General features: G+C 33.0%; 6 protein-coding genes, 1 long non-coding RNA gene, 2 other non-coding genes and 1 pseudogene across 14 annotated transcripts; 6 read left to right on the forward strand and 4 right to left on the reverse strand.

The window, feature by feature from the left end:
• Positions 1-5,304: 5,304 nt before the first annotated feature.
• LOC107890479 (ARF guanine-nucleotide exchange factor GNL1) lies at positions 5,305-11,094 on the forward strand. Of its 2 annotated transcripts, none has more exons than XM_016814929.2 (3): positions 5,305-5,580; positions 6,217-7,040; positions 7,128-11,094. In XM_016814929.2, the coding sequence occupies exons 2-3, from the start codon at positions 6,318-6,320 to the stop codon at positions 10,779-10,781; spliced, it is 4,377 nt and encodes a 1,458-aa protein (XP_016670418.2). In that variant the 5' UTR covers positions 5,305-5,580; positions 6,217-6,317; the 3' UTR covers positions 10,782-11,094. The 2 variants fall into 2 exon arrangements, with proteins under 2 accessions (XP_016670418.2, XP_016670419.2); XM_016814930.2 differs by having other exon boundaries at positions 7,131-11,094.
• Positions 11,095-13,560: 2,466 nt separating this feature from the next.
• On the forward strand, positions 13,561-13,633 carry TRNAA-UGC (transfer RNA alanine (anticodon UGC)). Its single transcript has one exon. It is a non-coding gene; the product is annotated as a tRNA-Ala (tRNA).
• Positions 13,634-13,704: 71 nt separating this feature from the next.
• TRNAA-UGC (transfer RNA alanine (anticodon UGC)) lies at positions 13,705-13,777 on the forward strand. Its single transcript has one exon. It is a non-coding gene; the product is annotated as a tRNA-Ala (tRNA).
• A 1,052-nt stretch (positions 13,778-14,829) lies between these two features.
• Positions 14,830-17,809, reverse strand: LOC107890478 (pectinesterase 31). Its single transcript, XM_016814928.2, has 6 exons — positions 17,380-17,809; positions 17,193-17,297; positions 16,634-16,711; positions 16,051-16,238; positions 15,307-15,480; positions 14,830-15,213 (listed from the first exon to the last, which is right to left on the reverse strand). The coding sequence occupies exons 1-6, from the start codon at positions 17,620-17,622 to the stop codon at positions 15,051-15,053; spliced, it is 951 nt and encodes a 316-aa protein (XP_016670417.1). The 5' UTR covers positions 17,623-17,809; the 3' UTR covers positions 14,830-15,050.
• Positions 17,810-21,639: 3,830 nt separating this feature from the next.
• Positions 21,640-22,742, forward strand: LOC107892814 (uncharacterized protein At5g39570). The gene is made up of 2 exons (XM_016817859.2): positions 21,640-22,350; positions 22,433-22,742. Exons 1-2 carry the CDS (start codon positions 21,703-21,705, stop codon positions 22,517-22,519), a joined length of 735 nt encoding a protein of 244 aa, XP_016673348.2. The 5' UTR covers positions 21,640-21,702; the 3' UTR covers positions 22,520-22,742.
• Positions 22,743-23,349: 607 nt separating this feature from the next.
• LOC107892813 (transmembrane emp24 domain-containing protein p24delta9) lies at positions 23,350-25,341 on the reverse strand. Its single transcript, XM_016817858.2, has 4 exons — positions 24,914-25,341; positions 24,289-24,498; positions 23,781-23,857; positions 23,350-23,702 (listed from the first exon to the last, which is right to left on the reverse strand). The coding sequence occupies exons 1-4, from the start codon at positions 25,121-25,123 to the stop codon at positions 23,558-23,560; spliced, it is 642 nt and encodes a 213-aa protein (XP_016673347.1). The 5' UTR covers positions 25,124-25,341; the 3' UTR covers positions 23,350-23,557.
• Positions 25,342-34,087: 8,746 nt separating this feature from the next.
• LOC107890477 (phosphate transporter PHO1 homolog 9) lies at positions 34,088-39,372 on the forward strand. Of its 5 annotated transcripts, none has more exons than XM_041101582.1 (14): positions 34,102-34,842; positions 34,948-35,227; positions 35,312-35,360; positions 35,453-35,524; positions 35,607-35,736; positions 35,867-35,987; positions 36,236-36,494; positions 36,825-36,929; positions 37,023-37,067; positions 37,164-37,313; positions 37,410-37,694; positions 37,783-37,922; positions 38,088-38,244; positions 38,964-39,372. In XM_041101582.1, the coding sequence occupies exons 1-13, from the start codon at positions 34,245-34,247 to the stop codon at positions 38,209-38,211; spliced, it is 2,358 nt and encodes a 785-aa protein (XP_040957516.1). In that variant the 5' UTR covers positions 34,102-34,244; the 3' UTR covers positions 38,212-38,244; positions 38,964-39,372. The 5 variants fall into 5 exon arrangements, with proteins under 5 accessions (XP_016670416.1, XP_040957516.1, XP_040957515.1 ...); XM_016814926.2 differs by having other exon boundaries at positions 34,103-34,842; positions 38,112-38,244; XM_016814927.2 differs by lacking the exon at positions 38,964-39,372 and having other exon boundaries at positions 34,088-34,842; positions 38,037-38,469.
• Positions 39,373-45,837: 6,465 nt separating this feature from the next.
• On the reverse strand, positions 45,838-56,751 carry LOC121221103 (ribulose bisphosphate carboxylase large chain-like; annotated as a pseudogene).
• A 9,970-nt stretch (positions 56,752-66,721) lies between these two features.
• LOC107892432 (uncharacterized) lies at positions 66,722-67,321 on the forward strand. The gene has a single exon (XM_016817514.1). It carries the CDS (start codon positions 66,722-66,724, stop codon positions 67,319-67,321), a length of 600 nt encoding a protein of 199 aa, XP_016673003.1.
• A 104-nt stretch (positions 67,322-67,425) lies between these two features.
• On the reverse strand, positions 67,426-69,192 carry LOC107892431 (uncharacterized). The gene is made up of 3 exons (XR_005918375.1): positions 68,507-69,192; positions 68,328-68,409; positions 67,426-68,244 (listed from the first exon to the last, which is right to left on the reverse strand). It is a non-coding gene; the product is annotated as an uncharacterized lncRNA (long non-coding RNA).
• Positions 69,193-71,599: the final 2,407 nt, after the last annotated feature.

Genomic DNA, 71,599 nt, shown 5'->3' on the forward strand with positions numbered 1-71,599 from the left:
GCTTCAAAATCGCTTTTCTGTTTTGTGCTTCTGGTAGTGTCTGCTGAGCCATTTTTTGCCCTTTATGCGAATCTGTTGAAAATAAATCAAAATTTATTATAAAATTAATTAAAATTCAACATGTTAATAATTTAAGTAAAATTTAATTATTTTATAATTATTATATATTTTTCGACAAGAATTACTGCGAAATTGCATGAATTTGAGCTAAAAAGGGCATGAAAAAGTGTGTATATTTTCGTGTTTCCAGTACCTAAATTGGGTTCTTCAGTTGATAAACACGTGAGAATTAAAATTCTTTTCAAGATTTTCAAGATTTTTTTTGACAATATCGTAAAAGCTTCATAAACGGACTGAAAGATTAACAAAAAAATAATGAAATCCTAGAATTGACGAGTTCTACCAATCGGAAACGAGAAAACTTACCGATCTTGATGAGGGTTTGAAGATTATTGATGCAAGATTCAACAATTTGGTGGAAGAATGATTTAATCGAGACATGATTTCAATTTAGGATTCAAAAGATTAATTTTCCAGCAATAAAGGTAAAAAATTTTTATAAAAAGAAAAGAAGGAAAATAAAAAAAAGAAAGGATTTTAAAGAGAAAAGAAAAGAATTCAATTTAGGGTTGGAAAGGATTCAAAATCATAGTATAACTAGGGGAAGTTAATAAATTCCTAGGTTTTCAAAATTGGAGGGTTGATTGGGCAAATAACCCATCTACCGAAAATTAAGAAAATGGGAGGGGGAATGGCACGCTTTGAACATGGGGTTTGAAGATTATTGATGCAAAATTCAACAATTCGTGGGAAGAATGATTTAATCGGGACTTGATTTCAATTTAGGATTCAAAAGATTAATTTTCCAGCAATGAAGGCAAAATATTTTATGAAAAGAAAAGAGGGAAACTAAAAGAAAGAAAGGATTTTAAAGAGAAGAGAAAAGAATTCAATTTAGGGTTGGAAAGGATTCAAAATCATAGTATAACTAGGGGAAGCTAATAAATTCCTAGGTTTTCAAAATTGGAGGGTTGATTGGGCAAATAACCCATCTGCCAAAAATTAAGAAAATGGGAGGGGGAATGGCATGCTTTTAAACTGGAAGCAAAAGGAAAATCTAAAGCCTTATTGAGTTTGTTCTTTAGGTGCTGAAAAATAAATAGAAGAACATGGAAAGAATAGAGTTTGAACCTTAGTTCTTTAAAGGTTTTACTAAACTCTTAACTACTAATACTAGGGCTCAATTCATGATAATTTTATAAATTCTAGCCCTATAATTTTTGGGGTGTTACAAAAAGAGTTAAAAACTATTTTTTTAAAGTAACAAATACTAAAAGAAAGTTACTTTTTAATATGTAATATAAAAATATTTAAATAAATCACTTAAAAATTAAAATAAACTACTCTATGGAAAGAATTACTTTCTCTTAAAAATTATTCTCTTTGTTGATGATCAATGATAGGGTGGAAAGAGAGGAGGCGATTCACACGATGGTGAAGTGTTAAGAGTTTTTATATGAGAGGATAGAAGTAGAAAGCATACAAAAGACCAGTTGAAAAAGAAGTCTATTGTTAGCTCGATAGATCAAACCGAAATTGCTAAGAGGGGGTGAATTGTCTTTTTAAAAATTTTGGAAAGCTAGAAAGAAAGGATGGAGCGAAGAACACAACGATTTAGAGTGGTTCGGCCCCAATTGCCTACTCCACTACCTTAGCTTTCCACAACTAATGATTTTCTCAAATTCACTAATTTATTTCAACCTTTGAGGAAAATGTTTAACTTTACAACTCCCTTAAGATTTATACTCAAATCTTAAGACAAACCCTTTCAAGGAATTACAAAGAAGAAAACAAAGAAAATAATCCTTACAAGATCATAATATTTGTCAATTAAGCACAAATAGACAAGAATACTCTGGGGCTAAAGAATGACAATAAAAGCTCACAAGTGTGTACAAGAAAATTATGGAAGTATTGGGCACAAAGGTTTTTCGATTGATGATTTTTGCTTGAGTATGCTTTCTTGTTATTGTAGGATATTTGGAAACTGATATTAATACCCTTGAAATGGATTACAACCGTTGTGGTTGTTGGAGATATGAATACCATTGGGGTGTAAAAACCAGAGCATTTAATTCACATGCATCAATGATTATCAATACCAGCTACAAAGGTATTGATTTTTTTTGCAATAAATGCTAAATTCAGTAACCGTTGGAGTTGAAATATAGATGCCAGACAAAAAAATAACGATACCATATAGAAGGTATCAATACCGGATCAATACTTAGTTGATTTTGTGAGCAACATAATGCTAATTAGGTATCATGTTTCCAAGGGGTATCGATATTTTCAAAATATCGATACTTTTTAGTTTGGAGCAATTCTAACTTGTTTAAAAATTAGTTTGACAAGTTGAAAAGTCCTTAATTAAAATCATTTTAACTTGATTTTGAGATTGATTCAAAATTTTTCTAAGGATGGAAAATTTTAACTCTTAGACTTTATTTGAGAAATGATTTAGTCAATTTTGTGTTGAAAAATAGTTTTGAGTGATGAATTTTTAAAAAAAACTGTATCTCTTGGTTTTATATTGAAATTTTTTTCATTCATTATCTCTATTCACTCATGTCTATTAATTTTTCAACAATCCTCTTCATTTGTTTCTTCTCCTCTATATAAAGCCAAGTTAGGAGATTTCAAAATATAATCATCAAAACTATCAATATAAAAAATTCCTTTTAAATTCATTTATCTTGGTAATAGAGAAAGGTAAGATTGTGTTCGATTGATCACTGTTGTTGTGCTACTACTGTGATCGTTTGTTGTTGTATCCTGGGAGACAGACATCCAACGTTACTCAAAGCACAAAAGGAGATGACGAATCTGTCTTAAGGAAACTGTTTATACAGACCTCGACAAAATTGTTCTTCTAATTTTTATCTTTGTCCGATTACAAGTATTCTATTGTGTTACTGCTATTGCATTGTATTGCATTATCATTGTTACTGACATATTAATACTACATACGATATCAAATTTTCTTACATTTTGTTTAATTTTAACTTTTATTCAAAAACTCTTTTATTTGTTATATTAAAATATATATTCAAATAAGGCTTAGTTTAACATCCATCAAAGCCAAGGAGAAGTATTTTATAAATGAGGATGGCTACCCTTGGCATTAGACACTAACACGTGTCTTACTTGCCTTCTAGATAGGTGATGATAGGATTGATATGGATCGGGTGAAACCTCACATGGATTATTCATATGTCCCATGCAAATGTATGACTTAGTACATGTCCTTGAAGAGATAGATTAGAGGTACACTACCTATTTGGGCACACATGTGTTTGCAAAGACCATGGATGGCGTATTATTGCCCATAGATGAAGTCATAGCCAAAAAAATTGTGACGAGAGATCCACTTTGGCAATGTACTAATATCACTATTAAAAAAACTATCATTTCCTATAAAAAAATTTATATTTTTAATTTTTTTTATAAATGTTGCCTCAGTTTTAGTTCAGTTGGCATCAGTATTGTTACTAGTATAGGAGGACATAAATTTGAATGCACTGAAGTGCGTTTATCCTCCTATTTAAGGGTTATTGAGAGGTTATAAATAATTTTAGTCATTCTATCAAAAAATCTTTTTATAAATATATTGGCTTAAGGGTGTAAAAAGCCCTCTAACTTAAAAAAAAAAGTTGCACTCAATTGAACACTTGAACTTTCAAAATATATCAAAAAGGCCCTCAAACTTCTTCAAAAAAAGCAATTAAACCCCTTTTTTTCACTCAATTAGGTATTTGAACTTTCAAAGTACATCAAAAAGATCATCAAAAATTTTCAAAAATGCAATTAATCCCCTGCTCTTAATAAAATTTAGAAAAAAAATTGTAAAAAAATAAATTTTAGAAAAAGTATTAAATTTTAATAAAATATTAAAAAATTATTAAAAATTAGAAACTTTTTTATAAAAATCATAAAAAAATAAAAAAATTTCTAAAATTGTATAAAAATCATAAAAAAATTAATGATCCCTAGTTTTTTTTAATTAAATTCATCACGTGTGGCAACATATCGTGACATGTGGCGAAAAATGATAAAAAAATAAAAAATATTAAAAGTTATAGAAAAATTATAAAATGCTTCTTTTGGTATGATAATTTTTATAATTTTTTTACGAAATTTATCTTTCTTTACATTTTGTATAATTTTCTTACGAATTTGTAAAATTGTATACTTTTTTATATTTCTATTTATTTTATATTTTTTTACGATTTATATATATTCTAATTTTTAATATTTGATTGTTTTATTAAAATTTAATAATATTTATAGCTTTTATTGATTTTAATTTTTATAAATTTTTCTCTAATTTTTAATAAGAGCAAGGGCTTAATTGTTTTTTTTTTAAAGTTTGAGGGTTTTTTATGCATTTTAAAAGTTCAAGTACTCAATTAAGTGAAAAAAAAAGGTAAAGACTTAATTGCTTTTTTAAAAAAGTTTAAGAATTTTTTGATACATTTTAAAAGTTCAAATACCCAAATAAATACAAAAAATTAATTATTATTATTTTTAAAATTTGAAAGCTTTTTTCATCCTAAATATATTCTTGTAACTTTTTCCACCTGCATAAAATATCTAATTTATTTTAAACAGTTTATGCTGCTTTTACCACAATTTTTTTGATTTAAAAACTCTTTTTTTTTTCCCCAAAATTAAACCCACATTGTTTTAGTAACAAATTTAAAAACATTAGAAAATAACGCTTTAACTATTAACAATTTAAGAGTTTAAAATAACATATAATAAAAAAAATATGATTTAAAAAATATGTATGATATTAAAATAAAAAATAAGTTTAAATTTAGAGACATGAATACATCAGATTAAAAATACCAAAGGAATAAAATTATTATTATTCTGAAGAAATAAATACAACTATTTATCATAATGTTATCATGATGTTGTTAATTCTAAATTGATGTCGAGTTCATTTGTAACACCATCTTAATCAACAACATTATTAATATATACAATTGATAGAGTTAATAAAATATTAAAACAAAATTTTGTTTGAGTAGTAAACTTAAGGCCTTACTAATGTTATTGGTGTGGAATCAAATCCCTCTAGATGTATGTTTTTTAAAAAATAAAAAAAAAACTAAAATATTTTTAAATAGCATTAGGAAATGACATCTTTATAATTTTCCTAATTAAGTCGATATCCGGTTGACTTTTGACATCAATCCGGTAGTATTGTTAAATAATAGTATAGATATAATAAAATATGAATATCATTATTAAAAGAAAGGTTAGAAAGTAAAAATGTTTTCTTTTATTAGGAGAACCTCATCAGAGATTTTCTAAAAAGAAATTTCAATTTGTTTAGGAAAAAAAAATCAACAAATTGGCATCGACTTAAAAGAAGGAAAAAAATAAAAAATTCTTTTTTTTTTCCCAATTCCGACTCCTTACACTCTCCCATGTAACCCGAAAAGCTCCAAAATTTCTTCAGAGTTTACTTCACGTTATTCTCCAATTTCCATCATTGGAATCCTCGAAGAGGTACCATATTTCTTCACTCGATCCCCCTTTTTCCCTTCTTTTTTTTTTATGGCTCAAACGAAGATTATTTTGCAATCTAAATCGACCCAGATTTGATGGCTCGTGATATATCCTTTAAAATACTGATCTTGAAATCTTATTTTTGTTGAAGTGTTAGTATGATTCTGTTTGGGTTTTGATGAATTGGGATAGATCTGGCTTCTGGGATTTGAATTTGGGTTTTCTTTCAATTTTTATTTTGATCTTATTTTAATTTCTTTTGGGTCTATACATTGTTTCCATTATTGCGTATTTGTTACTTTTTTGGTTAATGTAAGCTTTAGTTGTTTTTAATCTTCAGTTTTGTAGTCTCGCTTCGAATTTTATTGCCTTTTGCAGCTTAATTTCAATGCTTGATATAGGAGAAGTGTAGTTAATTGCTCACTTTTAACTCTGCATAGTTTAATAGTTTGTATCAAACTTTAGATACTCGCTATGACTGTTGCAATCTAAGTGAAGTTTCTACTAATAAATTACTGGTAATTGATGATTATGAAAAAGGTTAAGTGCTATCTTCACCTTTAAGACAGCCTCTTTGGAGATTTATTAGTTTAAATACGAATTCATTTGTGTTAACATCCTTTTTGTTAATTGCAGCAATTAATATGATTTTTCCTGAGTTCAGTATTGTGTTTGAATAGTTGCTGGCTTCTTCATTGAAATATACTTTTCGCTTTTACTGAGAATCTTGATTGAATATGGGGGATCTTATTACACAATCTCAAAAAAATGGATTTAATGGAGAACTTGTTAAGCCCTGTAAAGGTGCTTTCGCTTGTATGATTAATTCTGAAATTGGGGCTGTACTGGCTGTTATGAGGAGAAATGTTCGGTGGGGAGTCCGCTATGTTTCAGATGATGATCAACTTGAGCACTCTCTTATCCGTTCCTTGAAAGAATTGCGGAAACAAATTTTTTCATGGCAACATCAGTGGCAAAATGTTGACCCGGTTGTTTATCTCCTGCCATTTTTGGATGTAATTAAATCTGATGAAACTGGTGCGCCAATAACTGGTGTTGCCTTGTCTTCCATTTATAAGATCTTGACCCTTGATGTACTTGATTTGGATACTGTAAACGTGGAAGAAGCTATGCATCTGATTGTTGATGCAGTGACAAGTTGCCGATTTGAAGTAACTGATCCAGCTTCTGAAGAAGTGGTACTAATGAAGATACTTCAGGTTCTTTTGGCTTGCATGAAAAGTAAAGCAGCACCTAGGTTGAGTAATAAGCATGTATGCATGATAGCAAATACATGCTTTCGTATTGTTCATCAAGCAAGCTCAAAAGGTGAACTGTTGCAGCGGATAGCTCGGCATACAATGCATGAACTAATTAGGTGTATTTTCTCTCATCTTCCTGAGATTGGCAGCACTGAACATGAGATGTCTAACGGAAGGTCGTTATATGCTTCAGGAGTGGTAATTTTTAAGTCATAGTTCTGGGTTCTTAGTTGCAAATAGTGACTCTTTTGTTACCTTCTAATTCTGAAATTCATTTTTATTCAGCAGGTGGGTACACAGAACGGGAACCATGTGGTTGGAAGTACAATGGTAGAAAATGGAAATGTGGGTATCAGTTGTGATGGTCCGTCCTCCCTTAGCGATGCTTCTAGTCCTCCAATCGTGAAGTCTGGTCCTGAAACTGACTCAAGCAACTTTGGGGAAAGTGATGGTACGGAGGATGCCCAACGTGCTGATGTATTGATGTCAGCACCTTTTGGGATACCATGCATGGTGGAGATATTTCAATTTTTGTGCTCTCTGTTAAATGTCATTGAAAATATAGGTATTGGCCCTAAATTGAATCCTGTAGCATATGATGAAGATGTTCCGCTCTTTGCCCTGGGTTTAATTAATTCAGCGATAGAATTGGGTGGGCCATCATTCGGCAAGCATCCCAAGTTATTGGCTATAATTCAGGACGACTTGTTTCGTAATCTGATGCAATTTGGCTTATCCATGAGCCCTCTTATTCTTTCTACCGTATGTAGCATCATTCTCAACCTGTATCATCATTTGCGCTGGGAACTAAAAGTGCAGCTTGAAGCTTTCTTTACATATGTGCTTTTGAAGCTTGTTCAAAGCAAGCATGGGTCTTCATACCAACAGCAGGAGGTTGCTATGGAAGCTTTGGTCGACCTTTGCAGGCAGCAGACCTTTGTGGCTGAGATGTATGCTAATTATGATTGTGACATATCCTGCAGTAATGTTTTTGAAGACATTGCCAACATGTTGTCAAAGAGCGCATTTCCCGTGAATGGACCTTTGTCTGCAATGCATATCCTTGCTCTGGATGGTTTGGTATCTACAGTAAAGGGTATGACTGAGAGAATCGGTTATGAATTGCCTATTCCGAATGAGTCATCGACAGATCATGAGGGATATGAAGCTTTCTGGACATCAAAATGTCAGAATTACAGTGACCCTAGTTCTTGGATTCCTTTTGTCCGTAAAATGAAGCACTTCAAGAGAAAGTTGGCAATTGGAGCTGACCATTTTAATCGAGATCCCAAGAAAGGTCTGGAATTTCTTCAAGGAATCCATCTATTACCAGAGAAGCTTGACCCAGAAAGTGTAGCATCATTCTTTAGGTACACAGTTGGGTTAGATAAGAATCTTATCGGAGATTTTCTGGGAAATCATGATGAATTTTGTGTTCAGGTGCTTCATGAATTTGTCAAGACCTTCAATTTTAAAGACATGAATCTAGATTCAGCATTACGGGTTTTCTTGGGAACTTTCAGATTGCCCGGAGAATCACAGAAGATACAGAGAGTGCTAGAGGCTTTTTCTGAAAGATATTATGAGCAATCGCCACATATATTGTGTAACAAAGATGCTGCCCTTGTGTTGTCATATTCACTTATTTTGCTCAATACAGATCAACACAATGTACAGGTTAAGAAAAAGATGACTGAAGAAGATTTTATCCGTAACAATCGACTCATCAATGGGGGGAAAGATCTTCCTCGAGAGTACTTGTCTGAGCTTTTCCTCTCTATCTGTGAGAACGAAATTCAAATGATCCCAGACCAAGATGCTGGTGTCCCAGTAATGACATCAAGCCGCTGGATTAATGTGGTGAATAAATCCAAAGGAAGCACCCCTTTTATTGCCTGCGATTCCAGAGCACTCCTTGACCATGATATGTTTACTATCCTTTCCGGTCCCACAATTGCAGCTTTGTCCGTGGTTTTCGATCAAGTGGAACAAGAAGATGTCTTACAAATGTGCATTGATGGATTCTTGGCCATTGCCAAACTTTCAGCGCACTATCACTTTGGTGATGTATTGGATGATTTGGTTGTGTCTCTTTGTAAATTTACGAACCTTTCAACTCCATTGTCTATTGAAGAGGCCATTGTTTCCTTCGTAGATGATTCACGAGCTAGGATGGCAACCAAAACAGTTTTCACAATAGCAAATAGTTATGGTGATTGCATCCACAGTGGCTGGACGAACATATTGGATTGTGTCTTAAGCTTGCACAAGCTCAACCTCCTGCCTGCCCGTCTAGCTAGTGACACAGCTGATGAAACCGAGTCCTCGTCTGACCACGAGCGGGGTAAGCCTGCTACTAGTTCCTTACGAAGATTGAAGACAGCACCTGCGGCCATTCCCCGGAAATCTTCAAGCCTGATTGGTCGGTTCAGTCAATTCCTATCCTTTGATATTGAGGAGCCGACATTGTATCCAACCGAGGAAGAGCTCGCTGCTCAACGGCGCCTTCGTGAGATAGTGCAGGAATGCCACGTCGATAATATATTCATGGAGAGCAAGTTTCTCCAAGCAGAGTCTTTATTGCAGCTTGTCGAGGTCATTATCTTGGCTGCAAGTCGTTTCAGCAAGGGAACTGGGGTCATGGAAGATGACACTGCTGTGTTCTGCCTGGAGTTGCTGATAGTTATCACACTAAATAACCGGGATAGAATTTTGATAATCTGGCAAAAGGTATACAAGCACATATCAGATATTGTCCAGCAGAAGGCAGTACCATGTGCGCTAGTTGAAAAAGCTGTATTTGGGCTCCTTAAGATATGCCAGCGCTTGCTTCCTTACAAGGAAAATATAACCGACGAGCTTCTAAAGTCCATGCAACTAATATTGAAACTTGATGCTCGGGTTGCTGATGCGTATTGTGAACCTATCACACAAGAAGTCATGCATCTCGTGAAAGCAAATGCCACTCACATCAGATCCCATTTGGGTTGGCGCACCATCATTTCCTTGCTATATATCACCGCTCGACATCCAGAAGCATCTGAGTTCGGATTTGAAGCACTAGCATTCATCATGTCTGAGGGGGCACACCTTTTGCCATCTAATTATGTTCTTTGTGTGGATGCAGCAAGGGAGTTTGCCGAGTCTCGGGTTGCAGAGGTTGATAGGTCGATTTCTGCCCTAGACATGATGGCGGGTTCAGTTGTTTGTCTTGTAAGATGGTCTTATGAAACCAAGAATGCTGTGGAGGAGGAGGCTGCTATGAAAGTGAGTCGGGATATCGGAGAGATGTGGCTGAGGTTGGTGCAAGGACTAAGGGCAGTCTGTTTGGACCAGAGGGAAGAGGTGCGGAACCATGCCATTTTAATGTTGCAGAGTTCTTTAGGAGGGGTAGATGGAATTCAGATTCCAAATGCTATGTGGTTCCAGTGTTTTGATCATGTGATTTTTACGTTAATGGATGATTTGCTAGAAATTGCACAGGAGAGCTCCCCAAAAGAATACCGGAAAATAGAGGGTACCCTTGTCTTAGCGACAAAATTACTGTCAAAAGCTTTCTTACAGTCACTGCAGGATCTGTCACAGCAACCATCCTTCTGCAAACTATGGCTTGGGGTTCTTGATCGTATGGAGAGATACGTGAAAGTCAAGTTCCGAGGAAAACGTAGTGAAAAAATTCATGAATTAGTCCCTGAGCTTCTCAAGAACACACTGCTGGTGATGAAAACAACGGGCATTCTTGTGCCGAGTGATGATCTGGGTGGAGAGAGTTTTTGGCAACTGACATGGCTGCATGTGAAGAACATTGTCCCATCTTTGCAATCCGAAGTGTTCTCGGAACAAGAACTGGAGCAGGTACAAGGAAAACACCAAAAGAAAACCGGAATTCCTTCGACTGATGGGGCAGTGCTGGTTCCATCAAATGAAACCGCAGCTTGAAGGAGAATCCCAGAACATAAATCTGTTATAAGATTATGTAAAATTGCAAAACCTCGGGAAAGTCAGAGAATTTTTTTTATCTTTTTTTGTTCATCAGAGAAAGTCGAGAATTGAAGGCATGAAAAAGGAAAGTTTGATAGATTGGCTATGGCAGCTTCATAATTTTCGTTGTAGTTGAACTTGGAATCGGAGGTTTTTTATTCCTTAATTCAAAGTGTTTGCAGGTAGGCAATCAGACTTTACCACAAACCATTTCCTTTGTATACTATACTTATACCATCATGATAATAAATCTTATATGAATTACATTTCATTACATTACATAATTTAATTATATGGATGTTTATCACATGATCATAAATATATTACATTTTTGTTGTTATACTACAACTTTTTAAGATGTTTCTTTTAGTTATTATAATTTTGGTCATACAATATTTCTTCCATGACATGATTTTTATAACGATTTAATTCACTGCTTTTTACTATCACTATAATATCTTTTTGGGATAGCTCAACTATAAACAGAGGTCTTTTCCCTCATCTAATCACTCAGTTGTAAACCTTCAAAGTAATAAAATGTTTTTTAGAGCATTTACTCGAACACTTGTTGTGTGTTATTTTTTGTTCGTTCGTAGTTTTTTTTGTCTTTCGAGTTTGCTTCCACTTTGCTTCGGTGCCTTAGAGAATTTTTGTAAAAATTCTTATTTTTTAAGAGTAGATTAATTTAAGTAGGATTTGAACCCAATAAATCACCTACTATTTAAAAGGTTTGATTTACCAAACTAAAATTGTGCGATTTGCCAGTAATATTAGTAGTTAGATAGTCAAATCAAACCTTTTAAATAAAAGAGTGATTGTATTTTTAATTTACCTTTTCGTTATAGATTTTATATTACTATTTTGTTTTTTATAAGTAAATAATTACATTACAATGCGGAAGAGGATTACAAACGCATGGCTCAAGCCGTGTATCTCATTGGCGAATTCTAAGACCAAGTTTTGGGGGGCTTTATAAAATTTTCAAAAGTTTTAGGAGTTTAATGAGAATTTTAAAAAAAATTAGAGTTTAATTAAAATTTTTAAATTTTTGTGAGATTAATGAGAATTTTTTAAAATTTTTAAAGGAAAAATCAAAATTGCTCAAAATTTTGGGAGGGTGCACGGCCCCTTAGGCCACTATAGTAGTTTGCATTAATCAACTTGAAATCCACACAAATTGACCATTGGACCAGTAAATTCATTATTACGATTCATTATTATTTTGCAATTATTAATCTTTATTTTATATAATTACTTTTAATTCAATTTTATATTTTCCATAGCTGTTACTTTGTTCATTTCATCCATGTATAAGACAAATTCAAAAGCGTGTAGGCATGAAAACAAAATACTAACAAATAATTATAAAGTAGGGCTAGAGATGTTTATTGATTTATTACCAAAAAAAAAAACAATAGAGAGATGTTTAGTGGCAAAAAGATTAGTTATTATTATTGACAGTGTATATTTTGATTTCATCAAAAGATAAGGATTAGATCATTAAAATAAAATACGTTTTATTTATTCAAGTTGATTTAAATCTAGCTTGAACATTCCCAAAATAAAATTTATTTATTAAGTTTAATAAAATTATTGACTAAGAATAAATGTAATTATTGACAGTATGAAATTAAACTAAAAATAATTATATATACACTAAGAATAAATAATATTTTTTTGAGTTTTTACCCATTTGAATTTTTATATATTTTTAAAGTTTTTCTAATTTTACACTCAACCAAAATGAATCTGGTATGTCTAGATTTGTTCTATACGTATATTTTAATTAATTTTGAAAAATGTTTCATTTAAAAAATATATAATTTTTATTTTTTTGTTGATGTGGTATGTCACGTTAGTTTACTGGCATATGGTAGCTTCTGGTAACTTTCGTCAACCACATCAAAATAATTAACGATCAAACTGGTCAACTGACAATTTTTGTTAACGGAAGGGGCTAATTAATTTTTTTTATCACTCAAAGTTCAATTGAGTACATTTTTTGATTTATTTTTTACTCAGGGTTTTTTTTCGACCTTTTAGCCATAAAAATAAGAACTAATCTTAATTGAAGTTTTAAAAATAATTTTTATAAGTAAAGTTGAAATAAAAATAATTGTAAAATCTAAGGGTTAATGTTAGTTGGACCATAAATTTCTCACATTAACCCCATTAACCTTTTTATGCTATCAATTGTCACATTGCGAGAGCAGGAGAATTATGAGAGTCATGCCGAGAAGGATGAACCGAAACAAGTGGATTGTCGGCATCATTATTGCTAAATAATCACTCATTTATGTCTGCTTTTCTGGGTTTTTTAGCGAGAAAACTCAAAACCCAAGCAAATTGCCTTTGCCATTGGCAAAAAAACTCCATGCCTTGAATCCTTTCCACAACTGAAAACCTCTTCCTCCTTAAAACTCACCAGTTTTGTGGCGATATGTCCTCTGCCTATAATCTGTTCGATGAAATTCCTCAAGATACTATAAACTGGACTGACTTTTGTCATCCCGGCAAATACACTATTTTTATTTGCTCAAATGCTCTCTTGAATTTGACGCGATGGTGATATTTTTATTCTTGTAACAATGTACCTGAATGGGGGATGTAGCTCAAATGGTAGAGCGCTCGCTTTGCATGCGAGAGGCACGGGCCGCATCTCCATTTTCAGATTTTTTTGCCAACACTTTTTTTTTCTAATAAGAAATTTTATCTTTAAATGCTTCTAACACACAATGGGGATGTAGCTCAAATGGTAGAGCGCTCGCTTTGCATGCGAGAGGCACGGGGTTCGATCCCCCGCATCTCCAATTTTAGACTTTTTGCCAACACTTTTTTTTTTCTAATAAGAAATTTTATCTTAATGCTTCTAACGCACAATGGGGATGTAGCTCAAATGGTAGAGTGCTCGCTTTGCATGCGAGAGGCACGGGGTTCGATCCCCCACATCTCCAATTTTGGATTTTTTTTTGCCTAATAGCAAATTTAACCTTCCAATATTTCTAATTTTATTAATTTGATCCTAAATCTAAAGAAATCAACAAATTTAACCCTTAATGTTTTTTTAATTCTAATTCTAAAATCTCAACATTCAAGAAATACTCATCCTATCAGTTTGATTCTTAATATTTTAAAGGAATTTAATTAAATAATATGATATTAATAAGTAAGTACTCTTCTTGTTTAGTATGTTTTGGAAGTACATTAAAGAATATTTTTTAAAAATGTATTTTTTTAAATATTTGTTTTAGAATTAAAACTAAATTGACAAATTTTGTAATTGTTGAGTGATAAATTTATTGAGTTTTTTAACATTTAAATTACAATGAAAAATTTTGTAAATATTAAAAGTTAAATTTGTTAAACTGTTTTACATTTAAGATTAAATTGTGTAAATATTGAAAAGTTAAATTTATTATTAGATCAATAAAAACTACACTCAATTTTTCATTACTCATCTAACGTCAAATAACAAGAGATTGATTAAAATATCTAATTTCAAAAAATATAGTAACCAAATAAAAAAAATTAATAGTTGAATAACCAAAAACAAAGCAAAAGGCATAATTAATTTACCCTTAACCAGAAAATTTCAAAAGCTAACCCAACTCAAAATTATATTATTATCTAAAATTAATTAACTTCATCATCTAATATAAATTTAGTCATAAAACGTTTAATATCATTAAATTATTAATATGAAAAAAAATCAATTTTAAAATTTTTAACATTATTTTAAAAATTCTAGACATGAAAGAGAGCTATGCACCGAATCAAATTGTATGATCACATTCACGAGTCGCAACGAAAATGTGATTAAAAAGGACCATAATAATTAACAAGGGTTAAATGAAATAGTAAAGCACATTGCATTTCCAAAGAGAGATGCATGTTCGTACCTTTGAAACGACATTGTTTGAAGAAGAGCCACAAACCCCAAACATAAACCATAAACCGTAAAATGGATATGAAAAATACCAAAAAAAAAAATCATAGTAAATGTTAATTATCTTAAAACACTCCAACTATTATAGTTAATTTGATTAATAAAGCAATTATGAGGATTCAAATACTTCAACACTATTATATTCAAGTTTCAACTGCCCAAACCATATGAGCTTACCATTTTTCTTAGCCATCTTCCTTATTCTATGCTTCAAATACTTCCAACACACACCATTATATTCCTCATTATTAACTCATACCACCACTATCTGTTTCTCTTTTCTATGCAGAATATGGTATTTTCAGTGCCATTCTTTGAGCAAGCCATGGTCGGTTCGGATCAGGGTCGATGAATCCGTGCATAAGGAACTCTTCTGCTTCTTCCTCCAGCAGTTCCCGACACCAAGTAACCCGTTTTGATTGACAGCACCCAGGGCCGAAACATCTGCAGCAGTTTCATTTAAATCTATTTGTTCCGAAGAAAATGACGTCTCTCGTAAAAGCAACATGAGAATAAGGAAGAGAGAACATGAGATACCTGTATTCGTAAAAGCAAGCACTTCTCTCGTTTTCGGCTTTTCCCCAGTTATGCCAACCTACATGTTTGATACATTGGTCCATGTATGTGTAGGCAAAGACCACCCTTCCAAAGGGTCCCCATGGTCGCCCGAGATATGAATAAGAAGACCCTCCATTGCCGGTAATGACACACCTGCATCAATGCCACAAATTGTAATTCACAGCTGATTACGTGTGATAATGGAAGTAACTGTTTGTAAGAGGAAGGAAATCAAAAGAACGGGAAAAATAACCCGAGAAGATGCACCATAACTTTTTCCTTGCGAACTTGAACGGATTGCAGTTCACTCTCCTAAAAACAGAACTATGGATGGTACTTGTAGCTATATTGCAAGTATATAGTTTTCTACGAAGTATAGCTTAATGGTTAAAAGAATTGATGGCAAAATCAAAATCCCGGGTTCGGGTGAGAAACTTTTAACTTAAACAACTATAAAAAGCACAAATACAATATTAAGGAAAATTGCGAGTGCCACATTTTCCTACCAACAAAATACCAGATAGACCATACATACAAAAGAGCTGTATTTTGAAGTATTTTCTTTCGAATTTAAACATAAGAACTATGTTTGAAACCATCCACTTCTAAGTCCTCAAACAACTTAACAACTTGAAAATTAAGAAATTTATGCAAGATGATAATGGGATGTTAACGAAAAACGAATAGTAGAAAAGAAAAGGGCACAATTAGTCAACCACAGACCTTAAAAACACGTAACCAGTCGATTCCTGAGAAGTTTTCCGGCTATGTGCAGTTATAAATCCAGCTGACTTGCAGTGTATATGACAATGCTCTAAAAGAGCCGTGCTATTTCCAAAAATGAAGTCTACACTTCCTTCAATGTAGCAGTCTTTCAAGTACTGTCTTCCATGATGCAAGTATAGAGTATCCTGCAAATGGTTATACAAGCAGTAAGATTCTAGGAGGTCAATGTCCACGGATAGAAGAAAGGATCGTAGATGCTGAAATCTGAACCTCAAGACTTGTTGAAATATCACCTCTTAAAGAAGGTTCCATAAATAATCCGTACAACTTTACAAACACAATTAAACCACTAAATTGGTCATGAAATAGGCGAAAGAGTAAAGACCTTAACATGTAGCCAACATTGTTTACGCAGAAAGATATAATTTTGCCAAGATTTCAATGTATTTAGAAGGACTTCAGAGGATTATATCTTTATACACATGCTGGAATATGCATCGGAAAACAAAGTCAGGATAACATAAGAGGGCATAATGATACAGTTTACATAAGGCCAACTAAAATGAGATGAGCTAAGCACCTGCCAGCCCAGGAATTTGCAATTATAGAATGCACATCGATCCGCTGTTACTCTGATTGCAACAGCTTGTCCTGAACCCTGTAAGGAAGTGAAAGATTAATGGCATAGGAATAGTTTGAAATTTCTGCAGCATTTTCAAAGCAACTCGCAATTTTTGACAATAGAAAGAAAAAACACTCAAATGCTAAAAATCATATCATTCCAATCCACATAGCTGAAAGGAAAATATATTGAGAAACAAATCAAAATTTTAAAGAAAGTGATGATGATGATGATCAGTCAAAAACCAAAGAACCAAACTTGAATCACAAATTGAAGCCCAGGAAAATGTCTAATAAAGGTGAAATTCCAATCATAAATTGTCTGCTTTAGTGATTAATTCAATAACAATATAGTAGAAAGGGAAATATATTGAGAGAAAAAAGAAAAGTTCAGAGTTGAAATTCTTGATAATGCTGATATGATAATTAGCCAAAAAAAAAACTCTAAGAACAAAAACCGAAATCCAGAAAAAATTACAAAAAAAGGGTTAAAATTAGAGGAAAAATTGAAAATTCACCTCTGGGGAAGAGTTTTCAAAGGTGACATTTTCAGCAATGAAATCTTCTCCTTCAACAATCACAGTGCCACAACCGAACGTTCCAGTCCCAATTAACCTCGAACCCTTTTCAAAAAAAAAAAACCACTATGATTACACGTGGCGAAAACCCAGATAAGGTAGCACGAAAAAAGGACATTTTTTTTACCTGGTGATGTTGAATTTTAGTAGCGGTATTGTTCCATGTCAGAACAGTGAGTTCAGGGCGGAGACCAGCCAAGGTGATGAGGTTCTTGGTCTTGGGAACGTAAACAGGTTGCTTGTAAACGCCGGGTGACAGTCGAATGATGGTGCGGCAGGTGTTGCAGAGTGGGACAGTGTCAATGGCTTCCTGCACTGTTCGGTAGTCGCCATTGCCGTCTTGGGACACCGTTATTACCCTCGCCGACATCGATCGAAGTCGAAGAGAAACAACAACACGCCCCCTTTTCTGTCTTGAATGTTTTGTGGGGGATTTAGTGAGATTTGAGTTTTTCTTAAAGAAAGGGGATGATGAGATCGAGCGAAGAGGCAATAAATAGAAAAACAATTTACAGGTTTTTCAGAAGATATGATTCATTGCTGTTTTACTGCTAATTACTATGTTTTTGTCTTTTATCATACTAGGAATATTTCATTCTATTTTGTAAGGGTAAACTACATTGATTGTCCTTCAACTTTGTTTAAATTTATATTTCGGTTACCTATGTTACATAATAATCCTTCATTTATCCATTGTTACAATTTTGTTACTCAATGTTGCCGCTTAATTCAAAGGGTTAATAGTTATTTTAAAATTTTCTTAACAATAGATATTTTAAAATTCTTTAAAAGAACAAATAATTGCAGCAAAGAAAAATCAAGAATTTTGTAACTAATTTTTCCACGTCCAATCTCATAAAAAATCATAGTTTTTGAACTTCCACAAACAAAAAAATTAGATACCCGTTCACTACTTGAAATTTAAAAGAAGAAATGGTGAGTTTCGAGGAAGAGGAGAAGAAAAATAGCATTTTTTATTATAAATTTAAAAAATCCAAAATTCTAATACGGAAAGCTATTCTAAAACCCAATCAATCTAGTAATTGGAGTTATAGATAAGAAATGATAGGTTTAGACAATAAATAGGTTACTTTGATTTATTAATTAAAAAAGAAAAATCTCAAATTTCAAAAAATTGAAACTTACCAAAGTCTTCTCTCTTGCCCCCTTGTTTCTTAATTTTCTCTCTCTCTTTTTTCTTCTTCCAAATTATCAAGAAAATCCTGCAAATAGGTCGTTGCTACAAAGATTTTTGCTTGTACATTTTGTTTTTCATGCAAAACTTATTGAGAACAAGTATATGAAAGGTAATAATTTAAACAATAGATATTAACGACGATAATGGTTGAACTAATATTTTTAAATTAAAAAAAAAAGTAGAAGGATGAAATTTAACTTTTAAAGTTATAAACTAAATTTCAAATTTCGTCAAAGCAAAGGGACTAGCAATATATTTTAACCTAATAAATTTATAATACATGAAAATAATTTCCTCATTTCTTTTTTATTCTTTCTTTTATCTCCTTTCGCTACCTAGGCAATTTTGCACTAATTTCTAATGTATCTTACTTTTATATCTAACTAGTTTGTTTGTATATATTAACTTTTTAATATTTTTATAACATTAATTTTTGTTTAAAATCATTAATAAATTTTAAAACATAATGCAATTATAAATTATTTTTAAAAATATTTAAATAATTTAAAATTAGTTAAATTAATAATATTATTATTTATAGGTTATTTATTTTTTTATATAGTTAAATTAATCTGTAATTATATTAAAATTGTTTTAATACTCGATTTTTTATAAATTTATATTTATCTTTGCTCTGAAAAATAGAAATTTAGTTTCATAATATTTATTAATATGTATCTTTTCTAAAACTATAATAATTTTAATATTATAACATTAAAATTTAATTCAATTATTAAAATCTTAAAATAAAGCTAAAAAAATAATTCTAAACAAAAAAAAACATAGAATAATTTAAAAAAAAATTAAATCCAAATTGGAAGTAAGGTGCTTCAGAAGAGTAAAAAATTATAAGGAATATAAAAGAGAATAATGTCTTTTATTCTTGACCATTTATAAGGAATATAAAAGGGCTCCACTGATTAAAACAAAAGTATGAGGGATGCAATTGAAACGCAACTTCCTTTATTTCATGAATGGCCCCTTTGGTAGAATGATACTCATGTATTGTCTAATTTTGAAATTTTCTACACTTAAACGTAATTTTTTGTTTCAAGATGGGGATAAATAAAATAAACTTGGAGGTGGTATTTAAATATTACTTATATTTATACTTATTTATGCTATTTTTTTTCAATAATATCCTCATCTATAGACTTTTCGTATTGCCATTGATGTCAAACAAAGGTCAAAAAGAAAAAAGAAAAAAAATCAAATTTCATCATTTCTGAGATGATATCAGATATATTTATGAATAATCGAAAAACTTTATTGTTCATGACTTATTATTATTTTCAGATTTATTCTATAAACGAGGGTTAAGGTCTTTATTTCTCAATTATTAATATAATTCTATAACCCACTCTTGATTTAATTGAAAACCAATGAATACTATGTTTTTTTTTAAAAAATTGGAGTATATATTTTAAATTTGTGTTTTTTAAAAGAATTTTCGCATGTAAAAGTTTCATAGATGATAGATCTAACCCATACTACAAGGGAAAAAGAAAAACGAAAAACGGTTACTACATATAAGTTACACTAAGGTTACTAATCATTAGTAAGTTTACATTTTGATCACTCAATTTCAAAAGATTGCAAAATAGTCGTTGCACTATTTGAAAGTTTTCTTTTTAAGTCATTGAACTCTTAAAATCACTATTGTATGGCATCTTCTATTTGCATTGCCTATACTAATTGAAAGCTCTTCTTCTCTTTCTCTCTTAAATTTAGTTTTCTTTTTTCGTGAAGCAACTTTAAATGTCATGAATTTATAAACCAAAGTTCAAATAGCTTTCTTCTTAAATCTTGACATTGATTGTCAAATAGACTTAGACCTAATGTATGTTCTTCTACTCGTCAATAAGTACTAATTCATTGTACCAATTGTTGAATCGCTGCTTAGAGCTCTCTAGCTAGACTTTAAAAAAAAAACTTAACAACCCAATGGCTTAAATAAAAACCTTAGAATAGTCAATAACTTAAAATGAAAACTTTTGAATAATTTAATAACCATTTTGTAACATTTTGAAATTAAATAACCAAAACGTAAAGTTATTAATAATTTACTGACCCAATGTTTACCCAAAATTTTAAATATGAAAAAGTTCATGTATCATGATATTACACCTGACTAGGGGTCGGGCCACCCATCTAAGCTCACCTGAAAAGGGAGAGGGTTTGAGCAAAAATATAGGTCTAGAAAATGAGATTGGACAAAAAATAAGACACGTTTTCTAAATGGGCCAGGCTTCAACAAGTTTTTTTGGCCCTAACCCGAATTTGACTAAATTTTTTTTCTTGTTGCTGTTTGCTTCGGTTATGTTACTGTTTTGTTGTTGTTATGTTGTTGTTTTGCTACAATTTCTCTAATATATTGCTACTATTTTGCTATTATTGTTTGAATATTGTATAACTTTTGTTTTATTGTTAAGTTTACTACTATTTTAGAAGCATTTGCTTGCTAAATTACTAGTTATGTTACTATTATTTAAGTATAAAGATTTTTTTAATGTATGTTCAATTTTTTGGAAAACATTTATTTTAATGTTTTTAGTATATTTAATGTATTATACTTTTTAAATATATATTTATATAAAAATAATATAAAAAATTAATATGGGCCGACCGGGTTTGATTAAGCATTTTTTATTAGTGTTAGCTTGAGCAAAAATTTAGGCTAATGTTTTTTAGACGGATCGAGCCCGGGCCTAGAAAATAGACCTAAAACTTTGCATTGGCTCAACCTTGAAATTGACTCAAACCTAGCCCGATTTATGATCAAGTCTACATTATATTCGGACTTTACCATTAAATTTATTTAATTAAGAATTTTTTAAAATATAATTTAATTCTTAAAAAACCTAAATTTAAATTGATTACTTATTTCATAAAATAAAATATCTTATTCAAATTTAGAATCTGCGAATCGTAAATGAAAATTCACATTTACAAAAACTTCTGAACAAAAAAAAAAATTTCTCAGAGTTGAACCTTTTCTTTGCCAAATAACACGGTTCAAAATCCAACGGCCCAAATTAATTTCCTTAAAACGTCATCGTTTAGGCTTTTTAAACAATGAACGAATTGAGAGGTCTCGTCAAACTGTCCTATTCAATCGCTTCCCGCCTTTCATTCTCCATTCAACCCCCTCACTTCGTTTCATATATTTATATCAGAACATTTAAAAAAGAAAAAAAAAAACAAAGAGAACCTTTAATTTTCATTTTTTGAACGCATAGCCAAAGCCAAACGATGCCGTATTACACATCTCCAGCTGAGGATGAACCCGACGAGTTTGACGAGCATAATCCGACGCCGTACCGTGGTGGGTTCGACCTCTTCGTGACGTACGGACACCCATTGGAACCCAGTGAAGAGACTTGTTACCCTTCGTCCACACCGTCTGACGGAAATTTTGATTATGAGCGTCCGCATTTCTCGTCCGGAAGCTACCCTTATGGTCATGATCGACATGGACATTCTAAACCCTATTCTAGTGCTCATGATGATGATGGATATGGAGATCAACATGGGTCTCATCATCACGGAAGGAAGCCTGAACATAATTCTGGATATGGTAGGAAATCGGGGCACGGGGAACATGGATCCGAATATGGGAGGAAATCTTCAGGGTATGGAGACTCCGAATCCGAATACGGATCTGGGTACGGGAAAAAGCAAAGCCATGGAAGTGGGAGGAAATCGGATGATGAAGATGAAGGGTATAAGAAATCTAGTTATAGGAAATTGAGTTATGATAGATCAGATGAAAGAGAAGAAGGATATGGAGGTGGGAGGAAATCGGATGATGAAGATGAAGGGTATAAGAAGTCAAGTTATAGAAGAAATGATGACAATGATTCAGATGATGAAAGGAGGGGCCATGGGCGCAAGAAACACGTAAGTTATCCCATATTTATCACGAATTTGAATAACATAGATGTTTTAAACTCACTCGATTTCAACATGGTCAACATTGCAGGGTAAGAAAAGTGAAGATGAAGATGATGATGATGAGGGAAAGAAGCATCGCCGGCACCGTCGGCACCGTGATTACGACGATGATTAATCGGAATGATGCCTCAGTGCATAAATGGAGTTCCGTTTCATGCCATAATATATAGCTACTAAATAAAGAGTTGAGGCATGCCTCCATTGATGGTATCTATTATCTACGCGTGTGTTTTTGTCGATCTGAATCTTTGACTGTTAATAAAAATCCCCCAAACATTCGGGTTACTGCGCTTGTATTGGATTTTAAAATAAAATGAATCTCTATCGCTTTAGTTTTAGTGTTCTGTTTGCAACACATTAAAACGAGCACCAGTATTTTATTTCATTTTATTTACATAAAAATAGATAAATTAATTTTTATAATTAAATTAAAGAGTAAAATTACTTTTTTTTTTTTGTTAAAAATTGATCAGCTTGTCATTTGTGGGGAACGTAAAACGTCCAAATTTTAAATAAAAAATAAAATACAATTTAATTTCTAATATAAATACTTTCAACTCAAAATCAGATTAAAATTAAAACATATATTTTTATTATCAATTCAACCGTGGGTGTATTAAAAAAAATTTTAAATAACAAGTAATTTTAATAATGAATGATTTTTTTTAAAGATAAATTTATTAATTCATTTAATAAATGAAATTATACAATTTAGGAAAAAGAAATAAACACTCATCGTAGATGGTAAAAAGACAAACTTCATCAACACAACAAAAGTTTTAATCTCAGCATTAATAAAACATTATGATACAAAATATAATAATAATGGATGGTTATTAAATATAGTATATATTTAGTAAAATATTTATTTGAATAAATGATACAAATTTACCAAAATTTTAAAATTAATTAATTTGGAAATTAGTTAGTTACTCAGTTTAGTTGTTTAGTTTGGTGGTAATGTTTAAATTTCGAATTTAACCAATTTAATAAATCAATCTAATCCGGAATAAATCAATAAAAGTGCAAACAATGAAATGATAAATTAGGGTATTTACTATTAACATGTAAGCCTCTTAAAAGATCAATGAAGATAACAGATAGAGAAGTGTTATAAACAATGGAGTTAAGGAACAGAAGAGAGGCAAAGAAACTAAAGGAGCTTCTTCCTTTGAAAAAATGTCTTTAGATGCCACACCTGCAAACCGGCCACCGACAAGCATAGGGCGATCGAAAAGAAGCTAAGTGCCGCCATTGTCGAATTTGTTTCCTTATTAAGATGCTGCATTTCTTCTTCCCTGTATTGTAGATGTTGGGATTCGAATATTAGATTTATAAGATATGGGATAGTTATAACGAAACTAGTTATTTCATACCTCTCCCGGAGATAATACATCTCTTCATGAACGTATGTGACGGTGTCGTACAACTTCTTCAATTCGAACTCCATTGTCTACAAGGAAGGACATGTTCAAAGCTAATAAACATGATACAATCAAACTTTTGAAGTACTTGTATATGAACATATTCAAACATTGTCTATGAGAGATAATCCTTTAAGAATCCTCTTGAGCATTCTCGTGTCATCCATTGCTCATAACACAGTAAACCGGACATATCAAAGTACTTCCATACTAGGATATAAATTACCTTATAGTTTATATAGGGAAGGGTGTGAGTGTCGCATACGAGTGTGTCATTCAGCCCTTAAAAGCAGGTTATCGCACATATAATATGCTTGGATGTATAACAATGTTGGATATGAGTATGTCTCGTTGAAAAAACTTTAAAAAGGATATGAATAAACTCCTATCAAACACATAACTGTATGAGACATTCACACCCGAATCTAAAATATCGAACAATATGGTAAAAAGAACTTACATCAACCTGCCCTTTCTTGGCAACCTGGGACCAATCTTTAGCAGCAACACCAGTTCTCCAAACAAAATCAATGGTAATCTTTACCGATGGCTGGTGATTAATTGCCCAGAAACAAGAAGTGTAACCACCGTTCTCGGTGGCGGTAAATGCAAAATTACCCGAATCCACATCCTCTCCGATGTGATAACTGTGCCCATAAGGAGAACTCACCTATAAACATAAAAACATCTTGTTAATCACAAAAGTCTGCTACAATTCTAGATCAAACAAAGCTAATTCCATTGATATATTCGTTTTCAGCGTATCGCCTCTAGATATGTGAAAAAATTTAGAAAAATCTGATAAGTTAAAGACACTTGTATCCTACACATGATATAGGAATATCACCCGTAAAAGTGTTATGAGCATCCTTATACTAAAAGATCGATTGCATAAGTTATATTTATCAAAACAAAACAAAAACCCTAAATTAATAAACACTAAAATTAAATCTCCAAATTATCAAAATTTATGTACAATTATATTTAAAATTTTCAGACTAAAATCAACCTCTAAACATGAAAAAGAACCCTAAATTAATAAACACTAAACATTGTAAAAAAAAATTGATTGGGGACATACATACCTTGACAGTGATTTTATGAGAATGAGGCAATGAACCTTGATGTGGATTAACAATGGCGTATTTGCCAACACTCATTGCGTTTGTCCTAATGTCTTCTGATATACATTTGGTTTGCCCTGAATCCAATTCGAATCTCATAGATTCCCCCATCTTTGTTTCCAACATGAATCCTAGGATTATCAGAACTAAACCCAGATTTAAAGTCGACATTCTTGTCTTGTCTTTGGATTGAGATTTGAGATTGGGTTTCTTATAATGTTGGTACGTTAACAAGAAAAACAGATACTATGTCACTAATAATATTAAATAGGGAGTTGTTAGAATTTGGATTGAAACTGAAACTGAGTCTTTTAGTTTTTTTTTACAACTGTTCCTGGTTTGCAATTCTACTGTTCCTAGGGTTTTTTTTTGAGCTTTATTATTTAAAAAAATCTTAAATTTTATTTAAATAATATATTTATATACTTTTTTTTATATTAATTACAGTCCATCTTTAGTTTCATTAAGATTTCTTTTGAGTTCAAATTACAGGAACGTATCTCAAATTTTTAATGATATTTAAATAGATGATTCTGTATTAATATTTATTTTTTTATCAATACGTAAAACCAATTCCACACGTGTATGCAAATTAGAAGATCTATTTACTTCCAAATCTCTTATACAAATATATAAATATATATCTATATATATAAGCATCATTATCAGTGCAAGGAGTTTTCCTTGATGACAGCCATGATTGAAGGCCATGTGCTTGATTAATTTTCTTGACGACTGTTGAGGGTTCAGTTGTCTTTCGATAGAAAATTTTTAAGGGTGGTTGGCCGAGGAATCAATCTGATCTTTAAGGTATTATTTTCGGGGTGTTTATGTTTAGTTTTAGCTTTAAATTTTTTATTTTCATACCCCAAAGATGGCAAGAACACTTAGATCATCAAGGAAATGTTTAGCTGTAACCTCTTCAACTGAATCTAGGCATTAGATCCGAATTCAAGAGATTATATTAGTCACCAAAGCAGCCCGATAAGTTATCGGAATTTTTGAAAAATAGTCCTTTTAAAAATGTTTGTTTAATTTTGTTTTGAAAACTTAGTGGAATACTTGTTTTAATTAACCTCAAATTTTATTTAGTTACCTAGCAACGGAAAAGATGATATTTACTTTATTTTTAGTAAAAATCAGGGTTTATCATATAATAATTACCTAATAACCTATTCCTAAATTTATTAATGAATGTAATAAAAATTCAAGACTAAATCTTAAGTTCCATGTCATGGTTTATAAATAAATAATACAATCTTTTAAAGAAAATAAAGAATATTAATGAAACTTAAAATATTAAGAAAATAAAATTGAGCAGAGTCCCTCCAGATGCAGTGCCTGCATCTTAACCCTATGAATTATCTAAAGTGAAGGAAAAAAAGGGGGACGGGGTGACTATGAAAGCGCAGTGCGTGTTCCATCACAAGGAAATTGAAACAAAACAATAGACAAAGCACTTTAATAATTCTGAGAATAAACACAATCACAAAGTACTTTAATTTTAACGATTTTTTTCACATAAAACATTTCACTATAAATTTCTTAGAATTCAAAATAATCATAATCGAAAAATAATTCAGAATATCGTTATTTTAGATTAGCTCAGCACAAGAATAATCAGTGGAATGATTAATCATGTAGAAATACTGTTCATCGAATAATTCTCCATAGTAATTTCACACATATCATTATTTTAGATAACACAACAATGTACATATGTATATATATGTATCATTTCAGAAATCATAGTTATGCACATGTTTTTATGAATGTTATATAGTTTCGATTTATCAGGAAGATCCTACCCTAACCACTACACTCCATATTTGGGAGTTCTCCAGAACTTCCACCACTATCACTCCAAGTTGTGGATTAACCACCAACAGTTTACAATTTATTTTGCAAGTGAAATCTATTGATGTTTATGGAAACACAACCTGCTCGCAGATGATAGCTGTCAGAGGATTGTGAATGCACAGTAAAACATTACAGTTGGAATCTGCCATGGCTGTGGGTACACAACAAATGTTTGAATGCATAAATTTTGCTGATTCTTCCTCCGTTCATATCAACCCACCCCATGCAATGCAATCTAATCGATTTAATTTCATCATATATTAAAACATTTAATGTTCGAACACATGGAAATCAAGTAGCAACGTCATGTTCTCCATATATTCGCTTTAATAATATTTTAGGCATACCATTCATACAGTCACAAAAAATAAATATACATACAGTAATATATATGTACTTTTCGAAATTCATGCACACATTCAAAATCACAAATAAATATCATATTAATTTGATCATTCATGGATTCTAGCATGTCTCAAATCATCAGAGACCTAATTGCATTACTTAATTCACTAAAAATAGTTTGAAAACTATTTAGGGACTAAATTGATCAAAACATAAAATTCTGGGTAAAATTGTAAAATTTAATAATAGGGGCACATGGCCGTGTGGAATGGCTCAGGCCGTGTGGGTCACATGGTCGTTTGGTTTGGGCTGAGTTTGATTTTGCCTCGAATTTCTAATAAAAGAACACACACTTGACTTATGGGGTCTCATATGACGATCCACATGTCCAAATCTGATCCGGGCCACCTATACGAGTCTTTTGATCGAAAAAAACATAATAATTAATATCAATTTCCAAGATTTACTGAATTTTAGCAAGATTTTCAAGAAAACTTAAAAAAGATTCGAAAACGATTTGAAAGATTGTCAAGAATGATGCTATTCCAAAATCCTAAGGTTCTACGAAATTAGAAACAAGATTGCTTACTGATCTTGGCTCGTGTAGACACAGATTTAACGACATTTTGCTAAACTGAAAAAATGGATTGAACGAGGTTAATTTTGGGTTCGAGATTCAAATATAAAATTTCCAATAAAAGAATATGAAGATTTTTATGAAAAGAAGAGGAATTAAAAGAAAAAGATGTATTTAAAGAAGAGAGAAAAATAAACTCTAAATAGGTTTGAAAAGATAACCAAAATCATATTATGATTAAAAAAGGGGCCAAATGGCTAAGTTAAGCAAAATTTAGGGGTTGATTTGGTAAATTACCAATTTATCAAAATTTAATAAAAGAGGAAGAGAATTAGCGTGGATGAAACTTGAGACCCTAGGGAGAATGGAGTAATGTTTGGCCATTAGGCTATTGCTCATTTCTTAATTATTTTCTACCACATTTATTTCTTATGCCAACTTGGTTTTCATCCTTAAATGTTGAAAAATAAAAAGGAAAAATGAAAAAAGACGAGACTTGAACCTTGGTTCTCTAGGAGTTTTACTAAGCTCTTAACCATTAATATTAAAGCTCAATTCATGATAATTTTATTATTTCTAACCCTATAAATTTTGGGATGTTACATTAGCATTTAGTCTTAGTGGGGTTTGGACCTATGCCTTTAATGATAATTTTTTTTTTGGTGGACTAAACGCTCTCGCTAAACTGTGAACCTGTCAAGGGCTCCCATTGAAGTCAAAAGGCAAAAAATCGAGGGTAAAATCAAACATAGATACCCCATGTTGGGAAAGTTGCAACTGTTCGTTCTGTGTCCTGTTATAACGGAATTGTTTCTCTTCTTAGGCTATTAACTTAGGCATTGAATAGGTTTTGTTTGTGGTGAGTTCGGTCCACTTGAACTTGACATATTTGAAAAAACTAGAAACATGGGTCAACTAGGGTGCTAACACTCCCAATCGAATTGGTTGAGGTGATTGGATAAGTAAGAAAGTTTTATTATTAAAATGTTATGTTTTAAAGAAAAATATTATATTTATTTAAGAGAATTTTGGAGCAATTGGAAGACTGATTTAAGAAGATTTTTATGTGATAAATATTTAGGATAATTAATGAGACAATTTTAGCTTTTAAATAGGAGTTTAAAGCCTATCAAAATACTATCATTGACCACTTAAAGAGTTCTCTATAAATAGGTTGTTTTCTGTAGTACATCAAGAGCAGCTTTTTTTTAGCGTTTTTATTAACAACCTTGTTGTATTCTTATGGTTATTTTGCGACACTCTTTTAGGTATTATTTGGAGAGATTTATTGATTGTATTGTAAGGTATTTGAGTGAGTGATTTGTTACAATTGGTGTTCAGTATTAGGGTTGCAGTTACTTCTTTGTGTAAGGGTAGATTAGGCTTAAGCCAATAGGTGATTCAGACAATTGTTACATTAAATCATTTACTAGGCGAGGCTTCGTAGACATAGGACTGTTATGTTTGAACTGTGTAAAAAAAGATTGGTTGTGTTGATTCTTTTTCGTCCTTATTTTTTTTGTTGCATGTTTTTGTTCTAACTATCGTGACAACAATGCTAAGCAAATTGATTTATCATATTTACAGGCTAATTATTAATCAACTGGGATCGACGTAGGCTTCAAAAGTTATTTGAAGGTGATCATTTGTTCAATTTACAACCATGAAATCCATGAAGGAAGGTAGTTCGATTACTCGACCCCTGTTGCTACTTAGTTCAATCAACTGTGCTTATTGGAAGGCTCATATGAGGGTTTTCATTATGTTTGTCAACAAAGCAACTTAGGAAGCTATTGAAGGTAGGTGGATTCGATCCACTGTAATTGCTGCTGATAACACCACACACCCTAATGGAAGAAACAAATACACTAATGTATAAAGAATGGCTTCTCATAGAAATTCACAGGCCCTAAATGCCATTTTCAATAGAGTTGACTTGGACCAACTTAAATCCATTTCTATATGTGAATCTACTAATGAGGCATGGACAATCTTGAAAAACCAATATGTCAAAACTTCAGATTTTAACAACCAGGTTCAAAAATTTGAAAATGTTTGAAAACGAAACTATATCTAAGTTTTTATACAAGATTATGTAAGATTTCTAATAAGATTTTTTATCTTGGAAAGTGTTTCTCTGATGATAAATTGGTACGCAAAGTGTCGAGGTCTTTACCAAAACGATTCGCCATTAAAGTCACGACAATAGAAGAGGCCAAAGATATTACTACTCTCAAGTTAGATGAGTTAATAGGCTTACTCCAAACCTTTGAGTTGAATATGGAGGAAGCAAAATGTTAAAAAATGGGTTTGACAAAGAATGTAGCGTTTAATGCTCAAAAGGTTATCCTAACAGTGAAACAGATAATGGAAGACATTTATGAGATAAAAAAACAATTAGCCTTACTCACAAAGAGCTTAAAGAGGTTTGCTAAGAAGGAAACTAAAGTAGATACCAGTGAGACAAGGAAGAAGGATGTTCAATGTTATGAATGCAAAGGATTTGATCACTTACAATCAGAATGTGCTAATACTAAAAAGAAGGATAAGTCACTAATAGTCACTTGGAGTGAAGAATATAGGTTTGATGTAGATGAAGATGTGAGAAACTGTGTTGCTTTTATTACCATTGTTCCAAACCATGTTCCAACAGAGTTTGAAGAAGACTCGGATAATGATAATGTTCATTTTAAATATTTAGAGGATGTTTATAGCCATATGTTACAGAAAATGGAGATATTGTGCCAATTGAATGATTCATTGAGGGAATAAATTATTGTCCTTAAAGGAAAAAAGAAAAGAAAAGATCGAAATTGTGATCCAAGAAAAGGATGATATTTTAAGAGCAACCAAGAGTGAGCTAGATGATGCAAAGGTTGTCTTGAAGAAGTTTGGAGGCTAAAGTGAGAAGTTTGATGAAATTTTGGCTTCAAGGAGAATTGAACCAGTCCATAGAGAACTTGGTTACATCAATAAAGGTAAGGAACCTATCACTTCTCCAATTTTTGTTAAAGTTAAAGATGTGGGTTCTTATTTTCGTCATAAGGCAAGAAATAAAAACTTTAGAAAGATTGTATACCATTATTGTGGGAGAGATGGACATAATAGACCCCACTATTTTAAGATATGAGAGATTGAAAGAAGTTCAACTCAACTGCAAAAGCATGTTAGAACAATGAATAGAACAAACAAACCACAACATAGACAAATTTGGGTAAGAAAGAATCGAGTACAATTGAGTAAGGAAGATCAATAATTTATTAATCCTCGTGTGAAACATGAGGTTGCAACTCATGATGACAATATTAAAGATTATCGACCATTGGAGAAACATCATTTAGGCTTCATGGAAAAGACTGTTGCTATTCCATGAGCTATAACTCCTCTTGTTGGTAAGGTAACATTCGATCTCATCCCCTTTAAACAATATGATGGAAACAGATAAGGGAAGAATAGAGTAATGAGTAATGATGTTGATTTGGTGACTTTTTCTACTTTGATTTTACTTATGATTGATTTTTTATGGTTGCACTTTTGGTGTCTTTTCCAAAAAGGGGGAGAATATGGTAGTGATAAATGAAAGGTTTTGTTCTCGGTTATGGTTGCTACCTTTCACTTTGTCAAAGGGAGAGATGATGATATTTTTTTATTGCACATTTATGACCTTAGTGAATGCTTAATTGATTATGTGATGAGCAAGCATATTGATAGGGGAAGTGTGTGATCAAGCATAGTTCTACTTCTTAGGGGCAGACATATTTTAATTTCCTTGTTATGTGACTTTTTTGTATTATGGGTTAACCATTTGCTGCAGGATCTTGTCAAAATTGCCAAGGAGGAAATTGTTGCTACTCGTTCCATGACCTATTATAACGAAATTGTTTCTCTACTCAGGCCATTGACTTAGGCCTTGAATAGGTTCCATTTGAATCTAACATATTTGACAAAACTAGAAGCATGGGCCAACTAGGGTGCTAAGACTCCCAACTGAATTGTTTGAGGTGATTGGATAAACATGAAACTCTTATTATTAAAGTGCTATTTTTTAGAGGTAAATATTAGATTTATTCAAGAGAGTTTTTAAACAGTTGGGAGACTAATTTATGATGACTTTTATGCGATAAATACTCAATATAATTAATGAGATAATTTTAGCTTTTAAATAGGAGTTTAAAGCCTATCAAAACACTGCTGATTGATCACTTGAAGAGGCCTATTATTTTGCGACACTCTTTTAGGTATTATTTGGAAAGGTTTGTTGATTGTATTGTGAGGTATTTGGGTGAGTGATTTGTGACAATTGTGGTTGGTATTGGGGTTGCAATTACTTCTCCATGTAAAGGTAGATTGGGCTTAAGCCAAAAGGTGATCCATACTATTGTTAAATAAAATCATTCACTGAGTGAGGCTTCATAATCGTAAAACTATTGAGTCTGAATTGCGTTAACAAAGATTGGTTGCGTCAATTCTTTTATGCTCTTATTTTTTTACTGTTTATTTTTGTTCTAACTGTCGTTACAACGAACGTTAAGCAAAATTAATTTATCATATCTATACACTAATTATGTACCACCCTGGAAACAATACTTCTATTAAGGGTCTAAGACAAGCTCAAAGAGTATCCTCCCTCAAACGATGGTTGAAACTTGAGCGTCTATTTCTTTCCTTGGTCGATTATTGAAGTTGAAATGCCACTGTCCCTTTTTACCTAAGTGATTTAACAAAAAAAAATATTTAATAATGCCATTTTCTAGTTTTTATGTAGGAGATAAATGAAATTTAGAACTCTTTTAAAAACTAATGCCAACTTAAAAAAGAAATGTTTAAATATGTCAAAGTTTTTTTTTTGTACTCTTTTAAAATTTAAAATCTAATCCTTATACTTGAATTTTGAGACATTGAGTCCCTATACTTTTTTTATTTAAAAATCTTGGTCCCTCCATCTAATTTTGCTATTAGAGTTAAACGGTGTCAAAGGTAAAATAACTTTTTTAGCTCTTAACATTTATAGTTTTTTTGTCAATTTGGTCATTACCTTTTAAAAGTACATAAGTTTTTAAAATCATTTTTATTTTTTAAATTTTAAAGAGTTTTTATATTTTTCATAATTTTTAAGTTTTAAAAATGATATTTATTTTAAAAATGATATATTTTTATTTTTTATGTTTTATTTAAAATATAAAAAAATATTTTTAAAAAAATTATGTACTTTTAAAGGGTAAGGACCAAATTGACAAAAAAAACTATAAATATTGAAGGATGAAAAGGTTGTTTTACCTTTGACTTTGTTAACTTTAATGGAAAAATTAAATGGAGGGACCAAGATTTTTAAATCAAGAAAAGCAATGTCTCAAAATTAAAGTATAGGAACTAAATTTTAAATTTAAAAAAAGTACAGGGACCTTTAGTATATTTAAACCAAAAAGAAAACAACAAATGCGAGTTTAATAATCCATTAAAAAAACTGATATGTCACCAAAATTAACTGGAAATGGAAACCGCGGTTAACGATAAGATAGGGACTTTCAATTTCAAACTTGTGAAGGAGAGGGACCACATTACTAAAATTTCCTTCATTTACAACCTTCGTAAAAGGACAAGGACTGTTCTTATATATATATCAGAAGTTTTAATTTTCGCAAAACGCGTCTCTAGCTGTTTCCATCTTGATATATTCTATCTCAAGCTTGATACGTTACCAAGAAAACATAGAAAATATAAATATGGAATATATCTATATCTATCTATTTTTTGTATTATATATGTCATTATGAACCAAATAGAAGAAAAAAGAAATCTTTTATGAGGTCATTGTACTAGGAATTAGATTGCATTTTGCCTCCATTTATTAAAAAATAGATAAGCTAGTCTTTGTATGTTACATCAAAGAACAGATTGTTCCTTTCTGTTAAAAATTTAATTCATCTGTACTGTTAAAAACTAATATGGTTGATGGAATAACTAGACACTAACACGTGGTGTGCCACGTTTATCTCATGTTAATGTACGAGAACCAGTTTGTTACCGTAAAAATAGATTAAATTTTTAAAAGAAATATCAATTTTTTTTTAATTTGACGTATAGGGACTAATTTGTCTCTTTTTTAGTAGAAGGGCCAAGATGCAACTAACTCTTAATATAGGGGCTTTTATAGTATTTTTACCCACTGCAAAGAGCGTAGCTAAATGATAGCCATGATTGAAGGCCATGTGCTTGATTAATTTCCTTGACAAACATTAAAATTGATATTTAATGAAAGAAAATAATGCAATCAACAAGATTGGTTATAAAAATAAATTGGGTTTTTGATTAATTTAATAATAAATAATAAATACTATATTAATTGAGATTATGTAAGTGAAATGGCCATCACGACATGATTAAAGGAAGCTGGCAAGAAACAAACAAAATATACTCCATAGCTTGGAAATTGAAATTCTTCTATATAATTTCAATTTCCAATACTGAAATATATGTGTTCATTTTTTTGAGTTATTTTTGAGGAAGAAGATGAAGTTCGGTAAGGAATTTGCAGCACAAATGGTGCAAGAATGGCAGGAAGCATACATGCATTACAGTAAACTGAAGTCAATATTGAAAGATATCTTAAGATTCAAACAAAAAAACAAGGAACCATTGACAATGGCTACAACAACAACAACAACAACAAAAGGGGCATTGAATCGAAGAGCATCACTTTATAGGGCATTTAGTGGACTTACAAATCGGTATAAACCAGTTTCTGCAATGAAGAACAATGAAGATGAAGTTATATTAGTGAGTGCAGTTCAAGAAGGAGGGGTTGAAGGGGATTACCAAACAATGTTTCTTATGTCAGGTGAAGAAGGAGGTGAGTTCGAGTTGCTTTTCTTTAGGAGACTTGATGATGAATTCAACAAAGTTCTTAGATTTTACAAGAAAAAAGTTGAAGAAGTAATGTTGGAAGCTGATGAATTGAGTAAGCAAATGAATGCTTTAACTGCTCTTAGGATTAAGGTTGATAATCCAGTTGTTAAAGGAACTGATATGGTTAATCTTGCTGATAAGGGGTTTTCTTCAAATTCTTCATCACTGTCTCATAGTCATCCCATCAATGGTGGAAAGCAAGGTAATGAGACTGAATCTGTCTGGGTTTTTGACTTTTAAACAAATCCAATATGAAAAAAAATCTGGGTTCTTGCTTTATGTATTTAATCTGTTTGTTGATATGCAGGATGGACTCATATGGATGTTATCCAAGAAACTGAGATGAGCAATGAAGAAGAAATGAAGGAAATTGATGATAGACATTTTAGACCAGCTCCATTAGATGTTTTGGATCATGTAAAGATCAATGTTGAGCTTGAAACTCCTATAGCTACACTTAGAAGTGTCATCAAAAGTTCAAAATCAGATTTGTCATTCAGCAAGCAAGAATTGAGGACTGCGGAGGAAAAAATCACCCAGGCTTTTGTTGAATTCTATAGAAAACTTAGACTTTTGAAAAGCTACTGGTACCTTATCTTCCTCGTTATTTTTCATTAGAAATAAAGCATCTCTATTTTTATAGTTGATCATATCTGTATTTGATCTATCAGCTTCTTGAATCAGTTGGCATTTTCCAAGATCATGAAGAAATATGATAAGGTCTAATCCTTTTCACTTTCTACATCACAATCAACTAAAGTTAACAAGGTTTTGGCTTATTTTTATTGTTTTTATGGTTCATCCTAGCGCAGATCACATTGCGAAATGCATCGAAAACTTACTTGCAAATGGTGGACAAATCATATCTTGGCAGTTCTGATGAGGTTAGCAATGGTTAATAGGAATCTGTTTATATCAGTTCAATGAATTCCCCTTTGTCCCTAACTTTGTTCTATTGATTGATAGGTCACTAAGCTTATGGGAAGGGTTGAGGATACTTATGTTAAACACTTTGCTAATGGAAATCGTAGAAAAGGACTGAAAACTCTAAGACCACAAGCTAAAAAGGAAAGGCATAGGATTACATTTCTCTATGGTAAAGAGTTTCTGACATTTCAAAGCTTTTTTCCAGAGCAAATTGTTTATATTGTTGTAGAGTTTCCAGGTTATATTTCTTACAGATTATATCAGTTTATCAAACTTTGTTTTGTCATCTTCACTTGCAGGCTTCTTCTCTGGTTGCTCCATTGCACTAATAGTGGCCATTATTGTGAGCATACATGCTAGAAATCTTCTTAAGAGTCAAGGAAGAGATCAATACATGGTCAATATATTTCCACTTTACAGGTAAAAAGCCAATGTTGCTCAGACTTACATTTTACTTGAAGTATCTATGTCTGTGAACCTTCAAATACAAGGAAAAACTTAGGAAAAGTTGAACACACCTGTATCTAAAACTCACATACAAATACGAGTAACATAGGGTAAAGTCACTCTCAAATGTTAAATGGTTTTAGCCCATCATTCTAGAAGTGAAGGACTCCTAGTGAATAATTTAATGACTGTATTGATGTTTCTGGTTCATATTTTTGCAGCCTATTTGGTTACATTGTCTTGCATATGCTCATGTATGCTGGAAATGTATTCTTTTGGAAGCGTTATCGAGTCAACTTTTCATTTATATTTGGTTTCAAGCAAGGAACAGAGTTGGGATATAGAGAAGTACTTCTTCTTAGCAGTGGTCTTTCATTGCTTGCATTAGCTGGTGTCATTTCACATTTGGATATGGAAATGGATCCAAGAACTAAAAGCTTCAGAACTTTAACTGAGCTAATTCCCTTGTTCCTGCTCATTGTAAGTCCTATATAAAACACAAATTTCTCTTTAGTTTCTCTCTATGATATTCAGATTTGAGTATGAGTGTTGAATATTGGTTATGTTGCTTCGACTCTTTGATTTTCTTAAATTATCCGTGTTTTACATTTGCGTTCAATGCATGTGTGGATACAAGGTATATGGGGGTATGACCCTCTAAAATACATGGAAAGACTTAAAAAAGTTGCATATGATCGTGTTGGATACATACCAGCATGAAACATTCACATCCGAGTCCAAATAACAACATATATGGGTATGTGTCCAACACAAGTATGTTCCATTTGCTTATGTTTACCTATCTTGCAGGTTGTGCTTTCAGTAACATTCTGCCCTTTTAATCTCATATATCGATCAAGTCGATTCTTTCTTATCAGATGTGTATTTCACTGTGTTTGTGCACCTCTTTACAAGGTAACATGCCTTCAAATAAAATTATATATTTTCTGATATGAGTAAAGTTGTGTGCAAAAAGAAAGATGTTCATCTTCATTTTCCATCATGTAGGTCACTCTCCCAGATTTCTTCTTGGCAGATCAACTTACTAGCCAGGTTCGATATTTGGGCCAACCTATATTGCTTCGACTCTTCATTTTTCTTGATACCCTTGTCCAATACATTGTTGTAACTTCAGCCTGTTTTATACAGGTTCAAGCATTTAGAAGCCTGGAGTTCTACATTTGCTACTATGGTTGGGGAAACTTCAAAGAGAGATCAAACACCTGTGAAGAAAGTGAAGTTTATAAAGTGCTTTACATAGTTGTTGCCATTATTCCATACTGGATCCGTTTTGTTCAGGTAAACCAATCTCTATATAGGCTCATACTCGCATCCGACACTCAAACCTAATTAACTTCTGGATTTTCTCTAATGCTCTGTTTAATCTTTTGTTAGTGTCTTAGACGTTTGGTTGAAGAAAAAGATACAGCACATGGTCTGAATGGTCTGAAATACTTCTCAACGATAGCTGCGGTCACCATTAGAACCATTTATTCACACCAGAAGCAGAAAACAAAAACATGGCTGGTCTTGGCTGCTGCAACTTCTGGTATTGCAACAATGACTAGCACATACTGGGACATAGTTATAGATTGGGGTCTTCTTAATAGGAATTCAACAAACCCTTGGCTTAGAGATAAGCTTGTTGTACCACACAAAGGGGTTTATTATGCAGCCATGGTAAGAGTTCATGTCACTCATTTCTCCGGTAATCCATATATTTTCTTTTATACCGCGATTCGATTCCCTTTTGTACCCCGATTTGCAGGTGTTGAACTGTGTATTGAGACTTGCTTGGATGCAGCAAGTGTTGGGCATTCAAACTGTGCCTTTCCTACATAAAACAGCTTTGGTTGCAGTAGTGGCTAGCTTGGAGATCATTCGCCGCGGCATTTGGAATTTCTTCAGGTAAATTTTCAACTCTTTGTAGCCACAGGCCTCATTTGGTATGCCAAAAGAGAAAATAGAGGTTAGAGTCCACGTGATTCTTGTAAATATATCAATGCTTGTTTGTGTGTATAGGTCAGTATTCACATTTTAATCAGCTTATTGTCGTATGAACATTGTTTTAAGTGTTTCATTCTTACAACTGAATAGGTTGGAGAATGAGCATTTAAACAATGTGGGAAAGTACAGAGCATTCAAGTCAGTGCCCTTGCCCTTCTACTATGAATACAGTGCAGATAAGAGTACATAAAAATGGATACTTGTGCCCGGCACGATTACTATGGTAATATTTTGGACCACATTGGTTTGAGCGTATTTTGTTTTTCATGTAAAGGTTTGAGAAAAGTTATAGATAGAAATAAACAATTTTTTTATAAGCAAAGAGTATATAATAGTCGGCGAGTGAAATTTGAGTCTTGTTTGTTATTTATAATTTTAGTAATTTACATTGTATATTAAAAAAAAGAATATCTAATAATAGTCATCCAATGAAATTTTAGTTTCAGTAGTTTTTAATGTTACATGCGATTTTTAATTAATTTTTAAATATTATAGTTAGCAGGTTTGAACCTTATTAAAGGGGTGTTTAACAAGAGTCTTAATCAACATTCTATACAAATTAGACATCCTTTATTTGAATAGTTGAATATAATTAACTTATTTAATAATTAAAGTATTTCTAACATGTTAAATATACAATATAGTTTTACTTAATGACCTTATTCAAAATAATAACTAATAACATATATAAATTAGTTTGATAATTTAAATACAATGCTATAAAAATTTTCTAATTATTAAAGCATTTGCAAAAACTATAAAAACAAATTGATAACATAAATTAAAATCTTCATTATTTCATTTTTTTCCTTCTTAAAAGTCAAAAAGTCGACTATAATAACTTGTAGTTAATATATAATTAACATAAAACTTAATACAAATTGGTATTTAAACTATACCATTTTTTCTATATTAGTATCTAAACCTTTTTTTTTATCACAGGTGGTACCTAAACTACTTTTCTTTCTCCAGTTGGTAGCATTCAAACTGAATGACTACAAAATTACGTCGATACTTTCATATATTATGGGTGACGTACGAGACATCTCTATTTTCCCCTCGGAAAATCTTTAGAATTGCCACTGCTTAGCTTTCAATTCGCCTCTTACCATCAAATGAAATACGAATAACTCATCTTCCTCTCTTTGAAACAAGGGGTGCTTCTGATTTTGTCGATGCTTGAAACAATTTTCTCTTCTCCATATTACTATATCTTTAGAGTCAATAATTTTATATGAAGAACTATTGAACTCAATCACTTGCTGTTGTTACTCTTCAATTTTCTGTTGAGGTCTACCCTGTAGAGGTACTCAAATTTGATCAATGATCAATTTTTAGGTTTCGTCATTAACCTAATTGGTTCCTTTTAATTAGGTAAATCATAGCTCAAACTGCACTCAAAGGTAGGGCATTTCCCATTTTTATAGGAACTTCTATACCAGAAACAATGGTATCTCCAATTATAGCCCTTATCGGATATAAAATATAACTCTTTCCACCATCCCCATAGTGTATTAGACAAATGTATCCATTTCAATTAGGGTTGTATTCTATGATTACGAATATACCATATATATCTTTTTCATTTCGTCGAAAGTCAATTTTATGGTATAGCCACTTACAACCTCCCCCTTTATGCTCTGCTCAAGAGCAAAGCTAGAAATTTTATTTTTTGGTAGGCAAAATTATAAATTTTCCATTTAATCAAAGGTTAAAAGAAACTAAATTGATTTTTTTAAAAAAATTTTGGGGAGGGGCTATATAGCAATTTTTCTATTAAGCCAGTGGGTGGGAGGTAAGGCCCTACTTGCTCCTTTGGCTATGCCCCTACCTCCATTAGTCAAACCATTTAGTCTATTTTAAAAATAGACTTAACTCACAAATTGATGCCTAAACTATGCATTTTTTCCATTTCGGTACCTAAACATTTGTTTTTTTGTCACAAATGGTACTTAAACTATTGTTTTCCCAAGTTGATACCCCTATTAGTTCAGTCGTTAGTTAAGTCTACTTCAAAAAAAAAAAGATAACTAATTAAAAATTAAAATCTGACAAAAAACAAAAAAGTATTATTTTCTCTTATATATATATTCTTATATTCTTTTTATTATTTATTTATTTTCTTTCTTTAGAATCATACCGATGATCAAACCAATCAAACCACCAGTTACTAGTTTGATCAGCTCATCTAGTTCGATTAAACAAATTGTAAAAAAAATTGTAAAATAAAAAATATTTTCAAAGCAAAGAAAATAAATTCGGCTGATTTGTATGTTGGTTTAATTGATCTATATTGGTTCACGGATCAATCGATTTAACCCCTATCTCCAGACTAGCACCTCGGTCGATTGCTAGTTCAGCTAGTTAGACCGACTGATTTGGTTTTGGAAAAACTAGTTTTGGCTAATGAAATAACTTTTTTAATCTTGTTAGGTCAAGCAAGCAGATGATTAAGTTCAAAAATAGAATTGATTTCTAGCATCTCAATTTCAAGAGGGCAAATTTCGAGAATTGCTTGTATTACCAGACATTATAAAAGAAGAGGATGGTGAGCTATTCCTGCTTCTCTTTCGGTGAGTTAACCATCTATGTCTCATGAGAGTTCTTCGATTACTGTTCGTGGTAGTTCTCCTCTTTCTCCTCCTCATTGTATTCCTTATTCTTTTTTATCCCCTGTTGAGGAATCCTTAGTTGAAGAGGATGGTGAGCTATTCTCGTGGTACGGACATCTGAGCAAGCGGGAGCATCCCAATAATCCCAACGAAGTGGTTGAGAAGTGAAAGGTTTCTTTACTAGAGACTACAAATAAGCATATGTGCATTACTGAGTCCTCCAGTGGTACAAAGAAGACTCCACTATTAAAACTTACCTCATCCTTATAAGTTTTGTTGGCTGAGGCTACCATGGTTAGCGTAGGCCTTAACGAAAATGTTAGTAACACTGGGGCCAACTAGAGGAAGCTCGAAGAAACTAAGTTGGAGTTGGAGAGAATTCATGAGCTATACTTTAAGATGAGGGAGGAGAATGAATAGCTCTATAGGCAAAATGGTGAGTTCGTTGGTCAATTAAGGGCCGCCAAGGTAAAAAAATGCTGAGCTATCTCAAGAGGTTGCGGTTGAAAAAGAAAGGAAAGAAGCCTTGGGTGCTAATATGGAGAAAATGCATGAAGAGTACAAGGCTACTGTAAATCGAATCTTTGTGGAACACAAAGTTGCTATGGCGAGGTCAGAACAGAAACAAACAGAAGCCTTAGAGGAATTTGTCGAAACCAACTTTTATTTTGAGAAACAAAAATTAGTTGTCGATGAAAATTAGAGTCGCCACCAATCTTTTATTAAGGTGTGATTGGATAACCTAAAAGTGACCTTGGTCTACGAGTTTTAGAAAAACGGGTTCGGGAGTCAGTTACGTACGAGGAAGGATTAGCACCCTCGTAACGCCCAAAAATTGGTACCAAATTGATTAATTAGTGTCCTGATGTCGAGAGTTGAAAAATATGATCCTTAGTTAAATTAAGTTGTTCATTAAGACTCTCTCATTTTGGAGAAGAAAATGTCACACCCAATGCGTTAGGGCACGATATTTTATTTCTTCAAAAATGAGTTTGTCCAAGAAACTCATGTAATAAAATTTAAAAGAATATTCAGTTGTTTAAGATTTAAGAAGAAATCACGGCCTAATACATTATGGCACAATTTCTCAAAATCCTAAACATTGAATATTTCCTTTATTAATTTTTAGAAAGAAAAAAAAATCTTTATCTCGAGAAATCAACACGTCACATCCAATGCATTAGGACACAACATATTGAATTCTTGACGACAAGCTTTTTATTTTGTTTGTTTTAAAAACATTCTCGATAATTAAATTCAACGAAGAAAATTGGAACCCAATACGTTAGGGCCCAATCTTTTCGAAGAGTCTAAATTCGAGTATTGCCTTTATTTTTGAAGTTTTCTATTTTATAAACTCGAGTAAAAAACAATATAATGTTTCATTGGATGTATGTATAAATGTCACTTTAACAAATAACAATAATAAATACAACAATGACATAGAAATAATATAAACATAAATAAGGAAAAAAAAACAATGACATGTAAAGTATCAAATAAATGAGCAAAATAAAAAAAAAAGACATTCTTTTAAAATGTAAATGAAAGCATAAATCAATAAACAAATGAAGGAAATAAACAAAAAACATAAAGAACAAAAGGTACATAATAAAAGACATATACATGGGTTTACATATAAAATTTTAGATTATAGAATTTATAACAAAATATATATAATACATTTATGAAAATAAAGAAAAATATATAAATATACATATATATATTATAACATATGTGTTAAAAGTATAAGTTTGTATTTAAGCAAATAAAAAAATATAGACATGTGCGTATATATATATATAATATTCATTAGAAACAATATACAAATCAATAAATAAATTATACACAAATCAACAAAATAAGAACAAGCCACAGAAAATAAGAACGCAAGAGAGAGAAATTTGAGTAAATACTCTTAAAAATTATTATTACTCCCCAACTCCAGTCCTTTACAATGAAGGGAGAGGCCTCTATTTATAGTTGAGCCTCCCCAAATCCAACAATACAGATTAATTACATCAACGGCTAAGACTAAAAGGTATCTACAAATTAAATCTCTAAGATTACAAAATCATATCTTCTAAGATTGCATATCATATCTAAGATTACATATCATATCTAAGATTGCATATCATATCTAAGATTACATATCATATCTAAGATTGCATATCCTTGAAGATTATGTTTCTATATGCATCAAGCTTGTAGATAGACCTTCAACCTTTTTAAGTAATGGGCCATCCCGATCGGGCCAAATGATATAATTTTGGACTTTATTTTATTATTTTGGGTTTATTATTTTTTTATGAGCCATGGCTAAATTGGCCTATTACAGCTGCCCCTCTTTGCTCATTATCGTGTAACGAGAATGGAGAAAATACTTTAGAAATGGCCAATTTTGCCTGGCCGTGCTAGACTTTAGCGCTCTTCTTCTTCTTCAAATAGCCTTATTCCTTCCTACTGCATCTTTAGAGGTATAGGAACTGGTGCTTCAACCTACTCCACTGCAATGCTAGGGAGATAGGATTTGCATGTTGTAGTTTTTCAAGAGAACAAAATTTACTATCTTTAATCTGCTCTACTGCAACTTCAGGGAGACAAGACTTATAACTTCAACTTGATCTGCTGCAACTTAAAAATGAGTTTGACGCAATCTGTTCTACTGTAATTTCAGAGAGATAAGATCCATCACTCTAATCTACTCCACTAAAACTTTAGGGAGGTAGGATTTGTTTATCCAGTCTGCCCCACTACAATTTCAGGGGGATAAGACTTGCCATCTTCAGTCTTTTAAATTGCAATGTTGAGGAAACAAGATTTGCCGTCGTAGCTTCAATCTGTTCCACTACACACCAGGGAAGTAAAATTTACCGTTGCGGCTTCAATTGCAATGTTGGGGAAACAAGATTCACCGTCATAGCTTCAATCTGTTCCACTACACCGCCAAGAAAGTAAAATTCGCCGTTTGTGGCTTTAAACTTTTTATTGCAAAGTTGGGGAAATGAGATTCACCGTCGTAGCTTCAATCTGTTCCACTACACCGCTAGGGAAGTAAAATTTGCCATTGCGGCTTCAATCTTTTTAATTGCAATGTTGGGGAAACTAGATTCGCCATCGTAGCTTCAATCTGTTCCACTACACTATCAGGAGAGTAAGATTTGCCATTGCGGCTTTAATCTGCTCGACTGTAATGCCAAAGAGATAAGATTCGCTGCCCACAGCTTCAATCCGCTCCACTTTAGCTAATCCAAGCCTTAACGCCAAGGAGATAAGATTCGCCGTCGTGGCTTAAATCTACTCAACTACAATGTCAGGGAAGTAAGATTCACCGTTTTGGCTTCAATCTATTTCACTGTAATGCCAAAGAGATAAGATTCGCTGCCCACAGCTTTAATTCGCTCCGCTTCAACTATTTCAAGTCTTAACACCAGGGAGATAAGATTTGCTGCCCTCAGCTTTAATCTGCTCCGCTATAATGTTAGGGAAGTAAGATTCACAATCTTCAACCTATTCCACTACTAACCAGGGAGATACGACTCACAATCTTCAACCTATTCCACTGTTGACCAGGGAGATAGGATTTACAATTTTCAAACTATTCCACTGTTGACCAGGGAAATAGGACTTACAATTTTCAACCTATTCCACTGCTGACCAGGGAGATAGGATTTACAATTTTCAAACTATTCCACTGCTGACCAGGGAGATAGGACTTACAATTTTCAAACTATTCCACTGCTGACCAGGGAGATAGGACTTACAATTTTCAACCTATTCCACTACTGACCAGGGAGATAGGACTAGGGTCATCGATCTGCTTCGCTGTTGGTGCAGGAAGGTAAGATCGGCTATTTTTAACTTACTTCGCTGCAACCTTAAGAGGCAAGGCTGGTGTCTTCGATCTGCTTCGCTGTTGGTGTAGGAAGGCAAGATTTGTTATCTTCACTGATCTGTTCTTTGGGGAACATGACCTGTATAACGAACCTAATTATGCCTAATGATTAGGATGGCATGATCAAAATGAATCAAATGCTCCTAATTGGGCATGTGTGAATGGTGTTTGGATGAATGCATAATTTTTTTTTCCGAGAATGATCCCGCTTAGGTTGTCATTGCTCAAAGTTTATTAAGGCTTTAACACTGACGCCTTTTTGCTCAGCTGGCATCTCCAAAAAAACACTTGATCAGATTGCCCCCACTATGAACTTCAAAGTTCAATCTACTGGGACGCAAAATTTGTATCATCTTTCTCCCACTATGACCCAAGGGTAGAAGAATCTAACTTTTTCTCAGTCCACTCCCATCGTAATTCAAGAATACAAAATGTGAAACTCTTTGGTTCTTTACACCATTCCAGGGTGTCATACCAAATGCTTATGCACAAATGAAGAATTTTCTTTTCAAAAGGAACTTCTTCCTATCACAAGGTGATCATCGCTTATTTGTTCAATGAAGCTTTGTCTCCAACACCCCATCTTGTCATTTTGTTCAATCAATGTTTTTAACAATAAAATCCAAAGAGGAAATCTTAATTTAGACTCTTCCTTCTCAGATTTCTAACCTTTAAACTTGGTGCGCTCTAAACAATAGTCCTGTTTCAGGTTCCCGTATTATTTAGAAACTTCTAAAGTAATATGCAAAACTTCCCTTTTGAAAGTTTTATTAGTCCATTAATCGTTATTCTAATGCAACATGCTTGCAAAAAGAACAAAGCGATGGATAAAATAGAATTGATTTGAAAGCATAGCTTGCAATGAATAAATTATCAAGAATATTGAGAATAAAAGAGGAATTGACTTTTATCTTGAAAAAGAATGAAGTATTCTAAGAATAAGCAAATATAAATAGTATAAAAACTAGGTGCCCCAAATATCGCAGCTTGAACTTCTCTGTACAAATTCTTAAAGACCATTCTGAGTTTGACATATGCTTAGGATATCTACATTACTCTGCCAATGCCCCAAGATTTCGCGTACCCTTTCCTACCGTCTCAAGCATAGTAAGATCACCGCATACCCCATTTTGATCTACTTTTGAGTAACTCTGATCATCTTATGCCCCATTTTGAACCAAAATTTGAGCCGTCCTTTTCGGGTTTTCAACTCAAATTTCCTTTGGTCTCAAGGTGCCCTTTGCAGGTTTTCACCTTGGCCTCTCCTTTTCCTCTTCTTCTTTCTTTTTCTTTTTCTTTTTTTCTTTTTCTTTTCCTTTTTTCCATCATCATTTTTTTTTGAATCTGAACTCATAGGATTAGGCAAGTCCTTGTTCTCTCTTTTGATCAGAATCAATACTTTTCTAGGTAAAGTCCTCTACATAAAATCTTCCACCTTCATCTTGTATGCGTAAGATCTTCTTTGTCATCAAATTTCTTTCATAGAGCCTTTTAGGGTGAAATTTAACTATGACGAAAAAATTTTAGATCTTCCTCTTCAATTAGGATGAAATCCAACAATAGAGAAATGACAACTTGACTTCGATGGGCAAAACCATGATGAGCCAAAGAAGAAGGCATTGCCCCAGCAAAGAATTCTAAATGCGTCGTTCATGATGCTAATCTTGAACATACTGTAAATTTGTGATATTGTGCTGTTGTTCAGATTGCAATGACAATGCTTAATCTAGGCATATTCTGGTATGACCATGCGAAGATATCTTTGAATTCTTGAAGTAACTCAGCAACGTCTTGCTTTGTTTACTTCGGTCATGCATGTTCCCTCAAGGTCACAATCTCTATTGTCTCCTCATGAGGTAAATTTGTTTCTCTTCTTGCTCTTCCATCCTCAGCAAGTCAGGAGATAAGCTACAATCTATGTCATTTTCAAAGTCATGAAATCCCTCTAAACATATGCCTCGCTCAAAAGGGAATTCTGAGCCTGTAGTAGCGTCACTCATGTTATTGATATTTGGGGTAGGGCTGTGCATAATTCGGTTAACCCGATTTTTTTGATTAACCGATCGAGTTCGATTAATCGGTCGATTAACCGAAAAAATTTGGTCGGGGGTCGGTTAATTTTTTTTATTTTTTGGTTAAAGGTTAAATCGGTTCGAAACCGGTCGGTTAACCGGAAAAAATCAAGTAAACCAAATTTTGCAGGGTAGGGACTAAAATAGGTCAAATTAAACCCGGCCCAATTTTTTCTCAAGCTCAACACCGAACTTTTTGGGTAATTTTCGGGTAATTCAGGTAATTTTTGGGTAATTCGGGTAATTCAGTTAATTCGGTTAATTCGGTTAATTCGGTTAATTCGGTTAATCGGGTAATTCGGGTAATTCGGGTAATTTTTAACCAAAAATAAAAAACACATAATTTTCGGTTAATTCGGTTAACTGACCTTATTAACCGAAAAAAATTCGGTTCGGTTAATTTTTTTAAAAAAATTAGGTTCGGTTAACGGTTAAAAATTTTAGAAGGTCGGTTAATTCGGTTATAGCAATTTCGGGTCGGTTAACCAGTCGGTTAACCGAATGAACACCCCTAATTTGGGGACCCATAATAAATATCAAAGAATATACAAAAGAATGTATAAATTTATGAATAACTATTTGTTCAATTATGATTATGAATTAATAAAGGAATAATGTGGAAGAAAATCCAAAAGAATGAAAGAATAATTATTCGAGAAGAATGAAAGAAAATTGACTCAAAAATGAATGCAAAGATGTATTTATTAGAATAACGACGTTCAGACATGAGCCTATTTCATAAAGGAATTCTTATTGCCTCTAGGCTAAAGGCAACAAGTGTGTTCTGAACATTACTCAAAATAAGCTCTAGATGCTACAGAGATTTCTTCTACAATCCGATTATTTAGAACACTCTCAAGTTTATAAGGGTGGATGTCTAACTAGGTTCCTTTTCAAGTGTGTCTTCATATATGACATTGATGTGATCATTTCCCACCACTTCTTCATACATTGCATTCAATCCATTATCAATCATGATTGGGTAGTGGATTTTCTGCACTAGATGAGTCACCAAACTTGACAACACCCATGTTGATTAGTCTTTCAACTAGCTTTTTAAATGTAGTGCAATTCTCAATTGAGTGCCCCATAATTCTCGCATGATAATCGTATTGTGCACTTGCGTCATACTATTTGGGGTACGGAGGATGTGGAGGCTTCACATGAAAAGGGGAAACAACATGCGCCTTGAATAAGCTTTGATATAGCTCCTTATACGACATTGGAATTGGCGTGAACTGGAGCTTCTCAGTACCTTGCTTTACACCTGATTCTTGTCTTGATGAACCCTGCTGATTAGCAACCACTTTTCTTGGTGGATTCACCGCAATCGATATGCTATTCACCTCATTTTCACTTGAGGCTTGCCTTCCGTTATTTCCTCCAACATCAATCTTTCCACTTCTGATAGCATTTTCTATCATTTCACCATTCATAACTATGTCAGAAAAGCTTTTTGTGGCACTTCCTAACATATGTGTGATAAATGAGACCTTTAATGTGTTAACGAAAAGCATGGTCATCTTTCTTTCTAGAAGAGATGGCTGAACTTGGACGGCAACCTCCCTCCACCTCTGTGCGTATTGCCTAAAACCTTCTCCGGGTTTCTTTTCCATGTTTTGTAGAGTGATTCTATCAGGTACCATGTCAATTACATGATTGTACTGCTTTACGAATACCTGTGCTAAATCTCTCCATGAATTAATTTTGGTACGGCTCAATTGATTGTACCACTTGGATGCTGCCCCTGTGAGGCTATCCTGGAAACAATGTATCAGTAGTTGGTCGTAATTAACATACCCAGTCATCCGCCTACAAAACATGGTAATATGAGTTTCGGGGCTACAAGTTCCATTGTACTTCTCAAACTCAGGCATTTTGAATTTGTAAGGGAGTACTAAATCCGGAACTAAACTCAATTCTTTAGCGTCGATCCCACAATAGTTTTCAGTGATCTCCATCGCCTTAAACTTTTCTTCGAGCCATTTATACTTTTCTTCTAGCTGTTGTGGCAATTCATACTTCATTTTCTATTTTTTAGCTGTTTCGTCGAAGTCAGGGATAGCAGGATTAACAAGGTTGTCTCCGGGATTAGAGCTTGATCCAGCTTGAAAATTCATTGGTGTTACAACATTGGTCTAAAACTGCTGAGGCTTGATGGTGCCAAAAGATTTGTGCGGATATACCTCAACATGCTGAGGGGTAAAGCTTAGGGGATAAACAGGTCCCTCACTGTCTCCTTCTTCAACATTGAGCATAGAGCCCTTTCCTTTATTAGTTCCTCTAATCAACAACTGAGTTAATCGAGCCATCATACTCCCTTGAGATTCCATCATTTTGTCCATCATTTTTTGCTGAATTTTCTCAAGCTGTTCATTCATTTGTTGTTGAAGCTGATCCTGTATCTCCTTTTGGAACTGTTCTAGCCTTTCCATCCTTTGGTCCATGTCCTTAGTTTTTGATCGAGTACCGTAGCGGTGTTTGGTGGGTTGGTTGGTTTCCAGATTAATTGAAATAAATTTACTCAATTAGATTCTTTCAATGCATATGATGTCATGTAATGCAGATGCATGAAATGAATGCCTAAAGAGACATTGATTCTGATTCAGTTACATTTAGAAAACTTTTCTAGAAATTAAATCTCTTTACATAAAATGGATATTTATATGGCCTTGCCCTCATAGGCGAAGACATTCGATCCTCTTCTTCATTCGAGCGTTAAGATAAATCTCACGAACTCTTTAAAAGGGACATCTCTTCCATCTCCTCTTTGCTTGATCCGGGCTGCAACTCATTGCTCACTCATCCTCGTGATGCTCGTTGGCTTCTCTTTAAGAAAGTTCAATGGCTCTCGAATAATCTTTGTTATCTTGAATCCTTGAGAAACGGAGCCATAGTCGTGTAGTTCTCCATTAAACTATCATCCTTCTCTTATCACGTTTTCTTGGACCATATTCGGGCAACCATATTATCATCCACTTTATCAAGAAACTCATTTTCTTATAACAAGCTCTCTATTTAGCAGCTGAACGTGAATCAACACCTCTTTTTTATGATGAAAATGCAATGCAATCGCAACCAAAAAGAAAACAGGTTAGTACAAAGCTAAAGCAAGAATAAATAGAAAACCTATTTGGGTGACCACTAGGGGTTTGACATAGCTCTACCTAGGGCAAGTTCCTAAGGTTCATTATTTGAGGTTCGGTTTCTAGGGCAAAGGTACCCGAACCAGCAGATTCATCGATCTTCACCCATTATAGGCTCATATAGATCAAGTTCGGTTCAGGGGAACACATTTTCCCTATGACTATACGGAGATGATAATCTCATGAAGGCATAGGTACCGATGTATTCCGAAAGCGATCCGCTATCCTATACGGAGGTGAAAACCTCACGAAGAAATAGTTTCTCACTCTCACTTAAAAGGGTAAAATCATTCAACTCATGTAATGTATAATGCAAAGATCAATTAAGCAAGAAAGTAATGAATGCAAAAGGATCTCATGAATTTTTTAAAAAAAATATTTTTTTGACCATAAGATAAAAATTAATCAACTTTGTGCTTCGACTCTCTTATTTTTTAAAAAGTCCCCAGTGGAGTGCCAAGCTGTCGAAACCAACTTTTATTTTGAGAAACGAAAATTAGTTGTCGATGAAAATTGGAGTCGCCACCAATCTTTTATTAAGGTGTGATTGGATCACCGAAAAGTGACCTTGGTCTACGAGTTTTAGAAAAACGGGTTCGGGAGTCAGTTACGTACAAGGAAGGATTAGCACCCTCGTAACGCCCAAAAATTGGTACCAAATTGATTAATTAGTGTCCTGATGTCGAGAGTTGAAAAATATGATCCTTAGTTAAATTAAGTTGTTCATTAAGACTCTCTCATTTTGGAGAAGAAAATGTCACACCCAATGCGTTAGGGCACGATATTTTATTTCTTCAAAAATGAGTTTGTCCAAGAAACTCATGTAATAAAATTTAAAAGAATATTCAATTGTTTAAGATTTAAGAAGAAATCGCGGCCCAATACATTAGGGCACAATTTCTCAAATTCCTAAACATTGAATATTTCCTTTATTAATTTTTAGAAAGAAAAAAAATTTTATCTCGAGAAATCAACACATCCAATGCATTAGGACACAACATATTGAATTCCCGACGACAAGCTTTTTATTTTTTTGTTTTAAAAACATTCTCGATAGTTAAATTTAGGGAAGAAAATTGGAACCCAATACTTTAGGGCTCAATCTTTTCGAAGAGTCTAAATCCGAGTATTGCCTTTATTTTCAAAGTTTTCTATTTTATAAATTCGAGTAAAAAACAATATAATGTTTCATTGGATGTATGTATAAATACCGCTTTAACAAATAACAATAATAAATAAGCCACAGAAAATAAGAACGCAAGAGAAAGAAATTTGAGTAAATACTCTTAAGAATTATTATTACTCTCCAACTCCATCCTTTACAATGAAGGGAGAGGCCTCTATTTATAGTTGGGCCTCCCCAAATCCAACGGTACAGATTAATTACATCAACAGCTAAGATTAAAAGGTATTTACAAATTAAATCTCTAAGATTACAAAATCATATCTTCTAAGATTGCATATCATATCTAAGATTGCCTATCATATCTAAGATTGCATATCATATCTGAGATTACATATCATATCTAAGATTGCATATCATATCTAAGATTACATATCATATCTAAGATTGCATGTCCTTGAAGATAATGTTTCCATATGCATCAAGCTTGTAGATAGACCTTCAACCTTTTCAAGTAATGAGCCATCCCGATCGGGCCAAATGATATAATTTTGGACTTTATTTTATTATTTTGGGTTTATTTTTTTATGAGCCTAGACTAAATTGGCCTATTACAAAATTCAAAAGGAAAACTTTGGAGAACTTGAGTAACATTGCTTAAGAACTCAGGTCAAACATCCTTATGTATGCCCAAGTTATGAGTGGCCCTTTTGATGCTTGTAGGGTTGATCTCGATGCTCTTTACGATGTGGACATGAACCAACTAGGTTTTGACCCATTTTCCCTCCAGAGCTGCCTGGGATAAGTTCGTATCCAAATGGAAGAACTCGAAAGACTTTTTCCTGGATGAAGACCCAAGTGAGACTAATGTTGCTCCTACTAAAAACAATGAAGCTGATGGGGACCCTGCCAAGGTCCACGTTGCTCCTACTGATGGTAATGGTAACTTCGAAGTTGTTGGAAAGGAAAGAGAAGATGCCATCCTTAGTGACCATAGGGGGTTGATGATATTCTTTAAGTAATTGTAATTTTGTATTAGTTTTCTCCTTTTGAAATGAAAAAATGTAACTTTGTGAAATTCCAAATTTGCTTGTTACTATTATGACATCATATCTTTTCGTGAGTTTATTTTGTTTTTCGCATATCAACATTGCTTGTATCAAAATTTAAACTTAACTAAAATTTCAGAGGTAATATCAAAAACCTTTAATTGACTTAGTGCAATCCAATGGCTCTGGTTTAGGTGACTTATTATCAACTTTGACCCAAATGTTTCTAAACATTTGGAGTTGTGAATTTTAATCAACAAACTCAAAGGAATTTAAGTTGCGATTTCAAACCAATTAAGCCTTGAATACCACCTAGGTGGGTAGCTTTGCCAATTGTGTTGCATCTGTGAGATTAATTCTGCGAGCACTTATAATGTCAACTGGGAGCATAGGTCTGCTAGCTACTTTAGAGGTTGCGATCTTAAATCATCAAACCTTTATGACATCAGTTCAGAACGTAGGTTCGTTAGCTGCTTTGGAGGTTGTGATCTTAAATTGTCAAACCTTTATGACATCAGTTGGGAGCGTAGGCCTGCTAGCTACTTTGGAGGTTGCGATCTTAAATCGTCAAACCTTTATGGCATAAACTGGGAGCATAGGTCCACTAGCTGTGTCGGAGCTGCGAGCTTAATTCTGCGAGCTCTTATAATATCAACTAAGAGCGTAGGTCTGCTAATTGCTTTGGAGGTTACGATCTTAAATCATTAAACCTTTACGACATACCAAGTACAAGTGTTTATAAAAAGAATATTTTTATTTAAGGAGTAAGAGATTATACATAGTATTTCTTAAAGTGACGAGCATTCCATGTTCGCGGTAGAACTGTGCCTTTCGTTTTTGCTAGTTTATATGGTCCATAACTTATCTTCTCAATAACTTTATATGGCTTTTCCTAGCTCGGAGCCATTTTCCCTTGTTACGAAGTTGGAAAGCTAGCCTCAGTGTTTCTAAGGACAATATCACCTAGTTGGAATTGCTTGTTTTTAACTTTAGAGTTGTAATAACAAATTACTTGTTAAGTGCGTGCTGCATTCCTAATCTCCGATGCCTCTCTAAATTCATTGATGAATCAAGGTTAAGCTTGATAACTTCTTGGTTGACATCTTCGTTAAAATGTGTTATCCTATGTGACCGCATACCAACCTCAGCTGGAATTACTGCCTCTGAGCCATGGACAAGGGAAAATGTAGTTTCTCCCGTTATAGTATGATGTAAAGTTCGCAGGGCCCATAAGATCCTTAAAAACTCCTCTAACCACATACCCTTAGCCTCACCGACCTTATTTTGTAGGGTTGTTAGAATATTCTTATTCATTTCTTCTGCCTGCCCATTCATTTGTGGCATTTTAACGGAACTTTAAGCCAAAACGATTTGAAGATCTGCACATAAATTTTTGAACTTTCCTTGAAACTGTGTACCATTGTCTGTGATAACCAAGCGAGGTATTTTAAACCTGCACACAATTGATTTCCAGAAAAAAATTCCATTTATTTCTCTATGATGGTCACCAAAGCTTTAGCTTTAATCCACTTGGTGAAGTAGTCGACAACTACCACTATGAATTTTTCTGTGCTGTAGCTATTAGGAATGGATTGAGGATATCAATTCCCTAGGTCACAAATGGCCAATGGCTCAACATGACTTGGAGTGGCTCTACTGGTTGTTGCTGCACCAGAGCATATCTTTGGCAGGAATTGCATGTATGAACCAAGTGATGTACGTTCTTTTGAACTGTAGGCCAATAATATATTTTCCTAAAGATTTTTTGGGTAAGCAATCTTCTGCCCAAATGATCACTATAGATGCCTTCATGGATTTTTTACAATACATACTCAGCCTCAGATGGTGATAGACATCGCAGCAGCAAATGTAAAGACCCCTTTCTATATAGTACACCCTTCAAAAGGATATACCTTACAAATTCGCATTGTAACTTGATGAGCTCTTTTTTGTCCAGATTATCATACACTCCTTGTAGTGTACGAACTATGTGAATCATCCATGTCTCCTCCTGATCTATACTCAAAACTTGTGGCATGTCATAGCTCGGGGTATCCCTGTACTCCAGCAAAATTTTCCCTCTTTGCTTAATGACAATAGAGGATGCCAGTTTAGATAAAGCGTTTGCACATGTGTTGTCATTCTTGGTGAGCTGCTTTATCTAAACTTTGTCAAATCCTACAAGTGATTGAAATGCAACTGAATGATATCTTTTTAACATTGGCTTCTTTACCTCGTACTTACAATTCATTTGCTTCACCACCAACCGTGAATCTGTATGGATGATTAGATCTTTCACTCCTAGTTGGTGCGTTAATTATAACCCTGATATCAAAGCTTCATACTCTATTGTGTTTTTGGATGTTTGAGATCCAAAAGATAATCCGTATTGCCATTCATTTCCACTGGGATCAAATAGAAGTACCCCTACTCCTGACCCTGCCCTGGCCGCAAAGTCATCAACACATACTAACTACCTTTTTGAATTATTAGTTGTATCTACACCCTCTTGAGGTGGACTAACTACTAGGTTGCGTACAATAGGTGGAAAAAATAGGTTAAATTGGTGTTGTTCATGAATTGTTCACAGGAAACTATGAGCACCATACATGTTTAATTTCATAAAATATTCATAACTTAAATATTTCATATTACGCACTATACTTGCTGGATCAACAAGCTTCTCGAAAGGGCACTCGACTATGAAGCTAACTAATATATATCCTTTTATTACTTTTCTCAAGGCGAACTCCATGCCAAATTCAGTTACCTCAATATTCGACTTTGTCACTCGTCCTAAAGTATCTATTCCAACACGGAACCAAAAGGACAACATACAGGATAGGTAGAAGAAATTGTGATGCTTGGCTCGATCCATGATCCGAAACTGTGGTATATAGGATAGAAAAGAATACATCAATCCTAAGGATCCATACATAGAATTAATTATAGACCCAGAAGAAAATTTGATTTGTGTTTAGTCTTTTATTTTTGTATTTAAGATTTTGTATATCTAGATAAAAATATATCTATAAAAAATATAGACAATAGAATCGGCTCAATCCTTTTAGTAAAAGATTGGGCCGAGTTTAATTGCAATTCAATAAACTGACACTAATTACTAGATTACAAAGTATCTATTGCTTCGAATTCAAATTTGATTTATCAAGTTGGTTTATCTAATTTATCCACTGCGTCAAATTCAAATTTGATTGCCTTCCATACTTCACAAGCAGCAGCTAGTTCAAGATTCCATTTGCTAGCCTCGCGGATAATTTCATTTCCCTTGCAGGCAAGGTCACGTCCCTCATTATGAGCTTGTACACGTGCTTCTAAAGCTACTCAGTTAGCTACGACACCTGGTGCATTTCCCCAATGGTGTCCTAAAGTTCTTCCACCGAATTGTAGTACGGAATCATCTCTAAAGATCTAGGTCAAAAAAGGCATAAGCCAAATGTGAATACCCCCAAAGCTACGGGCAGAACACCTGGCTAGAAACCCAATCTTAAGTGAAATAAATACCACAGCTTCGATCCTTTTCAATAAAATCATCACGTAGTAAATCAACAAAGCCCAAATTTATGTTCCTTTCTCCTTCAAGTTTACCTATTACTGTAGCAGCATGAATACGATCTCCACCAGACATACGTAAAGCTTTAGCTAGTACACGAAAGTGCATACCATGATTCTTCTGTCTACCACTAACTGCGTGCATTGCGCGATGGATGTGAAGAAGTAAACCATTATCTCGGCAATAATAAGCCAAGCTAGTATTTGCAGTGAACCCACCTGTTAAGTAGTCGCGCATTATGATAGGAACTCACAATTCTCTAGCACACACAACCCATTTGATCAATTTTTTCACATGTACCTGCAGTAGCATTCAAGTAATGCCCTTTGATTTCACCTGTTTCAGCCTGTGATTTATAAATTGCTTCGGCACAAAATAAGAAATGGTCTCTCCAGCGCATAAATGGTTGAGGGTTCACATTCTCATCATCTTTCGTAAAATCAAGCCTACCACATAGACATTCATAAACTGCTCTACCGTAGTTCTTAGCGGATAAACCCAATTTAGGTTTAATAGTACATCCTAATAGAGGGCAACCATACTTGTTCAATTTATCTCTTTCAACCTGGATGCCATGAGGCGGGCCTTGGAAAGTTATAATATAAGTAGTAGGGATTCATAGATCCTCTAGACATATAGCGCGCAGGGCTTTTAACCCAAATACATTACCCACAATGGAAGTAAACATGTTAGAAACAGAACCTTCTTCAAAAAGGTCTAAAGGGTAAGCTACATAACATATATATTGATCTTCTTCTCCAGGAACGGGCTCAAAGTGGTAGCATCACCCTTTGTAACGGTCAAGGCTGGTAAGCCCATCGATCCACACGGTTATCCATGTACCAGTAGAAAATTCAGTAGCTACCGTGACCATTGCTTCCTCAGGCGGAACTCCGGGTTAAGGAGTTACTCAGAAGGCTGCCAAGATACCAGTATCTTTGACTTCATATTCAGGAGTATAATAAGTCAATTTATACTCTTTAACACCAGCTTGAATCCAACACTTGCTTTAGTCTCTATTTGTGGTGACATAAGTCCCTCCCTACAACTCATGAATTAAGAATTCTCACAACAACAAGGTCTACTCGATATAAATGAGGAGTTAATGAAACATTTTCGAAGAAATCTTTCAAAAAATTATCAACGAATCTGAAAGGTTCCTTATTAGACCATGGTATTTGATTCGCTAAATACATCATTATTCTATATTCTTTCATATGTATGGCGCAACCTGATCTGTGTTTTTCAAGTTTATAATTCCTTACTTTTTTTGAATCAAATCTAATGTTTTGAAAATAAAAGTAAAAAATTCATATCGAATTCGAAGTGCCATGCTATTTTTACTTACTAATTCATATTTCATATAGTGAAGGCATAGTCTTCTTTTTTCCTTCCATCAAATAAAAAACTCATTGGCACCGAGCATGAGGGAATGCTAAACGTTTGGTAATTTCTCTTCCGGCCAGGAGAAAAGATCCCATTGAAGCAACCAATCCCATGCATATTGTATGCACATTTGGTTGCACAAATTGCATAGTATCATAAATAGCTACTCTGGGTATTACCCATCCGCCAGGAGAGTTTATAAACAAATACAGTTCTTTGGTATCATTCTCTATACTGAGATATACCATAATACCAATAAGTTGATTCGACATCTCGCTATCAACCTCTTGGCCTAAAAAAAGTAATCTTTCTCGATAAAGTAAGTTGATTAGGATAAAATTGTATCCCTTAGTAGTCGTACAGACACCTTTTGATGCATACGGTTCAACAAAAATTGCGAAAAAAAATCAATGTGTAGATTCTAGCCATTCTTTATTTTTTTCTTGCATGCCTTTTCTAACTTCTAATTTCTAACGAAGGGGCTTTTTCTTACATTTTTTAAATAAAATGAAATTCAAAATAAAATTAAAGAAAGATAAGTTTTGGCCCGCTTTTCTATAATCTGTAATATAGAAAAAATTCGCTAAACTTATCGCACAAACTTTTCATTGATCTATTTTTTTCATTGGGATTCAATCCAAATCACGATGTCATTTTCTTGTTCCTGAATGGGTTTCATCAAATTTTTATTCAATTTTTTTAGGTTTATGCTCTACTCTGAGTAAAGATCCACCCGATTTTGATTTTCTCATATAGGACAAATGACCCAATACCACATCTTTTTGCTATGATTTCATTTCCTTTTTTATTTTAATTTAATCCCTTTTTCTTTCATGTTTTTCGCCAAATATTCAATTTATTTCTCATATTATTCGATTGATTAATAGTTTGAAATCGATCTTATTTCTATTTCGAATTTGTAAATAAAAAACATTTATGATTATGATATAGGTGGTAATCATAAATGTATTACCAATTGGGTTTTTCTAAACGGAGCCTAGATGCTTCATTTTTTCAGTCCAACCAAGCCAACCATAAATCATTCTAATTGAAAATATTAATCTGGATACCCCCCCCAAAAATGAAATAGATCTCTAATTGCACTTCGTTACACTTCACGCTACAAATTTTTGATAATTCAATCAATCTTTTTTGGGCGAAACAGAGGATATCTCAATCGGGCGAGAGAATGGGGGAATCCTATATGACCCAATATATTTGACAAGTCACACTATATGTCAACCCAAACTGAACCTTCCTCTCTCAAATTTCGAAAAGGAACTTTTGGAACACCAATAGGCATTAAAGGATAGAAAAATAATTAAATACTATATTCCACTTTGATCTGGAAGCGTAATAATGGTCTTAATAATATTGGCCTCTTATTTTATACATAGATAGAATAAGGCCATAAAATAAAGAAAGACAGAATGAATGAATGAGAATTCTTACCAATAGGTCCTTTGAATGACGAACAAATAGGGATGTGTTCATTCATAAAAAATAGGATCAACCCTCATTGCGTATTGATACTTATCGGGTATAGAATAGATCTACTTCTCTTTTTTCTACTGAGTTGAATTCTTCCCTTAATTACTAATGGAATAGAATAAATATTAATCCTTTCTCCGAAAGAATCCACCGAAAAGGGGACGTATTCCAATGCAATAAAGTTACATAATGTCTATTTTTCGCTGATAAAAGGGTATTTCCATGGGTTTGCCTTGGTATCGTGTTCATACTATCGTATTGAATGATCCCGGTCACTTGCTTTCTATTCATATAATGCATACGGCTTCGGTTGCTGGTTGGGTTGGTTTAATGGCTCTATATGAATTAGCCATTTTTTATCCCTCCGATCCCGTTCTTGGTCCAATGTGGAGACAATGTATGTTCGTTATACCCTTCATGACTCGTTTAGGAATAACTAATTCATGGGTCAGTTGGAGTATTACAGGGTTTCATTTATACTTCGTATGTCTATAAATATAAACTTTGGAGAAGCATTGTACACATCTCTACTGATCAATAAAAATACGTTCTCTTTTGCTCTCATATTTCTTGTTCTCTTTTACTCTTCTCTTTTATTATTCTTTAATCTAATTATTATTTATTTCATATCAAATTTAAATTTTTTATATTTTAAATATTAGAATTTAAATTAATTTTTTAACAATCTCATTATAGGTTTTGATCATATCTATATTTTTGACACAATGCCTAGAACTACCCATAGCCCCTCTCTCACCCATAAATAGGAGGATAATGCACTTCAATACACTCGAACCCACGTCTACTAGTATTGGCAACAATGCCCATACCAATCGTGCTAAGACTCAGTCGACATTTAAATTAGATTTTAAAATTTTAGTTTTTTTACTTTATATATTAGGCTTTAAATTAGCTCTTTAAATTTTAGATTTTAAATATTAAGTTTTAAATTGGATTTTTAGATTCTAGATTTAAATACTAAGTTTTTTAAAAGATTGGGTTTTGAGACTTTAGATTTTTTAGACTTGTATATTAAGTATTTTATTAGATTTTAATTTTCATTATTTTTAACTAGATTTTAGATTTTAAGTCTAATTTAATTTATTTTTATTATTATTTAGACTTTTAGTTTAACCTTTAAGCGGATTTCATATTTTAGATCTTAATTTGTTTTTGCTAATTTTTTGTTTTAGATTTAGATTTTAGGCTTAATTTTTGTATTATTTTTAGATTTTAGATTTTGGACTTTAAGATTATTTTTTATAATTTTTAATTTAATTTTAATTCTAAATTTTAAGTTAAATTCTTGATTTTGCACTAGATTTTAGATTTTAGCTATTGTATTTTAGGGTTTTTTTTTCTTCTTTTATGTTATTAGATTTTGGGTTTTGTCATTTAGAGCGATTTAGAATTTTTTATGTTAGAAGCCTAGTTACCGAATCTTATAGGACTATCATTAGATAGGTGTTGTACGAGTGCTATAATTTTCCCTACACATAACTATACTCGTGAACTCAAATTTTGGTGAGAGACTAAGTCTTAATTTTTAGGATTTTTCTTTAAGATTAGTCCTAAAACCTTAGGTGATAAGTGACTAACCAAGCTAGCTCAATTTGATTAGTTGCGACTCTACTTTCTTTAGGATTCATGTGTTTAGCTTGTTAGGTCCCTCTACCCTAGCAACATTACAGCAACATATGTTATAGTTTCTAGTTACTGCATTATAGTTATAGGTTTTTTTTCACTTGGAACCTATTAATTGCATTGTAAAACTTTCATTTTACACAATATGCCTAAATAATTTGGAGCAAAAAAAATATTGTGAACATATAAAACTAATAAATGAACTTGCTCCCATTGGCCTTTTCATATATAAATTGATCATTAATTTTTTTTAATATCAAATGATTTTATGGAATCATTAAACTTGATGTACCATTGTTGTGAAGATTGTTTAAGTCCATATATTGACTTCTTAAGTTAGCTATAACACCCTATACCTGACCCGACTATCGAGTTTGAGCTATAGGATGCCACATTCTTTGCAAGAGCAACTACAATAACATATAATCAATTTATACCAATACACATTTAATTATGAGCAATTCATGAATATGATATTATTTACAAACCTTTCCGAGTTTTATATGAGCTTACGAAAGCTTTAATGCTAACCCAAGGTCGAATTAGGATTAAATTGTAATATTTTCAAAATGTCAGGTTGACATCGTGATGCCAAGGGGTCCTCCTTGCAACGCAACATACTGATTTGGTCTTGTCACGATGTTAAGGGATCGACATTGTGACGTGATCCCTATCTTACAACAAAGACCAATTGGTACCTATTTAACCTTTCCAGATACCTAATATATACATAATTATTTGCCTTAAGACCTTAATTCAACCATTCCCACATATAGACAAGTTCAATATATAATTTCTAAGCCATTAACACCTATTCCATGCATAAATATTAACTTTTTCATTATATTTACAACATAATAAACCAAGTTGACCATTTGCAAACCTTATACAAAATAAGCCAAGGTACATGTCGTATACTAAACGAGAAAGAACTTTACGAATGTTGTTGAGTCGGAAGTCGTTTCTTGAATGCTGGAATCACTTTTTGGAATTTTGAAATGTACCCATTCTTGCGCAAGAAGAAAACAAGCCATTTGCTGAGCAAAAATGCTGGTGGTAATTTCCATATTTCAAGTCACAAAATAAGTATATTCAATATAAGAATTCAATCTAATTATGCTACAATTCAACCAAATCAAATTGCATATTCAATATAAGAATATCATTCTCATACAACATTTCATTTGATAATCAAACTAACATTTGTATCATTCGTTCTATTAACAAAGATGTAACATATCTAATTCAATTGCATTTATGTACCAATTATGATGTTCAATCTCATTTTTCATTCATATTTTATACAACATAATTAATTCACATTGTCATCTATAGGCACATATTCTTATTCATTTACTATGATCAACATTTCATGTCATATTTTTACCATTTCCAAGCCTATAGGCTCATTTAACACAATCGCCCCTCAATGCTTGTTTTTAGTCATTTCGCATGGTCTTTCACATGCTACCGAATATCACATTTCATATGTGGGCAATTATACCAAATCAACTCACATTTCATTTCACTCAATCATATAGCCAAATCATGTTTATATAACCCTATTAACCTGACTCAAATTTCAAAACGAATACACGGATTAGTCAACTTGCATCTCAATCTGGCGCCGCAGTGCATCATCAGATAAACCAAAGGAAAGATACTAACACACATATTGCATCATTTTCAAGTCAAAGCAAATAAACTGGCACACGATGTGCATCATCGGACGAATCGAAGCAATTATACTAGCACAGAAAGTGCATCATCGGACAAACTGAGGCAATTATACTAGCACACAAGGTGCATCACTGGAAAAACCGAAGCAATCATACTGGCACAGATAGTGCTTCATTGGATAAACCGAAGCAATCATATTGGTACACATAATGCATCATCGAATAAACCAAAGTATAAACCCGTACAGTTAATAAGGTAACCAATTTCCAATTCATCACATAGATCAATTCACATTCCATCATTCTCAATTCATCATCAAATCACCCTTCCAATACAACATATAACTTGTTTAACTCAATTTCATACTAGATACCACATATCAATTAAATCATACTACTTTCTATTTTATTCAATTTAATTATCTATCTTGATATACCATATCAATCACCATAAATTAACTCATACATGCATTATATACTCACCTCATTACTAAATTATGGAATTTAACATGAATATGCAATAATTAGATTGATTTTGGATCATAAAAAATACAAATCAAAAGCTCACGTCACTCATCGTCGGCTTTCACCTTTCTTTTCCCTCTTGACGGCTCGACATCGCCTTTAGCTACAAATAATAATTCAATAAAATCACAGTTTCAAATTCCATTCAAATCACATTCAAATAAGAAGCCAATTGTATTTTTCAATTTATTCAATTTAGTCCCTAAACCCAAGACAAACATAACTTTTGATCTAGAGCTTTGAATTGAAATCTGATTTCACATCTACTCATTAGGGACCTTCTATTTTCTATTTCTATTAAAATTTCATGAAAATTTTACATTTTATTCAATTTAGTCCCTAATGTACGAAATCAACAATTAAGCTTTACAATTTAGACCTTTTCTTAAACTAAGCTTAAAATCTATCAATTTGACACTTAATTCTTCAAGGAATCAAAAATGAAAACTTTCTGAAACTTTAACAATTGAACAAATTAATACATGGACTACTTAAACCAGGCTCCCATGATAAAAAAATCTATAAAAATTATATGAAAAAAGCTTTGTTACCTTAGTAGATTTTAGATGGTCGAATGATAGCTAGCACAAAAATGGAGTTTCTTTCTTTTTTTTCTATTTGGTGTCCAGTGGAAGAAGATGCACATTTCCATCTTTCTTCCCACTTATTAAATATATATTATACTTAACATTTACTTTAAGTTAATTAATTATGATTATTAACTAAATTTACATTTATTTATTAATTTAAATTTTAACTATTTAATAGCCATATCATCATTACCCACAATTAACATAAAGAAAATTTGTTTAATAATAATTTAAGTCCTTTGGATAATTACTATTTAAGTCCTCAAGCCTTTTCTTAATTAAAATTCTATAGCGATTTAACTTTTACAATTTAGTCTGTAGGTCTTAATTAACTAACCGAATTTCAATTCATCTATACACTAACTTCGTAAATATCTCTATTTAATATTTACAAACTCGATTTACAAAAATGGGATTTCAAAATCGTAATTTTCAAAACCACTAAATTTTGGGTTGTTACATTGGCACACTATATGACCTGTTCTTTCAATTGAGTAACCTTCACATTGGTCCATATAAACTTCTTTCTCAAGATATTCATTTAAATTAGGTTGTTTTCACATCCATTTGGTGAAAGACTAAATCATAATGAGCCACCAATATCATAATAATTTTTAAGGAGCCTTTCCAAGAGACTAGTGAGAAAATCTCATTATAATTAATACCATCCTTCTAAGGACCCCTTTGGATGGGTGGTGCTTTTACTTGCGATTAGTGTAAAAAAAGTGGTGGCAGTGAGGTTAGATATTGTAGTGATACTGTAGCGTGAGACAAAAAGAAAGCTCAACGCACCATACTAGAAATAAACGTCCATCCAAAAGGGCCCTAAGTATGGTCTTTTGTAACAAGCCTAGCTTTATTTAATTTGATATTACCATTTGACTCTCATTTGATTTTAAAAACTCATTTACATCCAACTCATTTTGAACATTTTGACAATTCAACAGTGTTTTGTTCCATAGATATTATCTCATCCGTCATGACATTTATCCATTTATCAAACTCATTACTAAAAATATGTAGACATGAATATAAAAGTATAATCCAAAATAATTTCTAAATATATAAAAAATATTTTCAAAAATTCAACATATTCGTATATTTCCCTACACCAAGCAACTTTTTTTTATCTCAATAAAACAAATAAAATAAAAATTTTCCAAACTGATTTCCATTTTTTAATCAATTTTCAATTAAATCATACAAATTTTGTGGAGAAGAGAGAAATCGGGTTTTCCAACCCGATTTTGGGGTTTTTTTACCCAAATAGTATAGAAAAAAAATACTAAAATAGGATGTCAAAAAAAAATTTACCAAAATAGGTTACTTTTTCATTGGAGCCTATTAGATAGGCGCCAATGAATAAAATAATAATAATTTTTTTGATAAAATATAATTTTATACTTTTCGAGTTAGTATATAACCCGTATAATACATAGTATTGGCGCCTATCTGGGAGGCGCCAATTGTGGTGCCTACCTGGGAGGCGCCAATGGTGGTGCCATTATGAGAGGCGACAATGCTGTTATTTTTCCCTATAAATACCCCCAACACAGATATAAATTTTACTCCAGAAACGAAAGAAATAAGAAGGAAGGAAGCAGAAGAAAAGAAGGAAGGAAAAGAAGAAAAAAATTAGGTATTTTAGTTTTTCTTTTTAAATAGAATGTAGAGTATTGTTAGTAATTTTATTATTTGAAAGTTATTTTGTCATGTTATTAATTTTGTTAGCTTCTGAATGAAAAATTTTGCATTAAAATTATTATGTAATTTGTTTACATTTTGAAACTGTTTTAAGAAATTTGAAATTCTTTTTTACAGATCTAGTATTGAAAATGGAGAATCAGTTTTTTGTATGCGTTTATTTCGATGGAGAAATTTTGACAACAACTGTGGGATGTATATTTGAATGTCGCAAACAAGTAGCAATGAGATTTGATAGAAATATCTCGTTTGATGATATGAAGGAAAAAATTAGTGAAAAAATTTATAGACGTTGTGGGAGAAGGATATCAAAAGTTTTCTACAAGTTTCCAGTTTCAACAGATCCAATAAAATTTACCGAAATGGAACTTGTAGACGATGAAGAAGTGGAGACAATGGTCACTCTTTATTGTGGGACTGCGAGTAACAAAAATGCACTGATTTAGTTATTTGCTGAGTTAGCCAGTGTGGAGGCAACTAAAGATCCCATTCCATTAGGTGAAGAAGATAAAGTTGAAGCGCCGTGTATGGTGGTTCCGGTATCATATGCTGATAGTCAATCACCTATATATGTGATAAATATTGATTTTAATGCTGCAACCGAGACTAATGTGGTTGGTGATGATGTATATTATAGTAGTGATCCTGTTGATTACGAAGTGGATAGTGAGAGTGATCCCGACGCAGACGAGGTCCCGGATGATATTGACGACGAAAGAGTGAATGAGGATGGAAACGTTAATGCGTCTTCAGTCAGAAACCAGATTCGTCGTATTGTGATACACAATAATCTTGGGGCACACATGTCTCGGATAGACCCCGATGCAGCACAGGCAGCTGAGTTTTCGGAGTACCCTGAAATACCACATGCTTACTGAATGGGCGTATATTCTGATCCAGATGAGTTACGCGTGGGCCAGAGATTTGAAAGTAAGGAAGAATGCATGTTTACGATTAAGCGGTATAGCATGAATATATCAGTAAATTACAAAGTCATCGAGTCTAAACCAACATTATATATTGGAGAGTGTTGGAGGTCGGCAGAAGGCTGCAATTGGCGCATACGAGCTGCATTTATGCAGAAGTCGCAGATGTGGGAGATACAAAAATTTGTTGGGCCCCACACATGCAGTTCAACACGTATGACAGAAGATCATCGAAAACTTGACTCCAAAACTATCTGTACATACATCATGCCAATGGTGAAAGACATGCCGACCATTAAAGTTTCGGTACTGATTGCTGAAATACAAGCACGATTCCAGTATCGAGTATCATACCGGAAGGCATGGATAGCTAAACAGATGGCAATGGAGCAATTGTATGGAGATTTTGATGCATCGTACAATGAATTACAGGGATGGATAGCCACCATAAGGGAACACGTGCCGGGGACTGTAATTGAGTTGCAGACACGATCTTATTACGGGCCAAATGACCAACTACAATCGAGAAAAAGAATTTTCCATCGGATGTTCTGGACTTTTCATCAATGTGTGCGCGCATTTCCCCACTGCAAACCATTTGTGCAAGTAGATGGAACCTGGCTATATGGAAAATACACACAGATCTTACTTCTTGCGGTTGCTCAAGACGGCAACAGGAACGTACTCTCGATATCATTTTCCATCATCGATAAGAAGAACATGGAATCGTGGGAGTTCTTTCTTACAAACTTGCGGAGGTATGTGATTAGCAATGATAATATTTGCATCATTTCCGATAGAGGGAAAGGATTAATTACAGCCATTAGGCGTTCTGGTGTACCGTGGAGATCTGTTTACTGCATCCGGCACATCGCGGCTAACTTCCAGCGAGATTATAAGAATGCAGACTGGAAGAGACAAGTTGTGAGAATGGGTAAAGAATTACCTTATCTTTTAAATTTAAGTTTTAATGTTTTAGAGCAATACTGTAACTTAAATTTTTTTAATACATATGCAGCGTACGAGCTAGAGCCACACATTTTTTGCCAAAGAATGGCCCGGCTTGAGAGTGACATGGAGGGTCAAACCAACACATCTTTCCGGCAGTGGCTGGGTACCATGGAGCCGTGGCAATGGGCTCAATGTTTTGACAAGGGCTTTCGTTATGGTCAAATGACTACAAACTTAGTGGAGGGGATCAACTTTGTGTTATTAAAAATACGACATCTTCCAATTTCATCTGTCTTCTCGGCAACGTTCTACAGGTTGGCTACCTTGATGCCAAGAATGGAGCAGCAGCAAGTGAACCAGATGGAGGCGGGACATGTCTTTGTCGAAGGCATTAAGGATGCAATGGTTGTAAACTGTCGAATGGCGAGGTCGATGACAGTAGAAGTATATTCACGGCATAATGAAACATTTCGAGTTACAGAGACCATCAGTTGTCGACCCAGTATACCACCTAGGTCCTACGGAGTTGATCTCCGAAATAGACGGCGCGATTGTAGGAGGTTTCAAACACTTCATTTTCCATGTGCACACGTCGTGGCAGCTTGTGCTAAAGTTGGGCTCAATATAGAACAAATTATCGATGAAGTGTACACCATCGAACGCACGTTGCGTGTATGGGAAAACGAGTTCCCCGTGCTTCCTGACCTATCTACTTGGGAGGTACCTCCGACGACCTTCGAGCTAGTCCCAGACATAAGGTTGCGTAGAAACCTGAAAGGTCGTCCGCAATCATCCAGAATCCATAACGAAATGGACATTAGGGAGAAATCTGACAGGAATTTGTGTGGCGTATGCAGATTACCCGGTCATAATCGGAATAAATGCCCTCTCCGAAACTACCATGTTGGACAATCGTCTCAATCGGGTAGAAATTAATATGTACTTCATTACATAAATATGGTTTGAATCATAAAATTGTCTACAATTTGTTGCAGTTATGGAGACATTTTTAAACCATTATAATTTTATTTAGATAAGAACTATCATTACATAAATATGAGGTTGTTTATTACAAAAACCCCTAAAATTGATGGTTTGATGGTGTGGTTCTAGGGGTATATTTTTGTGGAGCTCGACGCTCACGTTGTGGGCGATTCGGTTATCAACATTCTCCTTGACAGTATGTTGGGGTGTGTGAAACATAGATGAATAATCATATGTCTCAAATGCCATTGATGAACTTGATTCGGGAGGAGAGGAGTACGACAATGGATATTGGCCGGAAGGAGCGGAGTACTGAGGTGGATACGAGGCCACGAAATAGTCATCACCCCCTAATTCTGGATGATAAGAACTATCCCTAGAATGTAGTTCTTGTCTGGCTCTGGCTTCGGCTCTAGCTCTGGCTCCGGTGCATGATGCAGATCTTGAAGGGGTTGCGTAATTTGTGTTGTATACGGAGGGACTACAATCGACCGCCCACCAAACAGAAATGGTTTCCCTGTCTCACAGTACCACTGTATATACTCTAACGAGGGTTGCAAATCCGGAGCACGATCCATCTGAGGTACCCTCCCGAACCAGTTGTTCCATATCGTAATATATTCTTTGTGCACTTCTTCCCAATTATCTCCATACCTCCCCTTCTTGCTCATCCCATGGATCTCCCCCAATTGTACTGGTAGTGTCGGGATATACTGTATGCAACCGAACTGTCAGAGTACTCGATTGCCATGATACCACTCCACTACGTTAAAATTGATAATGGGTGCGCTAATGCACCATAGGTTTGAGTGGACGTGGGCAGATGATGGCATAACTGCCATAATTTTCGGAGCAGAATACTGCATCCAAATGAACTGCACAGTTAATAACATTGTTATATTAACGCGGGTCGAGTGAGATAAAATAATAAAATTAAGTTTATATTCAAAAAATTTACCCCCTCTCCAGCATGATTCTCAACCATTAGACGATATATCAGAATTGTCTGTGACTTTTCGATACCCGGCTTACTACTCCACCTACGAAAACAAAAATGTTAGAATAATATAATATAGAAAAAGTCAACTAATTATTATAATGAGTAAAAATTCATCACTTATTAACGAGTGGAAATACATATGATTGATGACTAATGGATGCCAAGAATGGCATCCGGTAAAGTGCCTACGACTGCAGCAGTATGAGGCATCCGCCCATGTCAACCGCAGAAGGAGCTGTTGTCCGACAAAGTTTGCGATACAGCATGGCTAAAACTGCGGACCCCCAACTGTATGAACGAGTGTTATGCAAATTGGATAATAAGGGTAAGTACATCAAGTGGACCTTATTGCCGTTTGCATCTGGCATGAGTACACCCCCTATAAGGTGCATAATGTAAGCTCGAACAGCCTGCATCACCTCCCATTCATTAGCAGTACTTGGCAAATGCTCAAAATTAGCATGTAGCCATGAAAATCTCAAACTGGTAAATTTCCCCTGACTTGGCGAGCGTCCAAGTAATTCATTGCAAAGGGTAGCCGGCCTAGAGATTGAACTTATGCCCGTGACCGCATTCCCGTCCATGGGAAGCCCGAGCTGTACTACAACATCCTCTAGAGTGACGGTACACTCTCCGCACAGCAGATGAAATGTGTGGGTCTCCGGACGCCATCGCTCGACTAAAGCGAAAATCAAGTCGTATCGCAGATCAAAAGTCCGAATCAATGCCGCTGATCCGAACCCGGCTAACTCTAAGTATGGTATTAGGCGTTCATTTGGCTGAAACCCTACACTATTAACACGGCCCCTCAATGCGCGGTACAGACCCTGACATTATTAAATTAGCAAAATAGTTAATACAATATAATTTAATTCAACAAATAACATGAATATCAAAAATAAATTTTATTGCCATCTCATTAATAGTACTTGATATGTGATTATTATTATTAATTAGAGAACCCATTTCCTACAAATCTGTAATAAAAAAATGAATTCAGTTAATTTGTTTCAAAAAAATCAATAATTACTATTAAAATAAATACAAAATCAAATAAAATTTAATTATATAAAAGTTACATTATATAAAAATTAAATGAATTAACAACAACTATATGATTAAAAAAGTCAGTTATAATTAAACTTTTAATAAAATGATTTTTAATTTTTTTATAATTAAACTTTTAATGAAATGATTTTTAATTTTTTTATAAACTTTATATGTTAAACTCACCAAATACTAAAATAAACACAACAACTTATAGCTTAATCCTAAATTACTAATAAATTAAATTTTAAATAATTACAAACACAAAAATTTATAACATAATCCCAAATTACTAACAAATTAATTATAAAATAATTACAATATTCATACAAAAAATTACAATATTACAATATATCCTCACATTACAATATTCATACAAAATTACAAAATTACAATATTCATACAAAAAAATTGCAATATTCATACAAAATTATAATATTACAATATTCATACAAAAAAATATAATATTCATACAAAATTACAAAATTACAATATTCATACAAAAAAATTACAATATTCATACAAAAAATTTATAATATTCATACAAAATTACAATATTCATACAAAAAATTACTAATCCAAAACTATAAATACAAATTTAATTATAAAATAATTACAATATTCATACAACATTACAATATTCATAAAAAAATTATAATATTCATACAAAAAAGTTAAAATATTCATACAAAATTCTAATCTAAACTATAAACACTAAATATAGATAATTAATAATTAATAATTAATAATTAATAACAAAAAAATCACAATATTTTCTAAAATATATCCTAAAAAATTCACAAACTATAAACCTTTTAAATTATAAACAAAATTATTTATTAAAAAAATACATTACCTTTTTTCTTTCTTTCTTCTTCTTCTTCTCTTCTTCTTCTCATTCTCTTCTTCTCCTTTCTCTCGTTTTTTTTCTCTACCGTGTGGCGTTTGAGACCATTTGCTATTACTTATAGCCAAAATAAAAAAAAGCATGAAGGGACAATTCATTAGCAGCAGCAGCATGCAGGGATTGCAACGGTGGGCAGAGGGCACCATTGGCGCCTCTCCATCAGGCTCCTTCATTGGCGCCTACTTGACAGGCGCCACCCGACCCGACCGTATTTTGACCCGTATTTTTTAAAAAATATTAAAAAATATAAAATTATATTTTATTAAAAAAAATTTATTATTATTATATTCATTGGCGCCTATCTAATAGGCTCCAATGAAAAAGTAACTTTTTTTGGTAAATTTTTTTCTGACATCCTATTTCAGTATTTTTTCTTTCTATACTATTTGTGTAAAAAACCCCGATTTTGCCTTCTTTTGACAACTCTGCCATTAGTTAAAGATTAAAAATTGATAGAAAAACATAAAAAATTAGATTATGATTTTTTATTCTTTTCAATCATCAATCAAATCAACTAATAAAGGATAAAACAAAATGTAAATTGGTTTTTGTGAAGACCAATTTTCACAAATTGAAATATAAAAAAAAATTGAAACATGCATGTATGAGATAAAAAGAAGATAAAAGAAAATTTAATTTGGTTTTATTTTTATTTTTCAATTAGAGAAAATTGATTTCCATTTTTTTTGTTATCCTTTATTAGTTGATTTGATTGATGATTGAAAAAAAACAAAAAGAAAAACATATGCTAATTTCTCTCTCCTCCACTACATTTGTATGATTTAACAGAAAAAAAAATGCTTTCTGGAAATTGAGGGGAAAAGGAGTCAAAGAAAGCATATTATAAAATTTATTTGATGTATTGTTAATAGAGTTCTAAAATTTTACGAATCATCGACTATAATTAGTGGAATAAAAGTTAATTATTCCAAACTTAAGCATTAAGAATTTTCGTCATAAAAGGAGGAGGGGTAAAAGTATCATGAGACCCTTGTATTAAGAGTATGATTATATTTTGCCCTCTTCATTCAAAAAATGAGCAAATTCATCTCTAGGCATTAGATCAAAGAGCAAATCGATCATTCTGTTAAAAATTTCATCTATTTTTACTGTTAAAAATTGGTCCATGTACATTATAATGAAGTATACATGGCACACTATATGTAATTTTCTGATTATTCTATTACCAACGATAGTTTTTAACGGTAGAAATGAATTGAATTTTTAGTAAATGATTAATTTGCTCTTTAATCTAACATATAAGGGCTAATTTACT

This window comes from Gossypium hirsutum, chromosome D09, assembly GCF_007990345.1.
Source record: "Gossypium hirsutum isolate 1008001.06 chromosome D09, Gossypium_hirsutum_v2.1, whole genome shotgun sequence".
Taxonomy (NCBI): Eukaryota; Viridiplantae; Streptophyta; class Magnoliopsida; order Malvales; family Malvaceae; genus Gossypium; species Gossypium hirsutum.

Coding starts and splice junctions, on each gene's coding strand:
- LOC107890479 (XM_016814929.2), top strand. CDS start 6,318: ATGGGGGATCTTATTACACAATCTCAAAAAAATGGATTTAATGGAGAA. Junction 7,041..7,127: donor CGTTATATGCTTCAGGAGTG/GTAATTTTTAAG, acceptor ATTTTTATTCAG/CAGGTGGGTACACAGAACGG.
- LOC107890478 (XM_016814928.2), bottom strand. CDS start 17,622: ATGTCGGCGAGGGTAATAACGGTGTCCCAAGACGGCAATGGCGACTAC. Junction 16,239..16,633: donor GCAAATTCCTGGGCTGGCAG/GTGCTTAGCTCA, acceptor AACCATTTGCAG/GATACTCTATACTTGCATCA. Junction 15,481..16,050: donor ACTGGTTACGTGTTTTTAAG/GTCTGTGGTTGA, acceptor GCATTGATGCAG/GTGTGTCATTACCGGCAATG.
- LOC107892814 (XM_016817859.2), top strand. CDS start 21,703: ATGCCGTATTACACATCTCCAGCTGAGGATGAACCCGACGAGTTTGAC. Junction 22,351..22,432: donor GCCATGGGCGCAAGAAACAC/GTAAGTTATCCC, acceptor TCAACATTGCAG/GGTAAGAAAAGTGAAGATGA.
- LOC107892813 (XM_016817858.2), bottom strand. CDS start 25,123: ATGTCGACTTTAAATCTGGGTTTAGTTCTGATAATCCTAGGATTCATG. Junction 24,499..24,913: donor CTCATAAAATCACTGTCAAG/GTATGTATGTCC, acceptor TTATGTTTATAG/GTGAGTTCTCCTTATGGGCA. Junction 23,858..24,288: donor CCAAGAAAGGGCAGGTTGAT/GTAAGTTCTTTT, acceptor CCTTCCTTGTAG/ACAATGGAGTTCGAATTGAA.
- LOC107890477 (XM_041101582.1), top strand. CDS start 34,245: ATGAAGTTCGGTAAGGAATTTGCAGCACAAATGGTGCAAGAATGGCAG. Junction 35,737..35,866: donor TAGGATTACATTTCTCTATG/GTAAAGAGTTTC, acceptor CTTCACTTGCAG/GCTTCTTCTCTGGTTGCTCC. Junction 37,695..37,782: donor GGGTTTATTATGCAGCCATG/GTAAGAGTTCAT, acceptor CCCGATTTGCAG/GTGTTGAACTGTGTATTGAG.
- LOC107892432 (XM_016817514.1), top strand. CDS start 66,722: ATGGAGCAGCAGCAAGTGAACCAGATGGAGGCGGGACATGTCTTTGTC.